The 69,899-nt window shown below is 53.4% G+C and overlaps 1 protein-coding gene across 3 annotated transcripts; it reads right to left on the bottom strand.

Annotated features, from left to right (window-relative positions):
* Positions 1-35,582: 35,582 nt before the first annotated feature.
* Positions 35,583-40,733, bottom strand: LOC113923092. Of its 3 annotated transcripts, XM_027595653.2 has the most exons (4): positions 40,322-40,733; positions 40,048-40,144; positions 36,381-36,452; positions 35,583-35,719 (listed from the first exon to the last, which is right to left on the bottom strand). In XM_027595653.2, exons 1-4 carry the CDS (start codon positions 40,713-40,715, stop codon positions 35,716-35,718), a joined length of 567 nt encoding a protein of 188 aa, XP_027451454.1. In that variant the 5' UTR covers positions 40,716-40,733; the 3' UTR covers positions 35,583-35,715. The 3 variants fall into 3 exon arrangements, 1 of the variants encoding a protein (XP_027451454.1); XR_003520168.2 differs by lacking the exon at positions 36,381-36,452 and having other exon boundaries at positions 40,322-40,459; XR_003520167.2 differs by lacking the exons at positions 36,381-36,452; positions 40,322-40,733 and having other exon boundaries at positions 40,048-40,241.
* Between the last annotated feature and the right edge of the window lie 29,166 nt (positions 40,734-69,899).

Below are 69,899 nucleotides of genomic sequence, written 5' to 3'. Positions count from 1 at the left end.
AAGAGAAAGGGGGAGAAAAGGAAAAGAAAGAAAAGGTTAAAAAAAAGAAAGAAAAAGAAGAAGAAATCCTAATTGTATGGCATGTTTCTGCCAGGTGTTGGTGGTCCCAGCGACTCAGATCCTATTGGAACCCCAAGGATCTGTATAATTGGGCCCGTATAGACAGAGATGAAAGATGCCAGTTCTAGAGAGAAAAGGGAGAGTGGAAGGTCCATCTCTTGGGGTCCTGTAGAAAATGCCAAAGACAAGCTAAATTATTGTGTCCGTGTGGATCCCGTTGCCTATTTAAATACAGCAAGCGGGGCGGGGTGGGGGCGCCGGGCTGGAGCGGCCGAGCCGGGAGCGGGCGGCGGGAGAGAGCACGCCCCCCTACGCCCCCCCCCCCCCCCGCTCCCCCGCCTGCGCGAGAGCAGCTCGGGGCCTCCGGGCGAGACTCGCGCAGGCCCGGCCGGGCGGGCTGGGGGCCGGGGGCAGGGGGCCGGGGGCCAGGGGAGGGGAGGCGGGGGCGGGCCCTCCCCGGGCGCTGTGAACTTTAGCTGGGCCGCCGCCTGTCAGCCCCAGAAAGCGTTAAAGGTGCAGCAGCCCGCGCCAGCCTCCGCAGCCGCCTTTGTACGCGTGATTTATGACTTCAATCTTGGTTCACCGAGAGTTCACACGGCTTTCGCTGCTGTTGAAGGTTAAAAGATGGTCTTCGCTTGACAAGTGGGACTATTGAAAATTCCTTCTTCTTCGTTTTTTTTTTTTTTTTTTTTTTTTTTAGATGCGAAGAGCGGAGACTCAGAAGAGAGAAAATTTGGGGGGAGGGGACAGGAGTTGCAGGTGGGGGAAAATAGTAGATCAGGAAAGTTTGTCCCCCTACATTTAGGATTTCTTCGTAGGTAGAATTTGGAAGTATGTTGGGGAGGCGGGTAGAGAATAGGAGGAGCTAGGGAAGGGATTTAATGATCTCTGGAGGCCAAAGGAGTGGCATTCTAAAAAACACAAGTCGTGTTTCCACAATTAGTTATCTGGATAATTTGGATCACACCTAACTGATCCTCCTCTTGAGACCAGAAGGGGGGCCAGGGAAGGAGCTTGGAGTGAAGGGCGGATATGTGGTCCCCATGGTAGTAGGTGCCCACCAGCTGTGCTGCACTGACCACCCACCTAGCCTGCTAGCAAGCTTTCAAGTGCACCCTTGTACCCACAGGTTTGGAAGAGAGTGCTTTAGGTCCCAACTGTTCCAACTCCCTCCATCCTGAGATGTCCTTGTCCATGTCGCCTGACATGCAGATTTGATGCAAATGCTGAGGCTGATGGGAAAACCAGAGAATTGGGACTGGAAGTTCTTTCTGATGCCAGATCCTCTTGGCTACTGGCCACTTGCTCCTTCCTTCTAGCATTTTGAAGAAAGTGGTTCCACAGCAGAGATGGTGGTCAAAGATCTCCCAGCGGCCAGAAGATAAGGCCCCTTTGTGGTCTAGGGCTTTGAGTATTTGAAGGAACAAGAATCTCTCCTCCTTTTCAGATTGCTTGAGCGAGAGAAGGAGATCTCCTGGAGCTGTGAGGGTCCGAGTGGCTCTTTGAAGTTCCTTTAAGATCTTTAAAAATCCCACTGAGGTGGGAATTTGGGATTATGGGTGTTGGGGAGGAGAGCAGCAGAGAGCTGGGTCTGGTGTTGGGCATGCCTGCTTAGCCCTGTTTAGACCCCACCACCAAGACTGATGCCATGTAGAGGCCTTCTCAGGAAGTCAGAGTCAGCCCCTCAAATCCAGATTCTGGAACCAACGGCATCCACACTAGAAGGGGTGCTCCCTGTTTCTCTTCCCCCCTAGAATTAGAAGGCCTTCCACCACTACAGTATAAGGGCTCCTAGGCCATCCCTGTGAGAACGGAGAAGGCAGGGGGAGAAGAATGAGAAAGATGGGGCCCCCATCTCTCTGGGACACCCAGTACCAGCTCCTCCTGCAGGACACCCCGCAGAACAGGCAGCAGGGAGCAGAGAGACCCCAGAAACCCAGAGTCCAGGTTCTGAGGTCTCTTTGGCAAGGATGACCCTCTGGCCTCAGGAAGAACAGAGAAGATGGCCCTGTGTTTAGAACCCCCTGCGGGGGTTAGCTGTTAGGAGGAATCAGCCAAGGAAGCTAATGAATCTCTTCCATGTTCTGGTTGCAACGCAGAAGAATGAACTTAAGGGCCTCTAGAAGTAATGGCTGCAACGAAGTCCCCTTCTCACCCCCTCTAACCGAATTTCCTTCCTGGGAAATAATTTCAGCGGGCTTGTGCTTATCTGCAAGTCTGCAATAATTATGAATTATTAATTCATAATTACGACTGTTGATTGTGACCGTTGCTCTCCCGTGGGCTCATTTATTTCCTTCTCCTCTGTGAAGCACAGGGCAGCCTCTGTTAGCCCCTGCCCTCAGAATAAGCAAACTGAGGCCTGGTCCTCTGGAAAGCAGCCCTTGAACTCGGCCCCTATGTGCAACACGGTTGCCTCAGTACCAGGTCCTGTTGCACCCCCACAGAGTATTTGCACTCAATAAACCACCTCCCACTAACGTCAGATTTCAAAGCGCTTTGCAGGCTTGGCTTCTAGAAAGGTGGAGTGAGACTCCAGCAAGGGAAACAGCTTAGCCAAATTCTGGGTGGAGACAGGAGATCAGGCCTCTTGGCAGGACTCCCAGGCGCAAGAACCCAAGTGATCTGGCATCAGGGGTGGGCCCTCTGCCTTCCCCTGCCACAGAAGATGCTGGTCTCCCTCAGCCCTCTGGAGACCCCCCCAATACACACCTGGCTCCTTTTCCTGACCTCCCTTTCCCCCTACCCCACTCCCTTGAGGAGGCAAAGGCTTCAAGATACAACACACTCTGGGATGTTTGGGGGCAGGGAAGTGGGATCTGCCAGTTGTTTCACATCTGTAAGGGCCTAGAGAGGGAGAAAATTGTATCCTGTGAGATAATTTCCATCTGAATCCCCGCCTGCAGCTCACCTCCCCCTGCGCTGAGACATTCTCTTCATCCCCTCTTCCCCTCTTCCCTGCCCTCTGAAAATGCTGACCCGGACTGGAGGCCGAGGCCGCTCCCACAGCTGCATCTAGAGAGAGAGACAGAAGTAGAAAATGAGGGAGGGGGTTCAAACCTCCCCCTTCCTCTACTATTCCTCAAACCCAGATCAACCCCCCGCCCCAGTCCAGGGCCCTCCCTCCTTCTTCCCCCAACTCAGCCTCATGGAAATGGAGACCCCCCCCCCTTCCCTGAGGCTGGGACTGCTCTAAGATTTTGCTCTAAGAACACCACCACCTTTCATAAGACATTTGGGGACCCAGCCCCCATGCCTCTCCCAGTGCCTGTCTGGTCCGAGGGAACCAGCGGCCCAGCCAGCACATGGCCACTTCGTGCCCCAGTAGAGCAGTCCATGGAGACATCTCAACTGCCATCCCCAACCTCACTGGCTCTTCCCCTGAGTCACTCCAGCACCCTTGTTCTCCCCCAGGCCAGAAGGCAGGTAGGAAGCCCATCTAGAGAGTCCCCTGGAGTTGGTGAGCATATTTTAATTTACTGTTTGATGGCAAATAAAGAGACCTTGGGAAAAAAGGGAAGGAGCAACTGTGCCTGGCGACCTCCCCACCCGCCCCTCCTCTGGACATTGGCTTTCTCCATGAAACAGTGCGCTGTTGTTCTTGGACAACCATTCCCCACCATCTCCGTTCGAAGGGTTTGAGTTTCACCCTCCGTTCACCCCCATTAATCACCCCAGCAGCTAAACATCACCCAGCCCCCTCTGGCCCTTTCTCTTCTTCTTGCCCTTAGTATTCATGGCGGGCATTCCTCACTGCTGCGTGCCTCACAAAGACCCCTCCTCCAACACAAGGTCCCTCCCCCTCTCCAGCTACCCAGTCCTCAGTGGGTACTACTCACCTTTCCCGAACTTCTGACTGCCCGCTCCCATTCCTGAACCCCGTTCCCCAGCTTTCACCCCTGCCGCTGCCCGTTCCCTCACCACACCCTCCTCCAGGTACCTCATGCCATCCCCACACCCCTCCGCCATCTCTCCCACCCACCAGCCTCTTGCCTCCACGCTGCGTCCGCAGGTATCTTTCTCCGTACTTCTCTTGTCCTTCCCCTCCCCAGGGCGTCCCCGAGGCCCTTGCCAGCCTAGCCCTGAAGCACTTCCCTTCCAGCCTGGAGAAGCTGAGAGGCAGTGTAGCCCAGTGGTTAAAACTGCGGGCTTGGAATTCAAATCCCAGATCTGTCACTCGCTAGTTTGTACAACCTTTGGCAGATGACTTAACCTCTCTGAGCCATCCATAAAATGGACATACCCACTGACCTTATAGAGTTGTTGTGTAGATCAGATTAAATTTTATTTGCATAGATCCGAGCATTCAGCAGGGGCTTGATAAATGGTAGTTATTAACAGTAGAAGTTTCTTGTAAGGAGAATAAAGGATGCTCTTCAGATTCCAATAAAAGCGAAGGGATTGCCCCCTCCACCAGCTGAAGGGGAGGGATAAAAGTTACATAGCCTTGCAGATAAGCAGGGCCCCTTTACCAGGCCGCCATACTCTTCTGTTAGCCCTGGGGGTGGGGTGGGAGTCTTATATTTTGCTGCACATTGGAACCCCCTGGAGAGCTTTAAAAAAAACACTGATGCCTGGAACCCACCTCCAGAGGTTCTAATTTGGTTGGTCTGGGCTAGTGCCCAGGCATCTGGAGTTCTAAAAAACCCCTCAGGTGATGCTAATGTGCAGCCTGGGGTTGAAGTATGGGCCTGAGGGAGGCGATATGAGGGGCCGAGAGGCTGCCACCCTGCCCTTCTCTTGTGCACCAGCAGGATGCTCAGCCTAGAGCTGCTTCGCAGTGTGGGCACTCCCTTGGCCTCAGCCCGCCTGGCTTCAGTAGGGGGGGGTATCACTTAGGATTGGCTTCCCTGGACACCTCAGAATTTTAGAGACTCATCTTTTCCATTTCTTACCATTGCTAGGATTTTGAAAAGGACCACCCCAACAGCAAACAGGGGATTGGACAAATTGACCTCTCAGAGGCCCCTCTCCTCAGAACAGCGTATGGTCCCAGACCACCAGTGACAGGGGCAGAGGCAGCGAGTAGGAAAATTTGTGGTTACAAAGTAAATGGAATTTCTACCTGGTTGCTACAATAATAGGCAAAGCAATTAGGATACAAGTTTCCAGGATCTTTTCCTATATTTCCAAAAAGATAAATCACCCCCAGGAACAGAATCTGCATATTGTAATTAACTGATAAATATTTCATGCCTGGTTCAAACTTTCTCCTCTTCTATTTAATGGCCACAAACTTGAGCACAGAGGAAACAGGGGAGTGAGGAGAGGGAGGGAAGGGAGGCTCCACATTGGCTTTGGGGGAGGGAGAGACTGTCTCAGCTGCTTCTTTATTTACTCTCCTCATGTTCCTTTAAGGAAACATTGCTCACCTGGAGAAAATTGGATCCCAGGTGGTAGAGGGTGTGACTTGGGCATGTTGGCCTCAGCGCCACCCCCCCACCCCACCCCCCACCCCACCCCCACACCACCTCCCCCAGGAGAGGCCAGTTCTCTGGTGACCCTGGGGGCACTGGGAGCAGCAGGCTTTGCAGTCCAAGGGCCCACTGTTTGACTGTAAGTGCTGCTCTGCCATTTATTAACCAGTTGGCTTAAGGCAATTTACTTAGTTTATCTAGAACTCAGTTTCCTCATCTGTGAAACCGGCATAGCAATCTTTTCCTTGTAGGCTTGCCTGTGCCCAGCACGTTCTCCAGTGCACGCTATTATTATCAGCGGGAACGATTTACAATAAGTAGTCACCCCATTGCCTTGCACCCCTTCCCTTGCCCTTGCTCCACCCCAGTGTTTAGGGCACTTAAGCAATTGAATGCTACTGTGAATATGATGAATGCCTAGCTCATTTAATCACCAGAACTGGCCCTCTGAAAGAAGTGTATTATTATCCCTATTTATTGTTTGTGTTATGCAAATGAGGGGGCTGGGGCCTGTAGAACCTCAGTATCTTCCCAGTGTTCCCCAGCTAAGTGGTGAAGAGCACAGACTGTGTAGTTTTATTTCTGGGCTCTGCCATTTCATGTCTAGCTGTAGATGCAGTGTAAGCTACTTAAATTAACCAAAGTCTCAGTTTCTGCATCTGTAAATTGGAAATATTCAGGGTACCTACCTGGAAGGTCACTGTGAGAAATGCACGTATAGGGCGCAGCTCAGTACTGGCACACGGTCGGGGCCCAACAAATATTCGTTGGCATCCCATCACCCCCATCATCATCACCATCACCATTATACCACCAGTGGCTCTCAAGGCTGTGGTGGCTCCTGCCCTTTGGTGGCGTTGGGAGGTTAAGTGTGTGTGAGGGTTCTCCACAGGCCACAGAGCAACTCTGTCATTAACAACCCCCCCCCCACACACACACACACTTCAGTACCCAGGACTTGGGAAAAAGGACACTAAACAGATTATGACTCCATTTCGGGAATTAAATCAAAACTCAAGACTAACTCAATTTGGCTTCTGACGAGAGAGAAAGGTTAAAAGGGAGTGAGGAGGCGTCTGGGTGTGCTCTCAGAATTGTAATTGGTTCTGGATCCTTGCCCCTGGCCCCTTTGCAGGGCCAGCACCCAAAGGGGATCCCTTGGGGTGGAGGAGCCTTAGAACTCTGTGTCACCCGGAAGTGGGTGAGGGGGTTGGGAAATTGCCCGAGAACATTTCCCCAAGAAGGATCCTCTCCTCACAGCCCTGGGTCAGCCTAGCCCTGGATTGAAGGGGATCCCAAAACGGGATTGGGAATGAGGCTTAGGCGGCGGGGCGGGCCTCAGTAGAGCAGAGGAGGAGTCTGGCTGGAGGCAGTCCCCTCCCTGGTGACTCTCTTTAAAGACGCTAAGCAACGCTGACATTGCCATCTCTCATGTTCAGATATATTTATTAGACACCCCCAAAACATTATGACACGCATCCCTGCATAAACATATATTCTGTGTCTGGATATCCACCCAGCTGTCATTCAGTTAGGTACCTTAGCCCGGATTATTCTGAGCACTGTGAACTAAAAGTGAAAATCGATTTCAGCTTGAGGGAGAGGGTAATTAAACCTCAGTATTTCTGCCTTGGCTGCTAACACTCCACCCGCATGTAGACCATTATTTCCGATTATTCAGAAGGGGAAACTGAGGCTCGAGAAGACGAGTGAGTAGCTTGCTCGGAATCACAGTTGCAGTGTAGGATCCAAGAATGATTCCAGAACAGAAACCGAGGTCTCCGAGGGAAGGAGGGCAGGGAAAGCCCCCACCTCAGTCCTGACCCCGAGGCCTCAGGCCTCCCCAAAGCCGGCTGCGTTGGGGGCAGCGCTGTGGAGGGAGGGACTCCCGGGCTCGCCGGACAGCGGGGCCTGGGGCGAGAGCGTCGCCAGCGCGTCCTCATTCCGCGATTACTGTCAGGGGACCATCCATCAGCGCCGCCCGGGACGCTCGGCCCAGACTGCCCGCCGCCCGCCGGGGTCTCTCCAGATCGCATTAGCGAGGGGCGAGGGCGCGCGCGCGGCACCACCGCGGGGCGGGGGACCCGGGCAGGCCCGGGGCTGCTCTGGGACGCTCCCCTCCTCCCAGCTCCCGCCCTGGCGTCCATGGGCGCGGAGGGGAGCGCTAGGTCCGGAAACCCCCACCCGGGGGCTCCAGGGAGGGGGCCGGAGGCGTGCAGGGAGGAACCCCCAGAAGCAGAAAGAGAAACACCTGTAAAGGGGGAAACAGGAGCAAGTTGGCTGGCGCGGGGTGGGGGCGAGGCGCTGAACAGGGGGTGCAGAGAACGGGGGAGGGGTGCTTGGGAGAGAAGGGTTTCCGGGGCGGGGGGCGGGAGAAAAGAGAGGACGCAGGAGGAGAGGATTTGGAAGAAACAGAGGAGAGCAACCAAAGGGGTTGGAGGGAACCTTAGAGATAAGCTAGTGCAGCCCCCTCACTTGACATGGAGAAACTGAGGCCCAGGCAGGGGAAGCCCTCATCCAAGACCCACTCCAGCTGCTGGCGGGCTTAGCTTTTGGCCCCTAGGCTCATTTATTCAGTCAACGCCTGGGATTTGAGTGACTGCTCTGTGCCGGGCCTGGCTGCCTACACGATGATGCAAGACCAGCTCCTGCCTTCCAGAAGCTGCTGTCTTTCCTGGGCTGGGGGAGGGGCTCCCAGCATTCAGAGGAGTTCAGGAGGGGTTCCGGGAGCCCCACTTCTTCCAGCCACTCAACTCCCCTTGCCCTCTGCTGTTCTGCTTCCATCCTCGTGGCATGTGGCCGCTCCATAGAAGAACCCCCTTTTTCACGTTCCACGGGACTCCCCAGGACCTTGAGAGTTTGGCCAACTTGCTCTGCCTCCCATGGCCCACAGGCTAGACCTGAAAGTCAGGCCCTTAGTGCTGGATCAGTTAGTCTTCCGGGGATGGGCAACCCCACACGGTGCAGTGAGATCAAAGCAAGCTGGTAGGCAGGTTGGAGGTTTGTACCTGAAGCACTTCCGGGCTCCACAGCCTGGAGTCATTCTTTTGCTGGCACCTAAAGCAGCCGTCCTTCCTGAGGACCCCACGAGGGTGGAGCTGGCACCATCTTCCAGAGAAGGACTTGTCCTCTTGGGTCAGATTCTCCAGTGCCCTCTGTGAGGCTTTGTGCCAGGCATGCTAGCAGTTCCGGAGAGCCTTGTCCCCATCCAGGGGGTTCGTGCTCTAGACACAGATGAACTGACACCTCTCTGGCTTCCCCTAGTCCCTGCCAGCATCATGGAATCCCCAAATCCTTTGCCACCCTGGATCATCTCCTTCTTCCTACCTCTGGGAGAATGGAGTGGTTCCCTCTAATCCCCCACGACCTCTCTCCTTAAGCCTGTTCCCAACACACAGGAACTGCCTCCTTATGTCTAAACTTGGTCCCTCCTTCCCCATTGTCCATCATCATCACTTTGACTTGACTTAGGATTTTGTCATGACCAAAACCGAAGCAGTGCGTCTTTTCTACAAACATCCCACCCTCCCAGTGATACTCGCCCAATCCTCAGTGTCCAGGCAGGGAGTGGGGACAACCTCCCTCCAAGGGCTCTGGAAACTTCTTTTTTAAAATAGTTTTTATTTATTTATTTGAGAGAGAGAGAATGAGAGATAGAGAGCACGAGAGGGAAGAGGGTCAGAGGGAGAAGCAGACTCCCTGCTGAGCAGGGAGCCTGATGCGGGACTCGATCCCGGGACTCCAGGATCATGACCTGAGCCGAAGGCAGTCGCTTAACCAACTGAGCCACCCAGGCACCCTCTGGAAACTTCTTTTCCCTCTGTCTGAAACAGATTCCTAAATGCTCTGAGGTTGTGGTGGTTGTTTTAAAGAAGGGAGGGGGGTGCCTGAGTGGTGCAGTTGGGTAAGCGTCCGACTCTTGGTTTCAGCTCAGGGCGTGATTTCGGGGTCATGAGATAGAGCCCCACCTCGGGCTTCATGCTCAGCATAGAGTCTGCTTGAGAGTCTTTCTCCCTCTCTCTCTGCCCCTCCCACTCGTTCTCTCTCTCTCAAATAAATAAATAAATAAATCTTAAAAAAAAAAAAAAAGAAGGGACCAGCTTTCATACACACCCCAGGTTCTATTTAGAGGGATGAACATGTGAGTTTCCCATCCCAGAATCTTAGCCTCTGTGCCAGTCCCCAGAGTGGTGTGGGGCTCAGGAAAGGAGAGACATAAGCAGAGCAGTACATGAGCAGATTCTCAGGGATGGGTCCCCCAGAGGGCAAGACACTCCTGAAGTTCCAGATCAGAGACCCACAGGCAAATTTCAGCATTATTCCTTCTTGCAGGCAAAGTGATGCCCTCAGGATCTAGTCTAGTGGAAAACCCTGGCTCTCTCCACAGCCCCTGACACTTTATCCAGAGGAGGATGTCAGGAGTGGTGCTGGAAGCTGAGAGGCTGGGAGTAGACAAGAAATTCTTCCAAGGGCATGTAGATGAGGGGGTGGAGCGCCCAGCCCAGCAAAGCATCCAAGGAAGGAGGCCTTGGCAATAACTCTCTGTGTCTCTGTACTAATTCCACATACATTGTCTCGTGTGATCCTCCGTGCTGGGTTCGGTGCTTGGCACAGAATACAGGCTTGTTGTACAAATGGATGAATGAAGAGCCGTGGGAGGAAGGTCATGATCCTCGATTATACATGAAGAAGCAGAGGCACTGAAAGGTTAAATGACTTGCTCAAGGTCACATGTCTTGTCAGGGGCAGGGCCAAATTGCTGTGGAGAGCCTCTTTGGTGGTGGATGGAGGTAGAAAGGAGGGAGGCCGGGAGAGGGGAATAAACTATCAGGTATACCCGGGGGCAGGAGAGGTGGACAGAGGAGAACTCCCTAAGGATGAGACTCTCTGAGAAAGATGACATTTAAGACCATGCACCTTTTAAGATGCCTCTTTGAATGGTGATTTGTTGCATATACACAGGCCTGCAAATAACATGGACGGGTCAAGGGGGAGAACAGACCATTGAGGACCAGGAGAGAAAGCCTACTCTGAGAGGCTAGATACCTCGCCCCAGACCTTTGCTAGCCCCTAAATGCTACATGACATCAAACCACCCTCTCTGAACCTGAATGAAGATACCAGATGAGGAGGAGGGTGCACATGGGCCAGAAGGGCCAGGTCATTGTCTTCAGGGTAACTACAACTGCGGGCGTCGGGTTCCTGATTCCCTGGATCTATTCTTTGTTGTCATTATTGTTGTTGGTTTTGTTTGATTTCAATTATTTTATGTTTTTTTGAATAGGAAATACATGTACCTGGTTGAAAACTCAAAAGGTACCAAAAGTTATACAGTGACAAGTAAGTCTCCCTCCCGTCCTCAGGACTCCTAGGCCACCTTCATTATAACCGCACTGACCACTATCTCATATCAGCCTCCAAAGATATTTTCTACTTCTCCCAGCTTGTCCCCTGAAGTCACCACGAAGCTGAGTTGAACACTGAGGTTTTGGGGAGAGATGGTAAAGGGACACACCTGGACTGGTGGGGCTCTGGAGGACCAAATACTGTCAGTGTCTCCTCCCACCCTGGTGAGAGGGCAGCCCACCCTAGGAGCTCAGAAGCCCTGCAGGGGATGGCGGGCGGTGCAGGCCAGGCAGGGGCGGGAAGCTGCTCAAGGCGCTACCATCCCAGGGTCTCGCTGACCCACAGGGCCCTCAGCATTAGCCTGGCTGAGGTCCTGCTCGGGATCTCCAGCGCACAAGGCTCCACACCTTCCCTCTACTACCTGTTGCACCGTTGGGAAGTCTTGATGCCTAGCCCCGTTCCCTTCTACTTTGGGTGCAGCCCAGGACTTTTTATTCTGCCCTCCATGAAGGTGGACTTGATTCCCTCCCTTGCCCTACACACACCATCAGTCCCCCTCTCCCCACCTTGAAGTCTCTGAATTCCTGGCGCAGCCCTCATTTCCAAACGCTTCATGATTGCCTGGCTCATCCCCTTGGTATTATTAGCCCAAAGTATACTTTGGCCATGGAGATGATGAAATCCCAACCTAAAGCCAAGTCTTCTACCAGAGTCAGGGGCCCAGTCCCTTTGGCAACTGAATCTCTCCCCTTTTGGTGATGCCTTAGCCCAATCCTGCACTTGGGCTCATCACCTTGACTCCCAGATCCTCACATGTGGCCTGTAGTGAGATAAGGCACAAGTTAACCCCACACCTGGGATGGCCTCCCCCTGTCCTCCTCTCCAAACTCTCCCCTGGTTAACCTCATCCTTTGCATTTACTCATTAAGCAATTATTATTGAGCACTATTGCAGGTTCTTGGGATGCATCAGTGAACAAAACAGAGAAAGACCCCTGCCCACGTGGAGTTTACATTTAACAGGAAGAGACAGATAATAAACAATATATTTATTAAATAAGTAAACTATACTGTATATTAGAAGATGTTAAGGGTTATAGAAAAAAAACAGACCCAGGAAAGAGGGGTCGGAATGATGGAGAAGTCTTCAATTTTATTTATTTACTTACTTATTTATTTTAGAGGGTGTGTGTGAGCTAGGGGAAGAGGCAGAGGGAGAGGGCAAGCAGACTCCTCACTGAGCACGGAGCCTGACATGGGGTGGGGGGTCAATCTCCAGACCCAGAGATCATCACCTGAGCTGAAACCAAGAGTCAGTCACTTAACGGATTGAGCCACCCAGGCGCCCCGAGATGTCTGCAATTTTAAGTATGTTAGTCAGCAAGATCTCATTGAGAGTATAGTATTTCAACAAAGCCTTAGAGGTGAAGGGGTAAATAAGCCCTACAGATATTTGGGGAAGAGTATTCCGAGTGCCAGGAACAACTGGTGCAAAGGCCCAGGGGCAGGTGCATGCCTGGCAAGTTTGTGGAACCTGGAGGCCAGTGTGGCTGGAGTGGAGTGAGCAAGGAGAGTGGGAGAAGATGGCAGAGGCAATGAGGGGCCAGATGATGCAGGGCCTTATACGCTGTCTTAAGGTCCTTGATCTTCATTCACTCAGGGAAGCAGGGAGGAAAGACCTGGCGGGACTTAAGTTTTTAAATGACCCTTCTGCCTTTTGTATTGGGAATGGTTTGCACGGGGCAAGGGAAGATGCAAGGAGACTTGTGGAAAAGGTATTGCACAAGTGCACCTGAGAGGCAAGTGGCTCGGACCAGGTGGCAGCAGTGGATGTGGGGACAAGGACCTGGATTCTGGATTTGGTGACCATTCTCTAGAGCTTCCTCAACTTCCATCCCTTTGCTCTCTTCACGTTCTCTCTTTTCTAGGTTGTGTGTTTCCTTTTTCCTTGCGGACCGAGAGCTCCCTGAGGGCGGGACTCCATTCCCGCCCCAGGACCTGCCCCAGCACCCAGGGCAGGGCCTGCTCGAGGGCAGACCGCCCAGTGCTGCCTAGGAACAAGCTGAGAGCAGGGCAGCCTGGCAGCGGTCCCGGTCGCAGGCTCCCGGAGCCGTGGGGAGGATGCTGCTGTCTTTAAAGAGGATGTGATGGACAGTTATTGAAGGCGCTCAGCTGGGGGGCTCTACTCTAGTCTTCATCTGTGCTGCCCTCAAGGAAATCATAACCAGCTCTTAAAAACATGTTAAGACCAAAGCTGGTGTGTGTGTTTGAGCAGAGCTTCAGACAGCTACTTAACACTCGGGGCCTCCGGGCCTTTGATTCCTCTACCCCTCGCCTTGCCCTCTCCCCCCATCTGGCTGGTGTTTATCGGCCAAGACGTTGTTTAAATCACACTCGTTTCCTATAAACATTTCACTTGAAATGCCATCCGCTGCTCCAGAAATTCATCTATCACCAGCTCAGGGCGGTGGTGGGCGGGGGGGGGGGGGGTGCTACTTGAGCCTCAGGGTGATGGCTCCCCATCTCTCTCCTGTCCCCCATCATCCCTCCTCCCCAGACCCATATTCTCAGATTTCACACCATAAGAACAACTTCCCCTCCGTGTAACAGGGCACTTAGTGCCAGGATTATTTATAACAGCTTTGATGGCAGCAGGCTGTGGGGAGCGTCCAGGCCCATGGATACTTCCTCTTGCAAAGCTCAATAAACGGACCTGGAACGCTGTTTACCACCCGATACCTTGGCTTCTTGTGTGTGTCATTTTGGCTTCGGGGTGGGGGGGACATGGAGTTTGGGGAACAGGGGTCTGGGGATCAGGTCAAGGCTGCCCTCAGATTTGAAGGGGTTTATAAGCCAGGTACCTGTATTTCCTGTCTGTCATCTCTGGCCAGGCTCTTCCCCTTGGAGGTGAGCTGCCTGTGGGGCTCATTCTCGGGCAGGGGGCTGCGCCCTCCCCACACAGCGTAGTGCCCAGAGCCAAGCTGAGGAAGGCGTCTGGACTGGAATGGAGGTGGAGGCAGCTCCAGGGCTTCTGCTGAGGAAAGGTTTGAATGGGCACAACTCGGGCTAGCGTGGAGGCAGGGGGACGGATGAATTCACTTCCCGAGGACTGAAAGCTCTCTGACCATCTGACCATCCTCCGCCGCCACCCCAGCCATAACAGTTCACTAGTTGTCCTAAGTGAGGGCTCTGCTGGGCTGGGGTGGGAGGATGGCAACCCATGTAATGGCTCCTCACCCCACCCCACTTATTGGCCAGGGTCACATGGACGAAGGGTGCCATCCGACTTCCTAAGTCCTTCCCAAAGGCCCGATCCAACCGTCCCCAGACACTGGGGCACTTCTACCTCCTTCCTGTGCCCGCTCACTGCATGCCAGGCACCTCCTGGGTGAGTTCAGGGACAGCCCTGATGAGAGACTTCTAGAAGGTAGAGAGGGATCAGGGTGAAGCCTAAGGTGGGACAGGCAGGGGAGCAGCCCTCATCTTTGGGGGTCAAGTAATGCTCCCTTTACAAGCCAAATGAAGAGAAAAAGTTCTTAGGGGAACATATGACTCCATAAAATAAAGGGACATAATTGGGAGCGATATCTAATTTATCTATTGAATGCCTCCTACGTACTCTTTTATCACTTAGATGGACAGAATATAATTGGTGTGCTGAACGCCATCAATCTCAGGGCCTGGGCTTCCTGTGCTGGCTACACCTATTACTGTCAGATTATGACACTGTAATACCAAGATCAATGACATTTTAAATGTGCTCCAGTTATGGGCAATTGCTGACAATAAAAACAGTGACAAATTGATGAAACTTGGGCAGCGATGATCTGGTGTCAAAAATAAACCATAAATAATCTGCTTTCCAAACTGGAAGAGGTGCCTGGGGTGCCGGCTGAAGGGGGGAAAGGCCCAGGGGAAGACAGTTTATCCCCCCGCAGCGTCTTGGCCACTCAGGAAGCCCCGCTTGCTTTGGGAAACTCCCTCCAGGCTGGGCTGCAGGGGCCTAACAGGGAAATAGAGAGGTGGTCTTTGGTCAAGGCCCGGCGTCCCTTCAGAGAAAGTCCCATTGCTGAGACTTGGGGAAGCACCTGCGGGTGGCTCCCAAGACAGGGACCACACAAGTCCACCGAGATGCTGGAGGGTGGTCTTTCGGGATGCTGGCCAACCTGACGAACTTGGGCTCAGCCGAGCCACAGAGTGGACCTAGCCAACATTAAATCCGGGACCATGAGAATCTCTCTTCGCGGCGGGACTGGCTCTGTCCACCAAACTGGCTGCCCCCATCTCTGCTTGCCCCAGGCGTCCTTTCCAGGCCACCTGGCCGTCCCCTCCCCCACCCCTTTCCAGGAGATACTTAGTGTCTCTCCTCCAGGAAGGACTTCCCATAGATGAAGTGTTCTGGGTGCTGGGCACCAGTGCAGGTGGGAATGAGTTGCAGGCGTGTTCATCTGGGGATCATGGAAAAGAGAGAGGAAAAAGAACATGAGAAGTAGAAAAGAACATGAGCTATGGCTCCTTCTCTAGTTTCGACTCGTATTAGAGGTTTCTCAGTGAAAGGGAGTTCCAGGCCTTCAACCAGCTAAGCTGTTCTGGGGTGTGTTAAGGTAGACCCTCCTCCAGTTTCATATTTTTAAGCTCTGACCATCCTTCATAGTTTTGCTCTTAACACATTTCCCTCATTTTAATAATTACAATTTCTGAATATGGGCACCCCTGCTGATACTATTACAAGGGTTACTACCAATGGGAAGCATTTCTTGAGCAACCATTACATGCCAGACTCTGTTCCAGATGTTTTGCACATATTACTTTTTAATCTCCTTAGCAGCCCTGTGAGGTATTATTTTCCACATTCTAGAAGGGAGCAAACGGGGGCGCCTGGGTGACTCAGTCGGTTAAGCGTCTGACTCTTGATCTCGGCTCAGGTCTTGATCTCAGGGTCCTGAGTTCAAGCCCTGCGTTGGGCTCCATGCTGCACGTGGAGCCTACTGAAAAAACAAAAAATAAATAAAATAGGAGACTCGGTGAACCACCTAAGGCGGCACAGTTGGTAAGCAGGAGAGCAGGAGAGGGGTGTAAGACATTGGCTCTAAGGCTCATCTTTATTCCAGTCCCTCTCGCAGACCTTCTGGTCCTCTTTTATAGACGAGAACCCAGAGGCCAAGGAGCTCCCTTGAGAACCTAGAGCTAGTCAGGGACAGAGCCAGACCTAAGCCTAGCTTTTCTGACACTTCCGATCTACATCATACCCACGCTCTTTCTAGATGTACGGCGACAATCTCCTTCCCAGGAAGACCACTACTCACTTGGCCAGGGGCTCCAGCCTCGAGCCCTGAGGCAGCAGGGGCCGCAGTCAGCTTGCAGTCAAACAGTCCGAGATGGTAATACTCACTTTGCCTCTTGACAGCTGTGGGGCCTTAGGCAAGCACCTCCCCTGTCTGAGTTTCAGGGAGCTGTGACAATTTAAAGGACAATGCATACACAGCAGCTGGCACGGAGCCTGGCAAACAGTAAGTGCTCACTAAATGGCAGTCATTAGAGATGTAACCAGCGACAGTGGCAGAGAAGTTTGGCGAATTAAAAAATCCAACAGAGAAGAAACACAGGGGGCCGCACACTGACGCACTGCTCACCTGGGGGACAGGTGCCCCAGGGCCACATGACAGTGGCTGCCTGGTGGAAGTGTCACAGGATACGTAAGAAGCCTCTCTGAGTACCATCGACGTTTCGACGGCAAATAGTTTAAAACATCATTTTTATATTAACACACGCAAAATAGGCTATTAATAAAATGGCAAGTTTGCATAATTTTAAAGCTAAAACTTAAGGCCTCGAGAGAATGTGGTCCTGGTCAGGGCCCTTCAAGCTAAGGCCCCAGACTGCTGGCATCCATTCACTCTCCTCTCTCTGATATCAAAGGGACTTTGGCAGAAAAGTTGGAGAACCTTTATGTTAGGGACAGAGCCTGGACAGGAGCCAGGATTTCTAACTTTGTCGCTCTCTAAAAGCAAAACGTACAAATCGCGCTGCTGTTCCCACCTCCCCACTGTTTTAACCTGCAAGTTTAGCATTCAGAACATGAAGCTTTCGGTGTAAATTTACAGCAACTAATTCCTGATTCCTTCCTGTTTAATAATTACTAGCCGAACCACTAATCATCAACCCGGTGAACAGCATACTTTATAGAAGGCTGCAAAGCATGACACTTACAACTGGTTGGACTCTTACGGAAAAACCCCAAGGCTTCCTGTCACTTAGATCATTTCAGTTTTATGGCTATGGAAGGGGTTTGACCATCCAGGTCCTGTTGACTCTTCCTCCCTTTACCCGCGTTCTCATCCTCTGCAGGTGCCTCTGTTGGCCCAGGCGGGGGCTGCCCAGGGTTCAAGGCCGCCATGCTCTCGAAGGGCCCTGGGGGAGTGGCCCGTCGCTCACTGGACACCTACAGGACACGCACGCAGCTGGGGCTGTGTGACCAACTCAGCAGCAGCCACCACCATGCCTTCTGTAGCTATACTTCCTAACTCCGGGTCTTTCTAAAGTTTTACGCTCTCTTTTTTTTTTTAAGATTTATTTATTTGACGGGGGTGGGGCTTGCAGAGGGAGAGAAGATCTTAAGCAGATTCCACGCTGAGCTGACACAGGGCTCGATCTCAGGAGCCTGAGATCACAACCTGAGCTGGAACCAAGAGTTGGACGCTCAACCAACCGTGCCACCCACGCACCCCCCTCAAAGTTTTACTTTCTCCTTAATGGCACAACTGATATATGTTGATTGCAGAGAAATTTAACAGTCCAGATAGCGAAAAGGAGGGGAAAAAGTCTGAGTAGTTTCCCCACCAAGGAAGACACTTGGTCAGCTGGGCAAGTCACGTGAGTTGGGGTAGCCATGTTGAGTCTCTACCTGTTTAAGTCACACGGTGTGACCCCCTGATGGTTTAGAGCTCTGCTCAGTGTGGGGATTGAGGGAGGTGGTTTTTTGCAGGGCATACTGCTCTGATAAAGTCAGACGCCTTCCCAAGTTCAAAGTGGCCACAGCCTTGTTTGAGGATCATTAGGTTGGTCCTTTGATGACTCTAGGACTTGGATCCAGAGGACGAAAGGCCTGCCCAATGGACCGCAAGCACCCCTTCCAATGGCAGGCTCATGGCGAAGTGGGCTGACTGGATGCTGGCCAGCTCTTCCAAGATTTCCCCTCCACCTACTCCATTTCTTCATGATATTTAAAATTTCTTGTATAAAGAACAAATCCAAGTTGCAAGTACTCGTAGGAAAGGGAGTCGGGTGACTTAGATCCACAACAGCTCCTTTCCTGAGGGAAGGAAATGCCTTACCCTACCAGACAAACAAAACTAAAGTGACACTCTGGTTCTTCCAGAAGAGTGGCCCTGGGGATGGGAAAAGCATTCCTGCCCCAGAACCCAGGGATGACATAGGGAAATGCCATTAATTATACCCAGGACCCAAAGAACTCTGAGGCCAAGCTATGGAAGGCTCAGGTGAGGGCTGGACAGAGGGACAAAGATGGATGAGGATGGAACAGGAAGTCAATGCTGGGGTACGGGGAAGGTTGGGCCGGGAAGGCTGCCAGGGGAGGGAAGTATGTCAGATGAAGAGAAGGACAAGACAAACGGGGGGCTGTTTAAAGGTGAATTGGCATCGGAGGGTGGGTGGTGGCTGGGCCTGGGTAGGGGTCTGGCGGGGAGGGGTGAAGGGGGGTTAGTGGCTTTGCAGAGGGCAGCCTTTCGAGGTGATGACCAGAACTCTGGGTTTTGAAAGCAGGAAAGCAGGTGATATTTCACACCCTTCGCTGAACAGAGAGATTGGATTTGGTCAAGAATAAGTCCCTAGGAAGCAATTGTGAGCACCCTGCCCGTCCATCTTGTTGATGAATATGGAGTGGGAGCAAAGGTGGGAGTGTGGGCATCTTACAAGGGCTTTATGATTCTAGAATCACTTATTACACCTTCTACCTTCTCCTCTGCCTTGGCTAAGGGGCTGCGGGTACCCGTCACACCAAGGGCAACAAGGCAGTCGTTGTGGGTAATGCAGAAGCTGGGCCCTGCCCTCCTGGCCTTCTGAGGAAACCAGTGTTTGAATCTGGTTTTCAACTACTCCCGTGCCTCCAGCAGGACTGAACCTTTTTCCCCCTCCAATCTCTGGGTCCCTTCAAATCCTTCATAGCCTTCAATCCTGAGAGCAGGGAGTCTGGTTGCTCGCTACCATCAACCCCTCCTGTGCAATGCAGCCCCATTCCCTCTGGCTCAGAAATAGCTTCTGGATTCATCTTTCCCCACAATCCAGCTTCTCTTCTGGGACCCTCATCTTGGATACTAGCACCATCATCCCGTCAGTCACACTGGGCTGAGAATCTGGGAGTCCGTCTGGATTCCTCCACTCCCCATCCACCTCTCTGAGTCAACAAGTATTTATGGAACATCTTCATCAAGCCAGGCCCTGTTCATGGTGCTGAAGAACAACATGTGCAAGACAAACTCCTGCCCCCCAGCCTTGCCATCAGTGACCTCAGGTGTGGATTCTATCTTCTGAACGTCTGTTATCCCCTCTTCCACTCTGACCATCTTCAGTCCTCCCCTGTCACCTGGAGTCCTCCACTCGGTAGCCAGAGTGATCCTACAAACCCAGATCTACCCTTGTCAGTGCTTTGCCAAAAACCTCAAATGAAGACTTTTTAAAAATGTGGCGTGAGGGCCACCTGGGTGGCTCAATTGGTTAAGTGTCTGCCTTCCACTCAGGTCATGATCCCAGGGTCCTGGGATGGAGCCCCTCACCTCTCAGGCTCCCTGCTCAGTGGGGAGCCTGCTTTTCCCTCCCCCTCGGCCTTGGCCCCTCCCCCTCCCCATGCTCCTGTGCACCCGCCCTCTCTTGCTCTCTCAAATAAATAACATCTTTAAAAAATGTGGAGTGAAAAGAATTGTAAGTTACATCTTAATAGTTGAACAGCTTTTTAAAAAAGCACTGAAGTGATATGTTATTCGTGGACGTATGTATGTGGTGAAAATATGAAAACAGACTGCACGAACAACCCCAAATTCATATGCTGGTGCGTCTGGGAGGGAGGAGAATGGTACTGGGGAGGGGAGAGAGAGAGCTTCAGTTTTATCTGTAACGACCTGTTTTTTATTTTTAAAACTTTAGAGCAAATTTGACAAAAGGTTAATAATAGTTTAATAAAATTTTAAGTCTGGATAGCGGGTACAAGAGTGTGACATTATTCTGTTTTCTGTATTACAGAAAAACTTGTCCAAATTTAAACCGTAAATACCTCGGGGGTCCCTCGCTGTCCCCACCCCCATAGCCTGACAAATTGGCCCTTCCCCAGTTTGGGCCAACCTCTTCTCTCTACCCTGGGGGACCTGTGGTTCCCCCAAAGAGACCACAGGAGCTCTTGCCTCTGGGCCTTTGCCCAGGCTCTTCTCCCGAATGCTCTTTCCTGCTTTGCTGCTTCGCCCCTGCCCTTCCAGACTCAGCTCCAGTGGGGTGATGAGGATGGCTGGTGTAGGGAGCTGGTTAGGACTGGGGAGGTGGAAACATTCTGGAGAGGACAATTCTTTCTTGTCCTGGTTTGTATTCAGCTGCAGCCGAGAGATCACTTGTTTCTTTTTACTTAAAATCTGGTTTGTTTCAAAACTGTTATCAGTAAGGGGGATGTGGAAAGAGTAAGACCCTCCGCAGAGCCCTCCTGCCCTCCAGCCTTCCCAAACAGCCTAGCCCCAAGGCAGAAGTTTCCCAGCAGAATAGGGAAAACTGATAACCTCCTTCCCTGGCCTGGCTCTATGGGGATTACCGTCTGGCCCTCCCCGCAGCTGTGGCAAGAGCTGCGTTAGTGCGGGCCAGTGCCGTCCTGGGCCTAGAGGAAGGAACCACGGCGTGGGCCTGATGTGCCCATGGCTCCTGCGGGGACGCTGGCCAGGCACCCAAACTCTGAGCCCCAACGTGCTCCCCAGGCCATGCTGCCCTTGATGTCTCTGCATCCCTTGAGGTAGATGTGGTGTTGCCTCTCCCGCCTCGTCCTTGCTCCCCTTTCACAGACTAGGGTGGACGGCCCTCCCATGCCCCCCCATATGGCAACTGTCCATCCCCTGCAGAGCACACATCACCCTGAATTCTCACCGCCTGCTGTGTTCCTAGCTTTTGCACCAGACAGCGATCGCCAAGGCCAGGGATGGAGTCTGGCTGGTTTGCACTTGTATCTCTAGAGCCTGGGGCCCTGCTGGCCTCATAAATGCTCAGCACTTATTCTGAATGAGTGGACTGTCTCCCCGACCAGACTGTGAGCACCTTGTTTTTTTTTTTTTTTATAAATTTTTTAAGTCATTTTTTTAAAGATTTTATTTATTTATTTGAGAGAGAGAATGAGAGACAGAGAGCACGAGAGGGAAGAGGGTCAGAGGGAGAAGCAGACTCCCCGCTGAGCGGAGAGCCCGATGCAGGACTCGATCCTGGGACTCCAGGATCATGACCTGAGCCGAAGGCAGTCGCTTAACCAACTGAGCCACCCAGGCGTCCCTGTGAGCACCTTGTTGACGAGGACTGGGGCCTGACCACCTCTGGATCCTCAGTGCCTCTTACAGTGCTTGGCACATATCTGGTGCTCAGTCAATACTTGTCAATTTGTGTGACTGGGCTCTGTTTCTCCCCTTACAATCTGGGTGAAGGAAGAGAGTCTTTGCTTCTCTCTCCCTTCTCCCCCGTGTCAGGGCTGGTGGCTGAAGCTGTGGAGCCCTTTCTCCCTCCAATGACCATATACCTGAGCCTTCTAACGGTACAACAGAAGGTGATGGCTGAGTCCCTGGGTCCAGGCATCTCTCCCATAGCCTGTCCCAGTACAGGCGGACCCCTTGGGAGAAGGGGTGCTTCAGGACTCTTCCCCGCTCACTTCAGTCTCGAGCATTATCAAAGATCCCATTGTCTACCCTGAATTCTTCCTGCTCCCACACAAGTCTTGTTTCATCTTCACCTATTTTCAGAGAAGATGTGTTTTAGCTAGGTGTACCTGTTCCTCAACCCAAAATAAAATACAGGATCTGTCCTACTTCAGGACCAGTGTTTCCCATTCTGGAACTTTCTTTTCAAGTTCCTATCACCATTCTACTTCCAAATCAGCTCCCCTCCAGGAAGTCTTCCTTGATTAAGCTGAGCATGTTTTAATTTTCACCCCCTTCTCCCATTATTCTATTTCCCAACAGCATTTGTAGCTCATACTTGTTCCCCTATACTGTTCAAATGTGAGTTCTGTCTTCTTAACCATACTGTATAAGTATGCACTATTTTATTTTATTTAAGTAAACTCTCCTTCCCATGTGGGGCTTGAACTTACCACCCTGAGATCAACAGTCACCTGCTTTACCCACTGAGCCAGGCAGCCATCCCAAGCATGTACTATTTTAAAAGCAGGATGGAGGGACACCTGGGTCAGTCAGTTACGTGACCGACTCTGGATTTCCATTCAGGACATGATCTCAGGGTTGTGAGATCCGGCTCGGGCTGGGCGTGGAGCCTGCTTAAGATTCTCTCTCTCTCTTTCCCTCTGCCCCTCTCCCCTCTCTCCCTCTCTAAAAAAAAAAAGGTAGATAAATAAAAAAATAAAAGCAGGATTGATAGGTGATTATCACAAATTGACAAGAAGAACAAAGTACATACCAAAAAGAGAGCAGAGGAGGATTTTTCTTTTGTTGCTTTAATGTAGAATTTGTCATCTCAGTTCTTGCAAGCTCCTTAGCACAATGAGCAGAGAATTTGACTTCTACAAAACACTTCAGGACACATTAAGTACCTGTAAGTACACAAGTATAAAGACCATGTCTTTTATTTGTATTATTCTTCTATTCCTCCCACTTCATGGGGTTTGCCCAAAGTCCTTGGCTTAACCCTGAGTGTCAGTTGGTTGACTTAGCTTTGGATTGTGGTCCACTGAGATCCCCAGATTCTTTAAAGCTAAAGAGTTTATGCCCTGCCATGTGGATGTAGGTAAGGGAAGGACCTTTAAGTGTGACCCACTTAAAGGAGGAGGAGGTTCTCTCAGGCTGTGTGTGTAGGGTGGTGGGGGAAGTGGGGAGAGGGAGAGTAGAGACAGACAGACATACGGAGCTGGCAGTTGGGGCAAGGTTGGGGAGTGGAGGGAGAGAGGGGAAGAGAGGAGTCTGGGCCAAGGCCAGAGGTGGCTCCCAGGGGAGTCCGCAGAGCGGGCAGCCGGACGTCGTTCCATCCTTCCCGCCTGACGGATGGGTCTGCTGCTCAGGCACAAGCTGTCAGGCCAGGCCGCTGCCAAGGCAGAACAGTGGCGCTTCTGTGCGCGCGGCTCGGCGCCTGGAGGGTGCAGCCGCCCCGAAGGCCGCGGGAGTGATGGAGAAAGCAGACGTCCTGGAGCTGGAGCCGCGAGGGGCGGGGAGCCGCGAGGGGCGGGGAGCCGCCGCCGCTGGCTCACGGGAAGCCAGGGCCACGGGACACCAGCAGAGGGGGGCCGGCGGAGAGCCGCGCGGAGCGGGGGGAATGGAATCAGCGCCGGGAGGGGGTGTCGGCCGGAAGAAGAGGCAGAAGGAAGGACGCCCCGCGAGGGTTGCGGTGAGGAGCTCAGTCCTCCAGCCTGACGCCCCTCCTCTTCAGTCCCCAGAGCCATTTGCCTGCAGTTACACGACGTTTGTTTCCCGGTCAGGCGCTCAGAACCTGTCCAAGCTCTTCCCTCCCCGCTGCCTTCGCCCCCTCGGGGCGGGGGGGGCACGTTCCGCAGCCGCCCCGGCCCTCGGCGCTCGGCGTCCGCAGGCGGGCGGCGACGTACCCGCGGCTCGCGCCCGGGGCCGGCCTCCAACGGACTCCGCCATCCGCCCCTGGCCCGGCTCCGACCCTGCCCGGCAGCCGCCTCCCCCTCAACGTTAATTAAAACTTGCGAGATGGAGAGGCTGGCGCGGGCGGCTCCGTTTTATTTGCAGCATCTTTCATGCTGCTGACGATCGTAAAGGGCTTTAATATTGAAATATGGGCCATTTTCCCAGCTCCAGCCCTCGCCGCGCGCTCCCCACACCCCCACACCCAGCCACCCTGCGCTTGATGAAAGAGCCCCTGCAAATCCATTAAGAAGAGATAATTGAAAACTCCGGGGTAATATTTAAGGCCGCGCGCCGTCGCGGGGCGGAGGGCCCGGCTGCGCCCGCCAGGCCCGGCAGTGCCGAGCGCCCCTGTCCCCCGCGCCCTTCGCGAGTCTCCTTGCTGTACCCGCCTCGCTCCCCGCTCTCGAGGGGCCCGCTCTCGCTTCCTCGGCTCTGCGGAAGGCTTGCCTCGAGAGACTTCCAGTTCCATATAGAGTGACAAGTCACATGGGCCAAAGATGGCTCAGGAGCCAACGTGCGCGCCGGGGACACAGCATCCCGCCCCACTGGTCCAGCTCGAACCGATGCATCAGCCCGAGGCACCGCTTGGTGCCTCTGGGCGTTGCATTCCCCTCTGCCTGCAATGTCCCTCCAGTGCTTGTCCACAAGGGGAACTGCGGTCCCTCCACCCAAACCATCCAAAGTAATGGTGCCCTGTGGAGTGGGTGGGAGTATAGTAACCAAGTCTGATCACAAGGGGATCATTGGTGTACCTGGTGATGAGGACACAAGGGTTTACTATATCTATATGTTCTTAATTCTCCACATAAAATTTTTTGTGAAAGCAGCTCAAGTATCTTCCTTTTATGCCTCTCTCTCCCATAAAGATGAACTACCTTTTGTCCTTCCTGTGCATTACTGTCCCTTAGCACACTGTGTTGTCATTACTGTTTCAAGGCTGTTGCCCTACTAGGCTATGACATCTTGAGAACAGGGATCAGGTTTAATTTCCCTCCATAACACTTGCTCCTGGCTCAGGGCCAGGAACATAACATGTGCTCAGTAAATGTCATTGAATTGAATGCTGCCTGGGTCCCTAGAGGTCTCCAGGGTTTCCATGCAAGCACATGGGGGGAGGGTGGGACAGAGTATAGAGGAGGGACAGGATCTATGTCTGTTTCCCACAGTGACTGGCTCCAGGATGTTCCCAGAATGGAGCAAGGGGGTGGGAGAATTGCTGAGGCCAAAGTTCTGCACTGTGGTATAAGATTCCTAAGGTTCTCTGGGGGGTGGGGGAGGGTTCTCTACTCTCTTTGGCTCACTCCCCCAACCAGGTCAGCCTCAAAGTTCTTCCTGTGAGTGTGAGCATGTTTGTATGCATGTATGTGTGTGTGTGTGTGTGTGTGTGTACACACCCACACAGGTGCCCATAATGTGTTTTGGGTGAGAGGAGGGGAGAAGAGGGAAGCAGAACAGGTTATCTGAAGACCTACCTATGCAAAAAGCATGAGTGGTTCAGGCATTTCCATCGATAACTAGGGGCCCCCTACCCCTCTGCGGGACCCTTCCTGATCATCCGTCTTGCCCCAGACTTTCCAAACACAGCGCCCAACACCCTGCCAGGAGTGGAACTCCCAAGAACGCATCCCTGAGGGAGGAGTTATTCTGGCTCAGTTTCACCCCCACCCCCTGTTGGTCCCAGGGCCACAGCTGCAGGGACCCCCTCTGTATGGCCAGGATGAGGCCCATGCTCTTCCAACCCTACATTTCCAACTCAAGGACTCCTTGGATCACAGAACATGAGAGCTGGAAGGGGCCAACAGAATGTCAGGTCTAGCCCCCTCCTAGTATCTACGGGGCAACTGAGGTCCAGAAAAGGTTTGTATGCGAGGCCATTGATGACAGAGCCAAGGCGAGAACCCCAGACAGTTAGAGGCAGAGTTGGAATTAGAGTCCCAATCTCTTGCCCTACTTAAATACACACATTATTGTAAGTGCCTTTCACAAGCATTATCTAGGGTGGTTTTACAATTCCCATCTACAGATGAGAAAAATGAGGCTCAGGAAGATTAGTGATTTGTCCAAAGTCACACACTGGTAAACAACAGATCCAGGATTTGAACTCCAGCTTGATTGGCTCCAATTCCAGTGCTCACTTCAATATGCACTCCCCTGCCCTCAACACACACACACACACACACACACACACACACACACAGCCAAGGTAGGCCAGCTTCCCAGACATTCATTCTTCATCCCTGGGACATCTGCAGTCAGAAGTCTTTTCTTTCTTCAACCCACCTCTTCCTACCCAGGGCAGTGCTCTTTGCCCCAAATGAAGGCAGTGGGGTTGTCCCTGCTATGGCCCTGGGCACAGGCCGTCATGAACTGAAGCCACGCAGAGCCTGTTCTCCTGCACACAGCCCTGCTCTTGTCCATGGCCACTGAGGCCTCAGCCATAAATCCCTAGGTCTCAGCTCATAACCATTAGCAAGCGATTGGGCTCATCAGGACGCGTTTATGAGACTCAGGTCAGATAAATGGATTGCCAGAGGTCAGGAGCAAGGAATCTCCTCGCCTTGCCTTGCTGCAGAGGTGTCCCCACCACCCAGAGGCTGGCAGATTTCATTTGACTTGCAGCTGCAGGTACAAGTGGGGGTGTTATCGCAGTAGGGTGAGGATGTATCTCCCCAAGTGTGGGAAAGGACCAGGAGATGTCAAGCCTCAGATAGCTCACAATCATCAGGGCTGGAGATACACACACACACACACACACACACACACACACACACACACACACACAGAGGCACATACATAAACCCATGCACACTCTCACACCTCCATCTCAGGTTCAAATCTAAACTGTTCGGCAACCACCACCACCTCCTAGCACACTCACCTCAATGATGTCCTCACACTGCTCCACCACTGAGGTGTTATCTAGATCCGTGCTGCTGAAACATCACTGTGCAAACAAATGACTGGGAATTTTGTTAAAATGCGGATTCTGACTCAGTAGTTCTGGAGTGGAAACTGGCATTGTTTTCTAATCAGCTCCCAGGTGAAGCCCATGCTACATCTCCAAGGATTTTTTTTTTTCTTTAAGATTTTATTTATTTATTTAAGACAGAGAGGGAGAGAGAAAGAGCATGAGTGGTGGGGAGGGGCAGAGGGAGAGGGAGAAGCAGACTCCCCACTGAGCAGGGAGCCTGATGTGGGGGTTTGATCCCAGGACCCTGGGATCATGACCTGAGCCAAGGGCAGATGCTTAACCGACTGAGCCACCCAGGCGCCCCGCTGCATCTCCAAGGATTTTAAACAATGTTCTTACGTATTGAAGGGCTGGGAGTTTCAGACCTTGGAAGAGATGGGGGTGTGTAGTTTGGGACACCCCCTCTCCCCTGGGAGATGCCCCTATGCACACCCAGGCGACTGAGCCACTTCTAGAATGCTGTTCCCCTTTTCTTCTCACAGTTCCTTCTTGCCCTTCAAATCTGAGCCAAATGTCACTTCCTAAGAGAAACCTCCGACCACCCAATTTAATGGGTCCCCACTGCACCCAGTCTGTGATTACCTCAGCCCTCTTCAGAGCAGGTACCACAATTTGCACTTACATATTTGCTCACTTTTTTTGGTCTGCCTCACCCCCTGAAATGTAGGGTCCCTGGGTTCGGGGATCATGCCTGCCCTGTTCTTTCATGAATTCTCAGCACCCAGTGACTAGCATGTACTATGTACTCAGTCAATATTGCTGAATGAATGAATGAATGAATGAATGAGGCACTTTCATGCTGAGAAGTGATGGGAGAAAGAACATCTGAATGGGGAACAGAGGCCAAAGGCAATTAGAGAAAGCTTCTTGGCGGAAGGAAAACGGGAGGAAAAGAACATTGCATGAAGAACTTCGGAGACATGACCCAATGAAAGGAGGGAGGCAAGTGCATCTGGGCAACAGATTGGCCCTACTGGTCCCAGCTGACATGGCAGGGGAGGGGAAGGGGCCTGGAGGGAGAGATGGTGGGGCTGGGGCCGGTGCTGCAGGGTCTTGGAAACCATGGCGGGCAGAGGAAGGCACACAGTCCTCCCCGGACCTCATGGGCAAAGTCCTTCACTTATTTCTTCTTTCCTATGCCTGCCAGATTCTCACTGAGCCCCTCTTACATGCCGGGCACTGCGCTGGGTGTTGCATTCACAGGGAGGAACACAATGGCTCTGAGTCCCGCCCTCATGGAGCGTGCAGTCTATCAGGAGTGACGGACATTGTTGAAACTGAATTATTCTGGTTGGGCTAAGCCTACAAAGGAAAAGTGCATGATGAGGGGTGTGAGAGATAGTGGAGAAGCTTCCCTAAGACATGACAGTCACCCAGAGTCCTGAGGGGCAGGCTCTTCCTCGCCAGCCCCCTGGACTGCTCCGCTTACAGCCTGGGCTTTCCTGCAATCCTCCACTCTGCCCCTTTAAGAGGCGCGCCTCTTTCCTGAGCAGAGGAGGTTCAGGGCACACAGCCGAGCCTGCCAAGGTTGTGGGCTATAAATCAATGCTGGCACTCCCTTGGCAGTGGGCTCTCCTCTGAGTTGCCCAGATGGCGGGCAGGCCTGTGGCTCCAGGGACAGCCAGGCTCACCAGAGGGGGGAGGCGGGCAAAGTGGGGACACAGCTGGGCCCCGGGCCCCGATGGCAGCTGTCCACCTCTGTCTAAGGGCCTTGGGCCAGAAAAAATGCCAAGGTCCTTCTATGCCAGTCACAGAGACCTTCTGACTCCTGAGTCATAGGCTGGCACTGGCCTTTGGGGCCACAGCCCTCCCCCCTTCCAGTGATCCAAGCCTCACAGACATCCGCTGAGACCAAAGACAATGGGGTTTTCCTTTTGGATGACCTCTTGGAATCATAGTCAGCTCTAGCATCCAACCTGAAAGTTCTGCCAGTGGTTTGTCCATCTTCCCTCTTGCTGTAGCCAAGGTGTACTCTTCAACACTCTAAAGGACAGCAGCTTCCCATTTGGTGGGGGCTTTGGGACTGTGATGACATGTCCCCTCCACCCTCACTTGAAGCCTCCCAGAAAGACAGGATAAGATTTCTCAAGGTCAGCTGTGGAGGGTGGAATTCCACCCTCTTGGGGGTTGGCATCCCTCAGCCACCCTCACAGGTGCTGTGACAGAGGGAACATATGTTGCTCCCACCCCAGAGGACAGTGACAACATCTCACCTGCCACAGACCCACAGAGCTGGGCTCAGCAGGCCTTGACAGAACTGGAAAGGCAGCCTCTCTCCTGGGCCTGGGCCTGGGCCTGGGTTGTGTGTGGAGGGGTGGGAACAAAGCCTGGAGACCCTTCCCACAAAGCAATAGACAGGACTGACTGCTCTCCCTTCTCCCCCCGCCCCCAAATAACCAACAATGTATCTAAAAGAGTGGAAAATTCCTGGGTTATAGAACACTAGAGATTTCCTGGGGTGTTCTTGTCCTCAAATTCTCCTGGGAAAAGTCAGAGCTCACAGAACTTAGATATCTTCTCTCACGCATTCATTGTACAGATAAGGAAACAGACCGCGAAGAGGAAACCCAGGGCTTTGGGCATTCAGGTTCTTTCTACTATACCACATTTGCTTCCTGAACAGAAACGCCCCGAGCCACCACTCAGCAGGATATATTACGCTCTAGCTGTAATAGAGCAGATGGAGGTTAGACAACAAGTAGGACTTCTTCAGGATAGTCGATTACAGAAGAGGATAGACGAAGTAAAGGAACTGAGCTCTCCTAAACAGTGAGGTGGGAGCGGGGAGGGATGGAATTTTGCACAAAGAAAATCTAGAGAATGTCGGAGAAGCGGGCTGGCATGGAGCCTGATCAGGGCAGCTGAGATGCGGGGCTTCCGGGGTTTTTCTTTGAGGACCTCCGGCCTTCACCTGTTCCAGGCTTCTGGGAATCTCTGGGAGTTTAAATTCAGCCCTTACCTCAGCTGATTCTCTTGGCTTATTCCTCGCTCTCCTGGGATGGCTTATCTGGCTGCCAGAGTCATTTGCCGTCTCTAATTTGTGTTTAAATTAAAGTTCCCACAAACGGACTTAATGTGCTGTTACCAAGAGCTCCCAGGCCCCCTGCAGCTCCGGTAAGTTGAGGGGCTGGGGGGAAGGGGCCATTTTGCACGCATCGCATTGAGGCTGAGCCCACTGGGCATAGGGACCTGGAGTGCATGTCTCTGGTCCTCATTGTTCTCCCCACAATGGTGATGCCTCGGGGCAAGGCAGGGCAAATCATGCTCCTGAAGAGCTTGGTGACCAGTAGACCTGTCAAGGGGCTCCCTGGTGGTTGTTCACCCTTTCTCGGGACCTTGGAAAGAAGGCAGGTGAGGTGAGCAATAAGAAGAGGGCAGAGGCACGGGCTCCATTTTTTAGCACATACACAGAGTGTTCACTGTGTGCCAGTGCTGTTCCCAGGGAATTAGACGGGGAAACTGAGGCACGGAGCAGTCAAGTCTCATGTCACACCGCTGGTAAAAGGTGGATCCAGGATTCACATCTATGTGGTCTGGCTCCAGATTTCCAGTGCTGTGCTGCCACTGAGGCCAAGATTTGTCGGTCACCCTCCAAGCCCTTGATCACACAGTGGGGCTTCTCTTTGATTGCCAGAATGATGGAGACAGAAGGAAACTCCCGCATGCTCTGTCTTCCCTCTCTGGGCCACAGACTTCTCATCGGTAAGGTGTGTGCAGGGATTCCGGGGCTCGGGAGCCCGAAGGAGACAGCTGGGTGGAGTGGCCAGCATAAGTTTCCTTCCGGTCAGCCTGACCACGGCCTTCCCGCTGGACCGTTTAATGACATGACAATCTTCAAGGTATAGACAGGATTAACGGAACCAATAAGGGCCTATGAGGCACCAGGAAGCCCCAAGGGGCAGGAAACAGAAGCCTGACGCAAGCTGGGCTCAGGAGAGGGGGGGGCCTCCCAGCAAAGCCATGGTCCCAGAGGAACCACAACCCCGGCCAGGACTGTGGGCAGGCGAGAGGGCAGGCAGCAGGGGATGGGCAAGAAAGAGCCTGGCTCCTCTTTCCTTCCCTGCCAGGACCCCTGCTGGCCAAACCCAGCCCAAAACAAGAGGTCGGGAGCCCAGGTGATGCCGTCAGCACCCTGGGCCTGGGGCAGCTTAGCCAACAACACAAGAGGCAAACAAAATCATCCATCTGGTTCACCTGGGATCCCCCGATGACAGTGAGGCCTTACGTCTGCGGCTTTATGGCCACCTCTGTCCCCGCCTGCGGCCAAACAGTAACTGACAGGGAAGGAAATGCAAGACTCCCTGTGTGACAGAAATGGTCCGGCTCACAAGGAAGGTAGCGATCCAGGCAGAAAGAAGGTAGAAGGACAGCGGGCCGCCTGGGCCGGGGCGGGGGCGAGGGGGCGGGGGAAGTGCCCCTAAGCACAGGGAGAGGCAAGGAGGGCAGCATCGGGGGCAAGTGACAAATCATTGTCATCTTGTTCCTGCCCCCGCCCCCCCCCCCCGCCCAGTTCTAGACGATGAGCCCCTGTAGGGCAGGAATTTCGTCTTGTCCGTCCTCCATACCCAGCCTGGTGCCTCTTAGGTGCATAGTGGGAATGTGTTGAATAAATCAGTGGCTAACAAGTAGATGAACGAACAAGCTGATTCACCGCTCAGGTGCACGCCCCCGGGCCCTCGTCACGTAGCACTGGTGAATGAGTAACACACAACACTCGGATTTTTCCATGCAGCTGTTTGGTCCTGGGATGCTCGAGCCCCCGGGACAGCTCCAAATTGGCCAGAGGCTCTGCTTTGATAGCACCTGTTCAAACGCGCAGGGACTTCACTTGGCAGCTCTTGATGAGGGAATAGGGGCAACGGCAGGTTACTTCATTTCGCACAGCAGCCCTCCCGCGAGCTCCTTCTTGGAGAAATCCTGATCCATGGCAAACCGCCTGTGGTATTCCCGGCTGCAGCCTTTGGCAGGAGATGGGAGACAAGAATGACAGTGCCAAGGAGGCCGCTGAAGTATCGTCACCCTGGGAGCCACAGCTCTGGCTTGCTTTTTCCAATGGGCCATAAAGACTGAGGGAGGCAGGGGGAAGGGGAGGGGGGTCAGCGGAAAAACAAACTGGGGTTCCCAGGTGTAGTCACCGTGCCAAGCCCCCCTGGGGCGGTGACTCCGCATAGACTGCTTCGTAATCCTTGTTCTGCCACTTGCCGGCTGTGCAACCCTGGGCAAGACACTCCATTACCATGCCTCAGTTTCCCCATCTTCCAAGGCATGTGGAGAACACTAATACCTACTTCAGATGGTGGTAGAGAAGAGTAGATGAGTTAGCAGTCGTGAAACGTTTCTCCGAGTTCCTGGTCCATAGTAAGCCCTACGTGAGTGTCATTACCTCAAATCAAGCAGGACACTTGGGTTCTAGCCCCACAAACTTCCTTTTCCTGGAAAAAGGCCAGCTGTGGATACCGCTCAGGTTTGTTGTGACAAGGGAACTAATGCATGGGAAAATTATAAGTTGTGAAAATTTGTTGTCATCGACAGCATGTAAGCGACCCGATTTAGCAGGAGGCAGGGAGGGACATGAAACCACGGTCCCTCGTCAACTTCTGATTATCTGCCTCGTTGAGGTCCCCTTCTTGTCGATGTCATCAGCTCTTTGGCTTGTTCAAGTCTTTGGTTGACAACATCCAGGCCTCTCGTGGGTCCCTCCCACAGAGCAAGGGCTGGGCGGTAACGGCTGGTTTCCCTTCCCACCCACGGGGCAGGTAGAGCCAGGGGACACAAGCTGTGAGAGAGGGGCGACACCTCCGACTCGGCCTGCTTTCCTCTGAGCAGGAGGGTGCGGGCCGAGCAGGGGCAGGACAGGGGAGGGTGGCCAGTTCCTTTGTGCCAGGGCCTCAGAAAGAGTGGTATTTGTCTTGATCATGGAGAGCTGGAATGAAAACAAATACACATCCCAGAGTCCAGTGCAAATGTTCCGCCACTTATGGCTGTGTGTGTGATTCTAAATCGTTGCTGAGCCTCTGAGTCTCGGTTTTTCTCATCCTCAACATGGGGATAATTTTACCTAATTAAAAGGGTGAAAATCAGTGATATCTATAAATCCCTTGGCAGATGGCTGGTCCAATAACTGGGAGCTATTTTAGCTAACATTTTGCATTATCCGCTCACCACTGCCTCCAAGGAATGGACAAGTGTGACTTCCACACCAGGAAAGGTGGTGAGCAGCACAAAGTGATCTATACCTCCGATGTTTACGGTTTCTTTCCAGAGCACATCCTGAGTACTAAGTGTGCATTCCTTCATTTGTTCAATAAGTGTTGCAGAATTTGTACAACTTCATTTTGTTCACTTGTCTTTATCGGACTGTCACCACTGGAACTGCAAGGTCCATGAGGCAGGAGCAGTGTCTGAGGAGTTCACTGGATGCCTGATGAATAGTTGCTAAAAGAGTGAACAGATGGAGCGCAAAGCACATCTGCAAGACTGAAATGGGTCAGGTGAGGAGGTAGAGGCCTGAGGCCTGCATTCCGGCCTCCGTCATGCCTCCAAAACGTTCTCTTGACCTGGAGCCTCCACAGACCTTCCTTCAGCTGTGAGATACTGGAGGAACCTTTTCCCCAGTGGGAAGACATCCATTCATCTACTTAGGTGTCTCTGAAACACCTGGAGAAGGGGCTGAGTCCCCCAGCCTGAGGAGTATGGCAAGTGTCCAAAATAATAATGATAAAAAAGGAATTGATAAGAGCGCCTGCATGACTCAGTCGGTTAAGCATCCAACTCTTAGTTTTGGCTCAGGTCATGATCTCAGGGTCATGGAATCGAGCCCTTTGTTGGGATCTGAGCTCAGCTCAGAATCTGCTTGAGATTCTTTCCCTTTCCCTCTTCCTCCCGCTCTGCCCCTCCTGCTTATGCACTCCCTTCTCTCTCTCCCTCTCTCTCAAATAAATAGATAAAATATTTTTTTAAAAAAAGGGAACTGATAGAGAATGGAAGGAGTAGCCCCTTCTGAGTAACCTAACAGGGGGAGGAAAATTCCAGCTTAGTAATATGTAATTAACACGAAACAAGACATGACCTGCTTTCCTGGGTCTTGGGTGCTCCCACAGGTGAGCCGCACTCATGCTTGCCCACAGACCTCATTCTGTGTGATCCAGGCTGTCTAGAGACATAAAAGTAAAGGGAGAATCATAATATCCAAAAGGTGGAAACAACCCAAGTATCCATCAACTGATGAGTGGATAAACAAGATGTAGCCTAGCCACACACTGGCATATTATTCAGCCATAAAAAGGAATGAGACACGAAAGTATTGATACCCTCTGCACCAGGGAACGCCCTTGCAAACGTGATGCTAATGTGATGTGAAATTGGCCACACATTATGATTCCCTTCACATGAAAGTCAAGAACAGGGAAATCTACAGGGACAGAAAGCAGATTAGAGGTTGCTTAGGGCCTAGAAGGGGGGATGGGGGACATGGGGATGACAACTAAAGGGTATGAGATTTCTTTTTGAGGTAATGAAAATGTTCTCAAACTGTGCTGATAGTTGCACATAGCTGTGAATATACTAAAACCACCAAATGACACACTTTAATGGCGCATTGTATGGTATGTGAATTCTCTCTCAAGAAACTTGTTTAGAGAGAGAGCACGAGAAGGGGTAGGGCCTTTGAGAGGGAACAGGAGGGCCGTGGTCAGAAACAAAGGCCAAGGCCTGTCAGTCCTGGCTGCCCCCCCAAACCAGAGCCTGCAAGTCACCCAGGCAGTGTCATGGTAGCCCCCAAGCCATGACTCGGGAAGATAGATTGACCCCAGAAGGTATGGGGCTGGGTCTCTTCTCCTCTGACAGCTCCCTCTCTGTGTTTTTTCTGGCACAAGAAACATTCTGTCTTCTTGTATAAATACGGGAAATTTATGATACTTTTCCCCCTTCTCCTCCCTGGTGGGCTCCTCAGACGGGGCCTAGGGGGAGGAGGGAGATATAAATGTGGAAAGACTTGAAGGAGTCAGGGATCTTGGCTCCAGCCCCCGCTCTCCTTTCTTTCTGCGTGTTTGACCATCTGGGTGAGGAGGCGGCGGGAGAAAAGGTACAGGTCCGGGGAGGCAGCTCTCCGAGGCAGATATCCAACGGGAGGGGCACGGGGGAAATTAGGGAAACATGGCTTGGCTATCCTGAAGCATTATCAGATGAGAGACAGGCCCCCTGCCTGGTTTGGGTTATTTCTGTCCTTGCTGCTTGTTGAGGCAACTGATATGGTGGACAGAGAATTCATCTTGGATTCAGAAAATTAGAGAAGAACTAAGTAGGTGACCTTAAGCAAGTCACTTCCTCTCTCTGAGCCTCATCTCTAATAAAAGGGGCGGGGAGGATTAAACTTATCAGGGGGGTTAAAACTGGTGTTAGCGATGGGGCCCTGTTTTCAAAAACAATCTAAATCAGCAAGCCAACATCTAACAGGTGTCCGGGTGAGTTTCTTGGGTTGAAGGGAGGGTGAGAGGATGAGAGATGAGAGATGCCCAGGCCCCTGTCATGACTGTGATGGGGTTTGGCCAAGCATGAGATGATATCCAAGGTCCCCTCTTTCCTCATCTGCAGGAGGGACTTAGAGAGCTCAGGCTCTGCACACTCCGGGGTTGGGACCACAGTTCCACCACTTGCTGTGTGTCCACGGGCACATCACATAGCTCCTTCGGGCCTCAGTTTCCTCACTTGTAAATTAGAATAACAGTGATCCCTATCTCGGAGGACTGTCATGGGGATGATAATAACCAACATGCATAATATCTGGCACTCCATAAATGTCACTATTAGAACTAGTCCATGATCTGATGTAATCCTGGGGTGGGGGGGGGTCGGAACTGACAAAGCTGGTGTAGGAAGGGACATCAGGAAGGGACGAAGGCAACACTGCAGGAACAAAAAGGCCCCAAAACACAGTCGCACATAGAAACCAAGTTTATTTCTCATGTAACAGTCTAGATGGAGCAGTTCCAGAGCAGGCAGCTCTGCTCCACCTGGTCGATCAGAGATGGGCTTCCTTCCATGTTGTTGCTCTGCTCTCTCTCAGGGATTCCTCCTCAACTGCAGGATCAAAGCTCAGTCTCAGGTGAGTCAGGTCCAGCTCATGAAAGGACTCAGTGCCTTAAGGCTCTGATGACATTCCTTGGCTCCCATTCCCCTGTGGCCACACCTGGCAGCCAGGGCAGCCGGGAAATGGGGTGTCCAGCTGGGAGGCTCTCATGGAGAGAAGGGATTTTATCAAACAACTAACGGTCTTAATCCAGGGCTCAGACCCACACCTGGGCCACCCTCTTCCTCTTCGCCTCTCAAAGGAGGGGAAATAGAGACCACAGTCCAGAAAACAATGTGATCCCCATGAGGCTGCTGTGATCCCCAATGGCCATCCCTCCAAGAACTGCTGTCGCAGGACAGTGACTTGGAGGCCTTGCTCCAGAGAGAATACCCTTCTATCCATCTTCTTCACAAAGATGTGAGACGAGATTCTGCCCCACTGCCCACCTGCCCCTTTCTCATGGTCTTGTCCCACTCTCCACCCCTGTTCCCCATCACTAAGTGTGACTACAAATGTGGGGGTGCAGTAGGAATGGAAGGCAAGACCCAGGCAGGGAGGCCATGCTTTGCAGGCAGCTCGGGCAAATCCAGCTACTAAATGTGTGACCTGAAATGGGGAAGCTCTCTGAGCTGCAAATGACTCTTCTAGAAACAGGAATAAGAAGCTTACTTGTCAGGGTTGTTGTGAGCATTACACAGGATATACCCATCTATAGTGTCTGTACCCGGCACAGAGGAGGCCCTCAAGAAAGGGAAAGTGATTTTACTAGGCGCCAGCAAAGCAAGCCTGATCCCTGTCCCCTGGCCTCACCCAGCCTTTGCATGGTCTCTCCTCCCTCCCCTGCCTGGGCCGGTGTACCACTCCCTCCCTCTTCTTTACCTCCCATCCTCAACTCCCTTCCCACCTGAATCCTGATCTATGCCTTCCACCTCCAGCAAGTCTTGCCCGACTAAAACATTCCCCCTCGGCCCCTTCCCACCCCCAGCCCTCACACCCCACCCCTATCTGCTCACTGCCCCATGGTCCTGGCCTCAAACTTTCCACAACTTTCCATGCGGCCTGCCTCTCCCTTCACGGGCACCCCCCCACCACCACTTCAGGAAGTGGCCAGCCATGTTGGGGGTTCCGATAGGTTATCGAGCAGATCAGAGTTCAGATTCCAACTTCACCACTTTCTAGTTTTATGACTTTGGCAAGTCACGTCTCTTTGGAACCCTCTGGAGGGGTTGGGCATGTGGGGGCTGGTACATAGCTCAAGGGGATTTAGGAACCATCAGTCTCCTCTGCTCTCCCCCACACTCCCCAGCCCACACTCCAGGGACTGACTCTCTACCAAAGGGAGGTATTAGACCAGGAAAGTAATTCCTCCACCAAGGCCCTTTTGGGGAGCCCGGGGGAGGAAGAAGGGACTTCCCCTTGAAGTCTGTGGGCACTGAGCAGGACCGTCAACCCAAGAGCCACAGCAGAGGCCAAGAAAGAACTCAGGCACCCCAGCCCCCTCACTCTCCTACCCTTATCACATACACCCCAGTTGTTAGACACATTCAGGGATGCGGGTGAGCGGGTTGATCTGATCAGGGTCTTAGAGAATCCATGGAGCTCTTAACCTCTAAGAGGTTCCATGCCTCTATCTCCAACCTCCCCGGATCAGAAAAGCAACATTAATAACTAATGTTTATACGGTGCTCCCCAGTCCACTGACATTGTTCTGGGCACTTCACACACAGACTCACTTAGTCTGCACAGCAGCCTATGGTCTAGGACCATTAATTCCATTTTGCAGATGAGGAAACTGTCCTCTGGAGAGGTTAAGTAACTTGCCCAAGGTCATACAGCTAGCCTAAGGCAGGGCTGAGATTCAAAACCAGGCACTGAGGCTCCGGAATCCAGAATCTGCTGGAATAAGAGCATTCACTGGTAGTTTCTAGGGGCAAGTACTGTGGAAAACGTATCACGTGTATTTCATTTAATCCCAAACAACCCCCTGGGATAGCTACTGTTCAGTTTTACAGAAAAAGAAAGTTAAGACAGAGACAAGTTAGGCAACTTGCCGCAAGTCCCACAGCTAGATAGCTTCAGAACCCCTAGCTGCTTTGCCCCACAATCTCCCACCCTTACCCCCAGCTCCTCCTTCTCTAGATGGGTCTTAGCACCTTCCTTGACAAATCTGCTTTACCCCCACAGTCCACAACCACTCCCCTTCACTTCTGTCCCTTTCCCTCCCCACTCTTCCTGCCACTCCCCTACAGTCCCCCCTCTCCCCCACTGTGACCTACAAACCTTTCGGTCCCTCTCCCTCAGCTCCCTCTGCCCTTTCCCACAGTTCCCACAGAATCAGATATATTTCACCAAAAAAAAAAAAGAAAGAAAGAAAGACCATCGGCCATTCCCCAGTCAGGCCCCCACTGCGCCTAGATCTCGAGCCCCCAGGGGAGGCACCGCAGTGGCTAAGTTGGAGAGTCAGAAATAAAACCCTCAATCTACTCCCCTGCCCCCACTTCCCATCACTCATCTGGGAATCCAGGGCGAAGACGGAGCTAAAGTGCAGAGCGTTCATTTAATATTAACAAATTGAAATGAATTCTTTTAATGCCAATTAACTTGGAGCGGCCCCTTATTAATAGTAATTTAGATTCATACTTGGAAGAAGCAGGGATGGGGGCTGGGCCAAATGTGCCCAGAATGTCAATGTGACAAGGGAGCTGGAGAACTCAGAGGGGAGGGGCAGAGGCAGTGGGACTTCTGCTGAGTTGGGGTCTGTTCCCCTCCGAGAAACGGACAACGTCACAGGAGGTGGATCTCTGGGAAACAGATTACTCTGGTATTTTGCTTTTTGTGCCTGCAATGAATCTGAAGAGGCTAAACCGCATCAAACCATTTTGATGGTTTACTTCACAGTAATGCTACAAAAAGAATTTCCTCAGAGCCGAGATTTACCCCAACCTATCCTAAGCCAGACCTCGCTGACCAGAAGTGATGGGGGTCCCCAAGCCAGCTCACTCTTCCTTCTTTGTGTTCAGTCCAGCCAAAGCCGAAGATCAAAATGGGGTACCCTAATCCCTGCCGCCTCCACCTTAATCAAAAGTCAAAGAGAGGACCAAACATTGTGTTTCTTCTGGGAATCTTCTTCCAGAAGGTAAAAAACCCAACAGGCTTACCCTGAGCTAGCAGCTTACATTTAGGGGAGAAAAAAAAATCTGCTTGTACTTTGTTAGAATTTAGAGAAAAGATGAGAATGAAAAATTCACTTTGTGTACCAAAGAGTTGCCCAGAATAAAGCTAAGGAGAAGGAGCTCAGTCCCAGACTAAAAAGTCAAACAGAAATTCTGCTATCCCTGATTTTGCTGGGGAGGTCCTACTAAAAGTGCCCAGGACTAGAACCCTGAACGTAGGCTTTGACCCAAGAAGATCTTTTCTTCTTCCTAGGTGTCCCTTCTTGGCTAGGAGGGTGAGTCAAATGTGAAGCTGGGAATTATAGACATTGGGGGTGAGGGTCCTGAGATGGAGGAGAAAAGAGTGCCAAGGGGGCTGGGGAAGGGTAAGAAAATAATATAAGATGGTGAAGTTTATAAAATAAAAACTTTAAAAATTGTTTAACATATAAAAGATTAAATTTAAAGAACAAGTCAGGTTTTAAAAGGAGCTAAAATACAACAAAATTGAGAGATTAAAAAAAACAAAAATGAGGATAAGGCATAAAATACTTCAAGTAAATTATTCTTCAAAAGAGGAGGGGTTGGAATTAATCAAAAGAGCCCTTGTTCACACCCTGGTAGAGTTTCCCAAACAATAAATTCATTTACCAAACAAAAAGAGAACACAAAGTAACAGTTTCACACGGAGAAAAAACAAAACAAAACATGGAGATTCAATAACAGCTAAAAAACGAATGAGGAAGAAAAAAAAAGAAAGAAAGAAACTTGAAATCCGTTAACTGATTATTTGTAAATATTGAAATTGGAAGATGGGATGGAGAAAGGCGGGAAACTGACATCTTCAGAGAAGTGAAACTTGCAAAAACAGAAGGTGTAACTCATTCCCAAAGAAAAGTAAACTCTCCATAAGTAGAATACTCCTTCCCCAAAGAAGAAAATATAAAATTGATCTAAAAAGTACCACTCACCCTCCCCCAAGAAAAGTATATTAATCTGAATCTAATCTTCCCCCAAATCTGAAATAGATTATACGAAAAATAAATAAAAGGATTGCTTCCTTTCAACGAAGAGAAAAACAAAACCGGATTTAAATTGCCTAATGGGGCAGGAAGGGGGACGTTGTTTGCAGGTGCCAGAAAGGATGGGGGAGGGGGTGTTTCAGGGGAGGAAGACCCGCTTACCTTTTTCTGGAGCGACGGCCCCTAGACAGAGGTGGGCGTGGGACCCCGTGAGTGCCTGCGTGTTGGGTCAAAAGAGGAATAGGGAATCCGGGTGCCCCTGCACGAAGGAAGAGAGTGGAAGGACTGGGGGTACCCACCTCCCCACCTCCGCGCGTCTCCCTCCCTCCTGTACCCAGGCCTAGAGAGCTACTGAAAGTTACAAATTGCTTCCATTATTAGCTCATCCCGGGCGTCCTGGTCATTGGCCAACCCTGGACCACGTGGTCCGTCGTACCAATCGATCGAATTTCTAGTTGCAATTCTCTGTCTGTCCCTTGGCTCTGGGCAGGAAAGGGGGGGGCCAGTGGCGCGGGGATTGAGGAGGAGCTAAAGCGGGGGGAGTCTCCTCGCCCCCTCACCCTCCCTCTCCTCCTTGCCCCGGCTCTTGAGTGGCCGCCCCAGAAGGGGTTGAGAGAATGTTGTTGTCTGGGACACACCCGAGAGGGCACAAACTGAAGGAAGCGAAGAGACGTTGCCAGGGACCCAGGGCCCTCTCCTCCCAGTTCCCCCGGCCGGGTCGGCTCCAACTGGCCACACCCTCTTGTAGCGCCCACTCGGCCCCGGGCAGTCCCGGGGCGAGTAGCCGGGCCCCTTGTCCCGGGCGCTTGAATGTCCTCTCTCCGGATCATTGCTTCGGCCCACGCTCTGGGGAAGGTGCTTCCCTGGGGCTCGCTCTGGATCAGGCGCCTGCGCCCTCAGGGGCACCCTTCTCACGCCGACTGCCGAGTTTGCTGCGCCCCTCCTGGGACAGTTTGAGAGGCGAACAAACTTTTGAATGGATAAAAATCAAGAGGAGTCCGTCCGGAGCAGGTGAGCTGGGCTCTGGAGGGGTGCGTGCGTCTCTCCTTCTCTCTGTCTCTCTCCGTCTCTCTCTCTCTCTTCCTTACTCCATCCCGCTTCCCCTGCTGCCCCCCACCTCGGAGGAATTTGGGCTGGGGACGGGCGTGTGTCAGGTGAGTGGGTCCAGAGCAGCTTTCCTCCCCTGAGTTTGGGGACTAAGGTGGGAGCTGGCAGAGGTAGGAGAGGGATTGCTTCTGAAACTGGGGAGGGTGGGAGAAATTGGGGGCCTAGAGACCCGAAGAGTCTGAGTGTGATTACTTCTTTCTGCAAATGCAACTTGCGGGAACTTCAGAAAAGTTTTTTGAAGGAAGATGGAGAAGGGAGCAGAGTTGGGGTTTTGAGGTTTAACGTGGGAGGGAGGAGCGCTGTGCTTCCTATACTGAAGGATGCATTTGCTGTTTCCCAGTCAGGGTGTATTATCAGTGTCCCGAACCTGCTCACCCAGCAAACTCTTAGAGACGCTTGGAGATCCCCATTGGGGTCTCCGCAGAAAGGGAGAGAAGTACCAGCCAAAAATAGCGGTTTCCCACTCTCCCGAGGAGGGGGGGTGGGGGCGGGGTTATTGTCCTGGAGCCCCAGCTCTGGGCAACCTCAGCCCCTGCTGCGCCGGGACCAGTCGCTGATTTTAAGTTAGGATGACACGAGAGAGGGAACAACTCCCAAATTTCTTCTTCTTTTCCTTGTAAACCAATTTTGATCCAGAGATTCATCTCCCTAAGATGGAGTCAGAGGAGTGTCCCTCTCCGTCCTCCCCCCGCCCCCAGCACAATCTTCCTCCTTTCTCCAGCGCTCAAGGGAGGGCAAGGAAAAGAGCCCCTTACCCCGTCCCGGGGCTGAGATTGCCCCCCATCCACACACAAGGGAAGTCCCCGGAGGAAGAGATGGCTCTTCTAAAAGGAGTCAAGGGCAGAGGGTGGTTTCAGACGGCGCGGCTGAACTTGGGCCTCCCGGGTCGAGAGTGGGGGGGGGGGGGGCGGAGTATGCAGGCGAGGGCGGGTGCTGGGGTTGCGTTGCGGGATGGTCTGGGAAAGCAGGTGAGGGCCAAGGTCGCGGCGGGTGCACCGGCAGGGCCCGGGGAACTCTCGAGCCCCGCGTGCCCGGAATGGGAGGCCCGGTCTGGGCCGGACATCTCCTTGGCACCTGAGGTTTATGGGTCCGGCCCTGAAGAGCCGGGTAGGCGGCAGCCTGCAAATTTGGACTAGTTCTTGGAGAGGGCCAGGAGGGGTTGTGTATCCCAGGAAGGACCATTCTCACACCAGCGCCTGGTGTCCCTGCCCATGACCAGCCCGTACCTCCAGAGGCCACTTGGCCCTGCGCCCTCGGGAGCTCAAAACTGCCCAGGCCTTTGTTTTCGCGGGGGGCGCCCGAGGTTTCTCCGCTGGCAATGCAGTGGCTGTGGGGTACCTGCTCCTCCTGGAGCCCGGGGATCGGGCCTGCCTCGCTAAGAGGTTTAAGAGGGCCCAGCGCACACTGCCCAGAGATGTGGTCTCCAGAGTGTGGGCCTTGAGAAAGATGAATCCAGAAGCAGACATAAAGGTGATTGATACCCCCAAACTAAGCCCTTTTCTTTCCTCCCATTCTGTGGCCCTACCACCTCTCCAGCAGAGGAGTGGAGTGGAAGGAAGATCTCATCCCACCCCAATCCCGGAACTGACCCCAGAGCCAGCTGGGGCTTCTACTTGCGAGCTGCCCAAGCTCTGGGTGCACTAAAGAGAAGGTGCCTGGTTCTAGGCTTTGCCCTCCTCTTGATGAATCCGGCCCTTTTCTCCCCTGACTCCCCAACACTCCCCCGCTCTCCTCCTACGATCTGTGGGGTTGTCTCTCTTTTACTCTGTCCTTTCTTTTCTTTCTCTTTTCTATCAGGATTGACAGAGAGACAACAGTTTGGTAAGGCTCCTCTAAGCCTATAGTGGGGAGCTGTGGACTCAGCCCTGACTTCTCAGCCAGGGGGGACCGCCCCATTCCTGGACCCTTGAAATTGGCCCCCAAGTTGAGGGAATTTGACAAAGAACGGCATGAAGGATGGCTGGCCTGCTATAGGACAGAGCCCCAACCCGGGCAAGGGGCAGTTTTTTGCTATATGCCTGTTGCAGAGAGAGGATTTAGACACAAAGGAAGAGAGGAAAAAAAGGTCGAGGAAACAGCACAAAGGACTGGAAAATTTGAAAACAGCGAAGATAAAAGATAGGTGGGGGGAAGAAAAGATTTGCAAAAGCCCCAACACTGGGGACAGAGGAAGGGCCTCCAGGAGGGTGGGTGAGAGAGAGGCGACCATGAAGAAATTTTGATAAAGAACAATATGAAGAAGCAGAACTTGTTTGTTTTGTGAGAGGGAAAAAAGACAGAAGGGAAGGAAAGACAAAACAAAGGAATGAAAGAGGGAGCTAGAAAGTAAAGGAAGCAGGAAGGAAAAAAGTAAAAGAGAAAAGAAACAGAAGGGAGAAAGACAGGAAAGGCCGAAGGGAGGTGAAGGGAGGGAAGAAGATAGAGACAAAGCAGGGAAGGTGAGGGAAGAAAGCAAGCAAAAGAAAGGAAAAAATGAGAAATAAAAAGAGAGAAAGAGGAAAGGAGAGCAGGAAGCCGGGTTAACAGAAAGAGGATCCCAATTCGGAGGAGGGAGGGAGGAGGAGGAAGGAGGAGGGAAAGAGGCCCGCTGTGGGCTATGGCTGAGGTGGGGTCTCCCAGTCTCCGGGGGCCCCACGGGCACCCCCCAGCCTACCTTGGCCTTGGCCTCCCCCGCCCCCGCCCCGCACCACTGGCTGCCCTGGCCCAGGGGAGGGAGATGGAGGTTCACACCAGCCCTCTGCGACCAGCCTCTCTGAGAAGCAGCTGCCTGATCGGAGAAGGACTTCCTTCTGCAGCCATACCTGCCTCCAGCCCAGCCCAGTGGGCCTTGAGGCTCAGCAGGTCAAGGTCCGGTTCAAAAACCAGAACATGGAGCCAAAGAGGCAGTTTAGAGAGGGATGGGTGGCCACACGGCCCTGGCTCAGTCTCCTCGCCCACCGCCCCAAGCACTCCATCCCGACCCTGCTGCAGAGGCTGTCTGCAGACTGGCCACCTTATTCTGCGATGCTCTGGCTGTGACCTTGGGCCTCAGTTTGATCATAGGTCAAACGAGTCCTTTGTGCTGGAGGGTTCTTCTGTAATTTTGGTTAGCCTGTCTGTATTTGTGCAGGCGAGAGAGGGGCGAAGAGAAGGCCCGGTCCCCACACCCTCTCCCCAGGAAGGGCATCTTCGTTTTCTTCATTGGTGAGAAGAAAACTCCTCCTTTGCCATCCGTATCTCCATCCACGCCCCAGAAAACTTCCTTCCAGGGCAGGGGGTTTCTCTCCACGAGAAAGGGTTGTATTCATCTGAGAAAGGCTTGGTGTGAGGTTTTCCAGGGCTGAAGGAGCCAAAGAAGGAAGTCATCCTTTTTTTTTTTTTTAAAGATTTTATTTATTCATTCGAGAGAGAAAGAATGAGAGACAGAGAGCACGAGAGGGAAGAGGGTCAGAGGGAGAAGCAGACTCCCCACCAAGCAGGGAGCCCGATGTGGGACTCGATCCCGGGACTCCAGGATCATGACCTGAGCCGAAGGCAGTCGCTTAACCAACTGAGCCACCCAGGCGCCCGGAAGTCATCCTTGAAAGAGAATGAGGACATTTCCTACTAGGGCAAGTGGACTCTAGGTTTGCAGGATATCCCACCGAACTCGTGCACACAGAGACGTTAATTGGCAAAGGGCCTTTCGATTCAGCTGCAGAGGAATGAACCAGGGGTGGGTGTGTGTCTGGAGCCTGTTGGGCCTGCCCCCCCGGGCCCTGTTCATGGGCTTCCGGGCACAGCTGCTCGGTTTGATTCAGGGGGGCTTCTTTCCTTTCCTTTCCCTTTCCCTCTTCCTTCCTTCCTTCCTTCCTTTCCTCTCTTTCCTTCTTTCTTCCTTCCTTTCTTTTTTTTCTCTTCCTTCCTTCCTTTCTTTTTTCTCTTTCTTTCTTTCTCTCTTTCTTCCTTTCTTTCTTTCTGTTTCTTGAAACCAGTTAAGTAACTCCTTTGTTTCCCAGCAGTGCAAAGGGGAAAGTCACTGAGATGAGCCCCATCTTCCAAGGGCAGCACAAGTCTTGGGAATGGGCTGGAGGACCCCCAAACAACCAGCTGCCCCCCCCGGGTCCCCAGTAAGCCTGGCACTTCGTCTCAGGGCCCTGGGTCTAGCACTTCCCAGCACTGGGCTTCTAGCTCCCCCATCTTCTCTCAAGCTGCTTCTTCCTGCATCTATCTTTCTTTCTCCCTCAATCTGTCTTGCTCCCTTCCCTCCTTCTTCCTGTTCTTTCTGTTCTTTCTTTCCCTCATCATTGAGCCCAAGCTGGGGCCCTTGTACTGTCTTTGTACCCTGGAGGCTTTGCTCTGAGACCGTCAGGCAGGCTAACACGAGGCCTGCCCTCAGGAGCTCATGCATCTGTGGATGCAGATACGGGGATGGGAAGATGCGGGTCAAAATGGGGAGTCAGCTTGGCTGAGCAGGTGCAGGATGAATCAGCTGGTTTTCTCTAGCAGTCCTGATGATCGCCCTCACATCCCCGCGGCTCATCCCAGAAAATCTTTTCCCACCTTATCCACCTGCTGGCCTGCCCCTGGCCGTGGGGGCAGTTGCTGGCGCCCCCAAGGTCATTCTCTCCCAGGTGAGCGAGGGCCTACAGGAGCCCCCCTTGCCTCAGTGGGGTGGGGGTGCTGGGGCAGGGGGAGGCCAGTGATGCCAGGTCAAAGCCTCCTTCTAGGAAAGAAGCAAAGCCTGTCTCCCTGTTCCTGATGCATTTCGGGGCCCTCTTTCCCTTGGAAGGAGAGGCTGGTCGGCTCTTGGCTCTCGGCTGCCTCTCCTAGGATTCCGCCTGACCAGCCGGGCCCACAGCCCTCCACATCTGCTCAGCAAAGAAGGGAGATGTCTCCTTCCAGGCCCCAGTGACAGGGATGCAGACTGCGTGCCCAAAGCAGCTGCCTTGCCTCCACTGGCCCCTCAGGGAAGGAGGGAACCGACTTCACTTCACAGGATCCGGACTCTCAGCTGGCAGAGCTGACAGCTGCAGCCGCATCTGGAGCCTGACACCGAAAGAAGCCACTGGGTTCTCCTTGCTACCTCGGCCCCTGCTCATTCCTCTGTGTTGTGGTTTTCTGCCTCAGTCCCGGGGTGGGGGGGGGGGGCAGGGAAATAAAATTTCTGTCCCCTTCCCCCTAGTCCTTCCCCGTGCCCCCACCAAGCCTTAAAGCTGCCGATAGTAATCAACGGCAGCTCCCAGCCCGGCTCACAAGTGACTCACAGTGAATTCAGATTCTCTTCTGGGCGGGAGGGAGGACAGGTGCTCCTTCCTCGTCCTCCCTTGCTCATTGATCCATTCTGAAGTCCACTGGGGGTCAAAGTTGAGACCAGGTTGCTTCAATTGGTATAAAATTAGCATTTTTAAAAATCATACCAAAGGCCCAGATTTCTCACATCAAGGAATAGGAGGTCTCGGGGCGCCGGGCTGGCTCGGTCGGTAGAGCATGTGACTCTTGATCTCAGGGTCATGAGTTCGAGCCCGCATTGGACATACAACTTAATTAAAAAAAAAAAAAAAGGAATAGGAAGTCTTTACCCAGACCCACACCTCTTCTCTGGCCTTTCACGCCAGTGATGATATAAAGGCTTATTGAGGTGAAGGAATAGAAGGGAAATGAGCAGTTTCCTCCATGTACAAGTCAGCAGCCTCAGCGGTTCATTCCACTAATGTTTATTTAGTACCTACTATGTGTGAAGCATCATCTCTATCTCAGTTTGTCATGACTGTCAAGAGCAATTCCTGCCACTTTGAGGCTTCGGTGTGTGTGGACAGATATACAAATAAATCAATGGAAAAGAAAGTCTGGATTCAGCTGGTTTTGACTGCAGCCTTCCAGGTGCCTGGTCTCAGAGCCCCTGTCCGCCCGGACCCAGCTACCCAGACCCAGTTGGTTGAAAAACAGGACTGCCCTGGGTCTCATTGGTTTCCCCCACTGGAAGAATATCAGAATGGGGGTGAGAAACGTGCCCTGGGATTGGCAGACCTGAAATAAAGAGTTTGGGATGGTCGGCAAAGGGGCCCTCCAAAAGAGATGTGCACTGTCACTGCGTGGGGTGACGTGTTTCTCTGGGTTGCTGAGCAGGGTTTGCCTCGGTGTAATCCCGTGCCTGAAGGTGACAGCAAGGGTGTGCAGAGGCGAGTGAGCTGTGGGGGGTGTACAAGTGTTCCTGCACCAGGCTTGCGTGCACTGGAGCAGGTGCGCGTGCACGTGTGCGTGCGGGGCTGGCCACACACAGATCTGAACGTATCTCCGCACACATGACCCTCTGCGTATGCAAGAGTGTGTGTACCCGCTGAATTATTATAAAATTACCCTGACCCTTACAGAAAATCCATACCATCCTTGGCCTTTCTCCCCCGACCTCTCGACCTCTGGGGTGCCTGAGGAAAGAGCTGACCCGGTCACTGCCTCCCCCAGTCAATGAGCCTCTCTCCATTAGCATAAAACATGAATCTGCTGGCAGCTTGACAAATTATAACTAGCAGCCAGAGTTTTGCCAACTGGCTGGCTTGGGTGCTGTCTATTTATCATTGAAAATGGTAAATCATAAGAATCCAGATGACTTAATTATTCAAATCCACCCAGGACCCAGAGAAGCTGCAGTCCCGTCAGTCTCCGCCCTGGGCTCAGGGAAAGGGCAAGAGGACGGACTGTGCTGGAAGCTCGGGGGCTGGGAGACGCAGGGCCCATGGCCACCCCTCTCCTCTGCCCGGCAAGCCCGAGTTTCTCTGCAGCCCCTCCCCTCCCTGCCTGCCCGCCACTGTCCCCAGCAGAAGCCAAGCCGATTGCTTTGGCTCCTGACCCTCCCAAGGCACCCCCTTCCCGGCCTCTGGCTGCCTGCCACTGGTCCCCTAGCTCACACGGGCGGTTCTCGGCCTCTCTTTGTGTGGGTCTCTGTTAGCTTGCTCTCTCTTTCTCTTTCAGTGCCTTCATTTTCTTTCTCCTCTTTCTCATATTCTTTTCGCCCCAGCTCTCTTTCTCTCCTCGCTCCTACAGATGGATCCTGACCTCCCCCCATAACTTCTCGGATGGAGGTTTGCCTGCGCTCCTGACCCCTTTGCACGGTCCCAGAGGTGCCCACTCAGGAGCCCCATGCACCCACACTGCACCGCCCCTACCCCAGCACCTGAGTCCCGGGAGGTTTGTATTCTCCCCTCCTTGGAGCCACATGGAAGCACAAGTGTCATGGATGACCTTGGCCTGCTCGGCCCTTCACCCCCACCCCCACACACCTAACCTTCCTTCTGTGGGTTTCTGAGCACCATTCTGCACAGCTTGGGAGCTAGGGACAGGCTAGCACAGATATGCCCCAGCAGGAGGCAGGACTGGGTCCCAAGAAGGCCCACCGCGGCGCTGTGCCCCGGCTCCCAACATGGAACCACCTCACACCTGAGCAGAGGGATGGCTCAACGTGAGTTTCCCCAGAAAAAGAAAATCTGTTTGCAGAACAAATTCTACATCCAGAGGTCTTCACGCTGAGCTTCTGGGGTCCCTTTGATTTCTGGGTCCTTTCATCTTTGTGTCCTCACAATCCAGTGCAAATATGCGCTATTATTTCTTCCAGTCCCGCACCCCGAGGGAGGTGGGTGTTCTTTCTCCCCAGCTTCGCCCCCCCTCCCCGTGAGGGGTGGTGCTGGGCCCACACCTTCACCGATCACGCTGGAGGAGAATGTGGGCAGAGAGGGGGGATCCCTACTTGGGGGGGGGCTTGCTCCCTCTGTGAGGGCCCCAGAGCCCACTTCTGTGTCTGCAGAGGCTTGTCAGTTTGGTTCCGAGCGGCTGTGTTGGCCTCTTTGTGTTTGCGCACTTTCAGGAGTCCTTATGCTGGAACAGCAAGTGACAATGTCCCCACCCACAGGACACCTGAGGAAATAGTCCTCTCACTTCCCACAATTCCATTTTAAGGCCTCCAAGCAACGTTGCTCGCAAAATATCCGGCTTTGCCGAATCATCAAACTCTAAAGAGGGAGCTATTCATTTCTGCTACTGAAAGTGCGTAAGTTCTTCCTTGAGTCTAACCTTCTTTTCCTTTCAGGGTGGAGTATGGGGATGGTCAGGAATCCAGAGGGGACTCCCCCTTCCTCCTCCGAGAGAACATCTACGGCATATAGGGGACCTTTCCACCCCCAGGCTCGTTCACACCGCTAAAACCCACATCCCTTCCCTCTTTCCTGCCTCCCAACCCTTCTGAGCCAGTTTCCTATTTGACCACAAGGCCAGTGGCGAGGGGTAAAGCAGGAGTGGAGAGGATCAAGATTCAAAAGCAGGCCAGCAACTGGACGCCCGGGAGATCAATAAGGCAGATAGATTGGAGACAGGTTTCTCCCACTTCTTTTTTTTTCTGCTGGCTCAGCACACCCGCCCCAGCTCCTACAAGCAGGTGGGGGACAGAGCCCAGCCCTGGCCTCTCTCTGCCCTTCTAACTCAAACAGGTTCCTAATCCCTGGGTAGAGGGTAAACAGCCTCCAGCACCACCCGGATTAACCACAGAAATGCTGCTAATGTATTTTGGGCACTGTTCCCCCACCACCCCGTGTTACTAATTAGCCCAACAGCTTGGGAGAAGCTTGGGAGGAGCAGCTAAGAATGCCTTTGTGCAGACTCTGCAAGCCCAGGTCTGAGCTCTGGATAGTGTCTGGAGCTAGACCTGCTGACGGTGGCAGAGAGATTCCGGCCCCCTCCCCACTCACTGACTCCTAAATCAGCTCAAAGGGAGACAGAGGCTTTTTTTCTCTTCACCCCTCCCCGAATCCCCCTGCCTCCCCTTGGCTGTTCACAGCTGGGAGGCAGGTGGGGGATAAGAGGGAGAGTGGAATCGGCTCCGGAAATCAAACGACCCAATAAAAAATTAATTGTCTAATTAAAACCATGAGGAAGCCCCTTGCCAGAGTTTGGCTCTGAGTCGTCAGGGCTATAAAGGGTGGGAAAATGAGTCTCAGCTCCTAATAAATTCCTGATTTGCAACTTGGTCTATCAGCCAAAGAGCGCTGAGTGTTCTGCCTGGCTAGAGCTCCTGGAGGTCATTCCATCCTCCCTCTGCCGCCAGCCCAGGTGATAACACCCACTGCCACCTTCGCTCACCCAACGCAAGCCCAGAGAAAGGGGTCTCTCCGAATGGACAGAAAAGCCTGCTCAGGGAGGGCAAGCATTCCTGAGACTGGTGCTCAGGCCCCCCGATCTGGTGCTCCCCCACTTGTTCCCAGACTTTCTCCAGCAATGGAAACTTCCGGAAACTTCTCCAGCTAGAGAGGTCTTCGTTTAAGTTAACTAATAACTGTTATAAACAGGCTTGTTGTGTAGACTTATTTTGACCTCACCCCCTCCATTTTTGTGAAAAATATATTTTTACCTAATTCACAACCCAGCAGGTTCCCTCCCTTAGACCTGAGTGTTGATTTTTGCAGGTGAGTGACAGGCAACCGAGCTAAGAAATTTAATCTTCCCCACACTAAAGGGATAAGCACACTCTGCTTAGTTGGCCAAATATTCTGGAAGAACGAACACAGAGCTAGTCCAGAGAGGGGTGTAGAGCTAGGCAACTTTCGGGTATAGATGGGGACCCAAACCTTCTCCCTGAATAATTGTACCAAATCCTCCCTTGGGTCTGCCCGATGCCTTTATTCCTGCCCTTCCTTGGCCAAAGCCAATGCATTATACATCGTCAGAGGCATTAATTTGCAATAGCAGGAGGAGGAAGTGGTTAGCATACAGCCTTTCAACATCATAACACGTTGTTTTATTATATAGACTACAATACGGGATATATATCTGTGATTCGCTTTTTAAACAAACCCAGGAGAACAAACAAGGGCTGTTCTCAGAAGGACATATACTTATCCCATATGTACCTCTATTAATTAAAACACTTCTGCAAAGTCTCCTTTTAAGATGGACTTTATAGCTATTCTACAAAATATTCAAGACAACCCTTGTTAACTGTGAATTATTTTTTGACTGATCCGCCAAAAGCAAAGGCTAAAGATCTGTCACCAATAAGGACATTCAAGAAACTGAGTCACACACCCTGAAGACAATTCCAAAGGAGGAGTTAGGAGCACTTGTGTCACTGGTCTTGTTGGCCAGGGCGGTGCGGGGGGGTGGGGCAGCTCTCCCCCAAGGTGACTGTTCAGAGTCCCTGTGCTCCTTTGGAGACCCTTCTCTGTAGCCACATCTGCAGTGTATTATTTATCATTCCTGATGATCCTTCCTCCGTTCATCTGGTTGTTATTTTTCATCCTAAACAGTGAACTAAGCTTTCTTTACGAAGGAGAAAAACAAAAGGAAACAAATTCCGGAGCCCCATCTGGGTGAGGATCCCATTTCCAATTTCAGCAAGGTCCTGCGCACAAATGTCATGGTGGTGGCTAGATCTTCCGCTCCCGAGAGCCCCAAACCTAGAGACTGGAGGCAGGCACTGATGCTGACCTGCCTCACATCCACTGGGGGCCAGGCCCCAGTGGGGGGCCTCTTCAGTATGGGGCTATCAGGCAGTTTCCTTCCCCAGATGGACGGAAGTGGTCATTTCTTGTCCCTGCTACCTGGTCTAAGACAGCACACTCCTCCGTGGTCTTGTTGTTCCGGGAGAACCTCCGGTTTCCTGGTGCCCACTTCTTGTGAGGACTTAACTTGTCCATCTCTGTGTCTCTGGGCCAAGCCTTCCTTGAATATCCCCAGTCTGAGGACTGAGGGTGGACCAGCTTGAGCGGGTAAACAGAGCCCTGAGCCCAGAAGGGCAGGACAGTGGCCCGCCATCACACAATTTGGGGCGGGCAGGCGTGGGGGAGGGAGTGGCATGAGGGGGGTGCACCATGCGCACTGAATTCTATGTGAATGGCACCACCTAGAGTTGTGCTCTAGGAGTGCAGGGAATGCTGATTCCCTGCAGCCCAGGGATGCCTGGTGACTTCGGCAGCCTCATGCAGCATTCAAGGGTGAAACACTTACCTTCTGACAACTAATATGTCAACACCTCGGCCCCCAAGAAAGGGCTCCAAGGGGAGAGCCTCCCTGCCTCACTGATGGCGGAGAGATCTAGGCTCAGCACACAGCTCACCAATCTTCTCTCTTCAACTTCAAAGGCAGCTCCAGCCCCAGGGAGGACCTCGAGGGTATGGAGCAAAGCTGGTCTGACCCAAACTTGGCATCGAGCAATGTTGCCTGAACACAGGTGAGGCTGGGCCTAGAAATCACAGGGAGACATAAGATCCCATCTGGCCTACAGTTTGGGGAGGGAGGGGAGTACAGTCCTCAAAGTGCAGAGGAATGTCTACAATTGCCCCAGCCCCTCCTAGACAGAAGAGCTGCCAGGCTCACACATGGGCCCCCGCCCACAGGCAAAGGTGCTCTAGCCTCCTCACCTCCGTAAGCCTGTCCCGTATGGACACCCTCCCTCCCCCTTTGCCGAGCCCTCCCTCTGTCCTTCCAACCTCTTCCATTCTCTCCTCTCCCAGAGTCTTTCTGAATACAACCTACTGACCTCTATCATTTCCACAACTTCCCCCTCAAGCATTCTCTCCGCCTGCAGGCATCCAGGCCCCCGTGTCCTCCCCTCACTGGGACAGGGGCCCCTTCATGTGTCCTATTCACCCCATTATGCCAGGACAGCCCCGACTCAGCAGCTCACAGATGCTCCGCTGTCAGAGCCCCAGATGAGCCACCACATCAAAGACTGAGCCAACAGCACTCAGAGGAGAGGGGCGGCCAATCAAGAGCCAACCTGCCTTGACTGAGCTCCGTCTTCATGCTGGCACCGTGGGCTACAAAAAGAGTGAGGGTAAAGAATCAGGTCCCAAAGAGCACTGGGTTGTGTGACAAAAAAAAAAAAAAAAAAGACATGTCCATCCCAGATTTTAAAAAATGAAATAAATCTGACCACGAAGGTAAACTTTATAGACAATAAGTTTCAGAGGTGGGAGAAAAAGTTGTCAACAAGAATCCTCCCAAAAGACTCCCGGAGGAGGTCAGCTGGGAGCTAGGAACCCTTCAGAGGCCTCCAGGAGGCTGAAGAATCATCACATGGGTTGCCTCTATTTCCCCCAGCACATTGGCCACTGGGGAAGGGGCTCCAGCCGGGAGCTGGAGCAGGGGAAGATCCCTGAGCACCCTGCTCTCTGCCAGGCACTGTGCCAGGCACCAGGAACACAAGAGTGATGGAGTCTGTGCCTTCAAGGCGCCGTCAGCCTAGATGGGGGAAAAAATCATAAATAGATCTTTTTAAGCAGTGTGGGAAGGACCAGCCCTACAGGTACACCCAGGCATCATCAAAGCACCACAAACCCTCCTAAACCTCTCTGGGGAAAGGGAAGAAGAAAGGGGCTGGGAAGGCATCCTGAAATGGGGAGGCCGGTGTAAACTAAGCACATGGTACCCCTTCTGCTCCCTGCACCCCTCCCAATGGAAGGTCTTCTTGAACCAAGGTCACCGTGGGGTGTCCGCATCCCAGCACACTCTCCCACACACCCTCTAGGCAGATTACTCCAATCCGAACTGGGATAGGGGCTCTGGTGTGCCTCCCTAACCCATCTGCCCCTAGGGCCACCCACCCTGCCAGTGCAAAGGCCGGGGGCTCGCTCATTCCCGGGCCTGGAAGAAGGCTGGGCAATAGAGAGGGAAGACCCTGCCGGCTCCTGGAACCACATGGTCTGCCACCTTCCTCCTTCGCGCCTTTGGGGAAGATGGCCCTGCTTCCCCCCTTCTTCTCCGTCTGTGATCCTATGCCCACCTCCCACCGCTGCAGCTGCTTCCTCCTCCTCCCCTTGGAAGAATGCACCTCTCCCTCCAGATCCCCCTCCACAGGGGCTGAGTGGGAGGGAGGCAGTCTCTGGCCCCATTTTCCTTGGCCTAGGCAGGCTTTTTTGGAAATGAGAAACCCCCTTTGCCCTTTCCTCCCCTCTGGGGAGCACCCTCCCTCCCCTCTCCACATTCCCCAAAAGTTCTCAGACTGAGATCCATCCTACGTGCAGTTATGTGGTGAAATCTGCGCTTTCCTGCCCTGCCGGCGCCGATGCTGGGAAGGGAGCCTACACAAACCTTTGATGTAGGCACGTTTTAAAAGGCCCACCTGTCCCCTGTCTCTCCCCAGCCCCCAGCCTGAACTGCTGGAGCCCCTCATCACAGCTTCAAATCCCAGGCTCCCCACCCCCCAACCCAGCCAGGATCGGGTCACACACACTCTCTCCTGCTGGGGGTAATCAAACCCAACCATGCTCACTCAGGGACATCTGTCTCCAGTGAATAAGGAGCAATCCCAAACTTGAGGGGTTCTGTGACACTTAAAAGCTTCAAGCAGGAAGATCTGCAATTTCTCTTGGAGCAGGGCCTGTGGGGAGGGTCGCTGGGAAATCCTCGTTTGATGTTGTGCTTTCATGGCTGTGGTTTAATCCAGATGTTCCCCACTTGTGGGATTTTTCTCCTTGGGAGGGAGGGGCCCTTGGCTGTGAAGACATTTCCATCATGTGCACATTTGGATCCGGGCCGGCTGGCTGGGGGTGCTCTTCTAGCTGATATCACTCTCTGCTCCCACCCACCCTGCCCTTTCCCCCAGGATCACATCCTTTCCCTTCATATTCAAAGAAGAGAAGGTGGCATTCCCATCAAGGGGCATTCCTAGCCCCTTATAGGTTTGCTGTGTCACTGTCTAAAAATGGCTCTGCCTCTCTGTTCTTCTGGCTTCATAAGATGAAGCTGAATTTGGTGCCCAAAGATGGTTCATTCCCAGATCATGATAAGAATCGGAGAGCGAGTTCAAGAACCAGATTTCTGGCCGAGGAACAAACAATCATCTAAGACATTGTGAGCAGGATTGCCCTGAGTGTGGATGAGTCAGGGCTCTGGAAAGAGGAAGTGGTCATCCCTCTTTGGGGTCAGCCCTACAAGGGTCGAAGTAAACCTTTCCAGACACACAGACCCCTCTGCTCCCTCAGAGCTTGAACAGGTTAAGACCATCCCTCCCAAAAGCTTCACCAAAACCTGGAAATCTTTCCTTCAGCGTCAAGAGTCTTCAGACGTTCCTCCTGCTGGCCAGCCTCAGGGACTGCTCACTATCCCAGGAGGTGGCCTCCCCCGGGGAAAGCGCGTCAGTCTTAATCAGTGGTCCTCTAAAGCCCCTTGGCATCCTTCTAGACACTTCTGTCTTCTGGAATCAGAAGAAGGGCTGCCAACTCCATCAGAAGTCAGGTTGCTCCTGGAGCTGTGCTGGTGGGCACATAAACACTTCCTGAATCCTTGGCCCCATTGTAGAGATCATGGCCTACACTGGACATGTGGATGATGAGTGATAGAGGCCGGGCAGGCAAATGAAACTCCAAGCCTTGCCCGATGAAGGCGCCAGCCTACAAGTGGATCCTAAAGGACTCGCATCAGCCCCAAGGTTGGGTAAATGGACTATTTTAGGAGGAGGTACTGTGTGGGGAGAGACAAAGTGTGGGAAGCTTCTTGCAGGAAGAGATTTGGGGGAGATGAAAGAGGCAGAGAGCCACTGAGTGGATAAGGGCCCAGTGGTGGGGAGGCCCGAGAGAGACAGGCCAGTGGGAGAAGAGAGTGCTGCTTCCGCCAACAGCCCAGAGGGAAGGGAGGGCACAGGGAAGGAAGGTGGAAGATGGCAAAAGCCCCACGGCCTGTCCGGCCTGGAGAGGCTGAGCGCCATTCCCAGCTCCCCTTGCTCTGTGTAAAGTCAGAAAAATGCACATTTGGGGGATCAGCTTTTCCCCTGGAGGCCCTGAGGGTCAGTTCTCAGGCAGCCGCTTCCCTCAGACTTTGATGCAGTCAAGCACAGATGGGTCAGGTCACGATGGTGAGGGGGGTGGGTGGCATTGGGTCTCCCTGGCTTGAATTGTTTCTTCTTCTCCTACATCCTCTCTCTCTTAGGCAATAATTTCTCATTTCACTTGGTCTTATGTACCCCATATGTCTCTAGCTCATAGAACTATGAAACACGCCATCATTCTTAAGCTGGGCCTTGCCACCTGCAAGCCCCTCCTCTCCCACACATATGTTCACACAACTGGAGCAAGTGGTAAGCTTCCCCATGGCCCCCTCCAGCCCCTCTCCCCCACTAGCCTTCTCAGCTTTCGGACTAGAATTAGAGCCTTCTCTCTGGCGGGGGCGGGGGGATGGTGGTGGCAGGGTCATGGTCAGAGATCCTCACAGCTGGATAGCAGCTGGAAGAGCCCCACCTGTTCTGTGCACTCACAGTGGCTCCCTGCAGGGGACCAGTGACAAGGGGAAGGTGCTGGGAAATTGTGGGCTAGGGGAACTCATGCAGTGGGATTCTGTACATGGTCTGGTCTGGTCTGGGGCATGGGGGAGGTCGGGTGCTCAACAAGGTCTCCTGGGACTCTCCGAGTAGCTGACGGCATGGGGCGCCAGTCTGCTCTGGGCATCCGCAGGCTCTTCTTCCCCACGCCCTCTCCTCTGCCTCTCCCGTTCCTCATTACTGCAGCATCGAAGCGAGGGCACACCTGTCCCAGGTGCTGCCCTCATCCCCCCCTTTGACTTCCACTGCCCTGAACCCTTTCACCCACGCCCAAATCGTTGCCCTGCAGGCTTGCTAGAGTGTGAACCAAACTCTCTACTCCAGAGACACACCTGTCCCCAACTCCCACTGCTGCTGTGGATGGAGAAACTGACATAGGACCAGAAAAACCACATGCCATCTTTTCTCCTGAAGGGCTAGCAGACCCCAGGCCCTTGCCCAGAGTCACCACTCCCAGGATGACATGAAGAACCCAACAGGGGAGCGGCCCTCATGGGAAGGAATGTCTCCCATTCTCTCACTCACGCATGGAAACACGAGGGCTTCCCCCCAAATGTGAGGGCTCTGCTTCGGTGCTGTGGCAGGATCACCACACCTGCTGCTCATCCTCCTCATCAGCCCCATTACTGCCCAGACAGAGTTGTTTGGGCAAGTCTGATGCCCAGGACTGGGCTAAGAGGTTTGGGCAGGAGGGCAGAAGTGAGAGATACTTCCTCAGTGTTTTCTGCAAACCACTAGGCTAGAGGGCCATGAGCAGATCCCCTGGGTCATAGCACTGGAAACCTCCCCGGGCTGTACGCGGAGCCATCAGACTCACTGGAGCTGATAAATAAGATCACGGCCAGCAAGCAATTGGCATGGAGCACCCACTATGGGCTTGGTTGGATTTTGCCAGGGGAAGTGAAGTGAGGGAAAGAAGGGCCATTTCCCTGGTCTTACACTCCATATCCCACACTCACCCCCAGAGGTACATATTACAAATCCTGGAGATTCTCATGCTTGTACAAAACCCCAGCATCTCACCGTCACCTCTGTTGAGACACATGATCATATGTGGATCTCAGACACCCAAGCTAGACAGAAGAAAGGACTTCCCTGAGTATGGGTTGGCAATGCTATATAGCAATATCATCGGGCATGGAGGCCTCTCTTCTTGGAAGGCGGTGAAGCAGGAGAGTGCCCATGTTGCGAGCCAAGGGTGAGGTAAGTCTCCTGTCTTCACGAATACAGGGGGGTGGCTGACATGACACCTTAAGACCCTACCCAGGACAAAGCAGATATGTGGAGGTTCTGGTAGAGGGACATGAGGACAAGGGGACACACAGAGGGACAGACAGACGGATGGAGGGATTGGAGGAGCAGGGAGGGGGAGCAGGGTGGGAGAGATGAACGGTCTACGCCGGACTGATGGATGGCAGCTGAGGTTTGTTTACTGGCAGCCCCCAGCCCGCCATCACGGGGGGGTGGGGAGAGAATGGCGGTTGGCACATCAGAGGGCTCTTAGGGAAGCTCATGGAGATGATTTAGATGGGAATGAATCAGCTCCATATGGATTAAGTGTCCCCGCAAATCCCAGGATCTTACAGATGAGGGGACGGACAAGGGCACCGAGGGGAGGGGAGGGGAGGGGAGGGGAGGGGAGGGCAGTGTGGAGCTGATGCAGAGAAACGCAGGCCCGGAGCCAGGTGGAGAGCACCTGGGGAGGGCACCGGCCGGCCAGCCAGGCACAGACGCCATGCCCCCCCGCCGCCCCGGGGTCTGTCCTACCGTGTCTCTCAGGCTCGGTACCAGACTTTAGGGAAAGAGCCTGTCTGTGGGATGCCCTGTCTGGGGAGTTTCTCCCCTTGCCTCTGTCTGTCTCTTTCTCTCTTTCCTGTGCTCTTCCGTCCCTCCTCCTCCCTTCTCTCCGCTCCGTTCTTGTCTCTCTCCTTTCACACTCCACTCCCCTCCCCTCATGCCCCTCTCTCTGCTGCCCTGCCCCGTTCACTAGAGGTGTGAGTGACAGAGAGCTGCCCGCAGGTCCTGTGCACTCCAGTCCTCTGGTGGGCCCTCCCTCTGGATTCAGGCTCCAGGAGCGCTCAGGCTTGTAGTTGTCTGAGAACCCCGAAGGTGTTCTGGAAGTGATTTCTTGACTACAGAAAGTTCTTTCTCTTCCTCTCTGCCCGCACTGCCCTCAGCCCTCCATTCTCCCAGTGCCAGAGGAAGCTGGGATCGGGGCGCCCACGCTCAGCAGACAAGGGCAGGCTGAGCAGACTGGGCGTTCCCCTGGCCACCGAAGGCAGTGGGTCATCTGCTGGCTGGGGGGCACCTGGAGGCACCGTCTCCCCACTGTTCCTCCCATGCCCCGTGCACAGGGCCCTGGAGCTGACTGCTGTTATGAAGCCGGCTGCCATGTGGACGACCTGGATCAGAGCACGGGGTAGTCATATATGACAGTCGTTTGAAATATCACAGCCGCTCTCCCCCCACCCCCACTGGTGATCTATGGGCTGCGTGCCCTGTAAAAATTATTTATCGGGGCCTCAGAGTGTCCTGATTTAGTGCCGCTGCCTCTGGGGCCGAGGGGCCTGCCTGTCCGCGGAGCCTAAGCGTTAAACGACGCTAAAAAGTTAAACGGCCAACGTTGGGGGCTCACTCGGGGAGGCGCCATAAAGCTGTCGGAGCCGCTTAAATCAGGAGTGAGGATTCCCCGGGACACCTTCTCACCATATGCCGCAAGCCAAGAAGGCTCTCCTCGCCCCTCTGGGCTCACCCAACCCGGCAGCCCACACAGGGCAGGGGGCATAGGGGCCAGGCTGGGGCCAGAGCAGTGAAGGAGGTCAAGGCTGACCCGTCCTACGGGCCTCCCCTCGGCCTCACCAGGCCCGGGGCCCATGAATGGAAGGGAACGCGCCATCCAGCCCTCTGCCCGGGACCAGGGCTCTCCTCGTTCACACCCAGTTTAAAGACTGCCGTCAAAAGGCACCGTTGCTCCCTCTTCCCACGGCCCTGGGAGCAGCACTTTCCTGGCCTCTCACTTCCAGCGCCCTGTCGGCGCAGGGAACCCCCTGTAGCTCGGTGCCTTCCTGCTTGCGTTTGGAGGGGGTGTTCTGTCCAAGCCCGGCTGTGGTGGGACCTTCACTCTCCTCTGCACCACCACCTCCCCACCACACCCACTTGCAGGGCTCCCTGAAGAACAGGGCCCAGCCCTGGCTCACCCCCAGACACGCCCAGGGGCCCGCACAACACTCAGACGCGGCGGACGGGTTTCCAGGCCGAAGCCCTGTCCATGCGGCCCCCCGCCCGGCCACTGAGCAAGAGGGAGGTGGGTCTCCGCAGGCTGTCTATCACGCCTTCTTTCAGCAGCAGTAAAACTTGCCTCTTAAAACCTCCGCTTGGGTCCCTAATATTTGCCTGGCTATATATCTCCGGTGATATATGGACAGAAATTGCTCGTAAACGGCTATAAAACCTCTTAGTTGAGCTGAGGAGGAGGTGCATGAGTGTGGGCATGGCCCAGGCTGCAGGAGGCTCAGAAGCCAAGCCATTCCACTGAGCACCCCAAACTCAGCCCCAGACCCCAGGGAGGAGGGGCCGGGTGCGGGACCCTCAGGGGAAGAATGGAGGGAGGAGGCCCAGGGGGAGTTCTTAGGAAGTATTATGGGGGCTCTCTCACCTGGTTGCTCCAGCGAGCTGCTGTGTGGCTAATTTAGGCAAGTCACTCAGGGGCTCTGCACGCTGGTTGCCATCATCCCTGAGGACAAGGACACCCACCCCGCTCCCTCGTTAAGTTGTCATGAAGACCAAATGAGGAAAGGCCTAGAGAAGTCATCACTGCTTCGTAAACAAGAGAGGCTGCATAGATTTGGATGCTGCCCCTAGATGGGCCTGGTGTCCCATGACGGCCTATACATGCTGGATTCTTGACCTAATTGTTGCTAACCCTGACAACACCCTGCCATGTACGTGCTACTGTCAGCATGTCACAGACGCAAAACCTGGGGGTCACAGACGTGCACACCGGTCATCAGTGCCAGCGACTGATGCCCGAGCTGGAGCCCTTTCCACACATGAGCATGAAGTCCTGGCCACGGGAGGGATCACAGGTAGGACGCCAGGGGGATTCCCATCAAGGAGGTGGGGGACACTGGGACAGATGGCTTCTCTCCCTTTCCCTCCCCTTCTCCAGAGCGTGGGCCTCTCCCTCAGACATTTCTGTTGCAGTCCTGGCAGGGCCCCAAGAGCCAAGGGGTTCCCTCAGCATATTCCCAGCCACTATACGCCCTCGTCCAGAGAAATAGCTCCCCAAGTGGAAAGAGAGAGCTGGGGCTTTGTGGGAGGCCTGTGCCCTCCACCCAGGAGACCAGGAGACACCAGCCTTGGGTGGCCCAGGGGATGAATGGCCTTCAAGGGGGCAATAGACCCCTGACCACCATAGTCCTGTAGCCCCTGGCCCAACCCCCGGCTATCCCTTCTGGTCACCCCCCCAGCCCTCCTCTTCCCCCACCCTGCGACCTCTCTGGCGACCCCATGCTCTCCCTCTCCCACAGCATTCCCCTGAAAGCTCCTGACTGGCCCCATCCTCTCCCCCCACCTCCCCAGACAGCGTCCCTCCGGCACCCAGCTGCCTCTTTCCTCCACCAGGAGACCTGCCTCTCTTCCTCTCCAAGTCCCTTCAACCCCTGCTTGTCCCTTGTGGTTACCCACCTTTTCCCTCCCTCGTGGTGTCCCCGCAGCTCCTGGGTGCCCCTTCCTTCCATGACCTGCCCACCCTTCCCCTAGTGTCCCCCTGGTCTCTTCCCACCTGCCCTCCAGAACCTTCAGCCACTGTCCCTGCCCTTTGTCCCCCTCCAGTGACAAACCAGGACAACAGTAGGAAGTCCACCCTTCTGCCCCACAACTCCCCTCCCCTGGTGACTCCCACCCCCAACCCCACTTTTCTTTAAGTTTCCAAATCAACCCTCCTCCAATAATAATGATAAAGCAGGAAGCCGGGCCGGAGGACAGTGCAAATTTTTCTTCTTGACACGGAGTTTCCGATTAAAGGCAAAGGGACATAAATCCTCCTGCGTAATTGCTGTGCTCCAGCTCAGAGCCACTTGGAAGGGAGGCTTCCACTCCCTCTGCCCCTGCCCCCGGGAGTCCCACCCCCATCTGGGGCTGGGTCCCCAGAGCCTGAGGCTGGGCTGGGAAGCAGGAAGGGAATGGTGTGGCCCAAACCTGAGCCCAGCTCCCCGCATTTCCCTTCCAGGGGTCCCACCCCAGACAGACTGTGGCCCATGGCCACCCCTGGCAGCCCCTCAACCCTTCACATTGAGAGGGTGCTTTATATTTTGGCAAACCTTCTCAGCATCCATGATCTCAACCGATTCTTAGGAGGACTTTGAAAATGACTAAACAAGTAAGTATCAGATAGAGGGAGGGGGCATGAGAGGTCAGCCAGAGCAACACCCCTCCCTCCCCTCACAGGCAGGGTAACAGGGCCAGGGCAGGGCTGGTGGTAGAGCTGGGCTGGAGTACTGTCCTTGACCGGTCAGAGCTTGCCCTCTCACATACAAAGGAGGGCTGACACTGCCCAAAGCCGTGAAATCGGGGCCCAAACAGCCTCCTCCCCCCAGTCTTATGACCCAGTGGAGAAGCTTCTGTAAAACTCCAGAAAGCTCGATGTTCTTATGCCCCAAGATTAGAGAAAGAAGACACTAGAAGTGTGTGTGAATTGCTCAAGGTCGAGGGCTCAGGGGCAGAGCCTGGAGTTGCCAAACCTCCCAAGTCCTCGTCTACACTCTTGCATTCTCCACACGATCTGACTTACAGAGAGACCAGCCTCTGGCCACTCCACGGCTTGAACTCAGCCTGGCCAGGACACCTGCCTCCTCGCCTTCAAAGTAACTCTCAGCCCCCGCGAGAGCCCCCCACTCTGCCCCTCCTTTCTTCTCCAATCCTGCTTCCCACTCTCCCCCTCCATGAGGCCCTCCCGATGTGAAGCCCTTGGTTCTGCTTTCCTCTGTCTCTCCCTGCTCTGAACAACCTCCTCCAGCTAGTGCTACGACAGCTCCAGGGAGTCAGTCTCCTCTCTCATACACGAGGGGAACGGGCCTGTGTGCCCTCCCTCTGAGCCGCCGCTGCCCCACACTCCGGCGCTCTTCCCCTCTCAGACCCAACCACATCTGCCCAGCAGCCGCGCGGACGCATGTACAGTCTATGGCTCCCGTGCTTCCGGGAACCCAGCAGTCCCGCCGCCTCTTATTGGGCGGAAAATGCCGCAGAAGCCCTAGGATTTCCACATCAGGCACAAACTATCATGGCTTCTGGGGTTCCCTGGTGCCCACCCCAGACTTCTTCCCCAGCATCCCAGGTGAGGGAGGCCTTCGGCTAGAACTGAGGGAAAGTCACATCCACAATCGGCTTCCCCATCTCTGTAAAACTGGATCCAAGTGATTCAGGCAGGGCCTCCCAAGGTCTAACCTCTAGCTCTCCTGCTTGAGCTCCTTGGAGATTGTGACAAGGTGGCAGACAACGGGGTCCGTCTAGCAGACCCTGACCGATATCCCCCAAACTCCCCCCAACCCACATCCAGCGCTGTGCACCTGCCCTCCCACAACAAAACTGAGTACGGAGCAAGGTCCATGAGGTCTTTGGAGTCTTCAGGAAGAATGTCCTGTCTGGGTCAGGAAAGAAACAAGGAAGGGGAGGCCAGCTTGGGAGCCTCAGGTGCTCCTGCAGAGAGCCTGGGTTGAGGTTCCCGAGCCACGCTTGGGGTGGCTCTGTAGCCCAGCCTCGACCAGGCAGTTCTGGGTGTTACTAGAAGGCTTTCAGGGGTTGTAGATTCTGGATGCTGGTGTAGGGTTTTGGGGATTATTGCAGAGTTGTCCTAGGGATTATGGTGGGGTGTTCTGGGCATCATGGTAGAGTTTCTCTGGGATTTCTATAGGGTCAGTCTAAAAGGCCTGAAGCCTGTGCTTCTACCTGGGCCCAGGGAGGGGAGAGAGCTAAGTCCATAAAAGAAAGCCAAGGGCTGGAGAGGACAGAGGAGGGCCCGGCTCCCAGGGCATTGCCAGGCAGGGAGGTATGTTCCACCCCATGTGGGTATTCACAAACCCTGACCACCCCATGTGGGTATTCACAAACCCTGACCACCCCATGTAGGTATTCCCAAACCCTGACCACCCCATGTGGGTATTCCCAAACCCTGACCAACAGCCCCATTTTTGCAGAGAATGGTCCTTGCTCCCCTGGGAATAACTGCAGGCCAGAGACTATGTATGCCCTTGGCTTTCTGTAGGGAGGAAGGAGCAGAGAGAGGGGCCTAGACAGCAGGATGGTCCTCCTGGGTGTGTGCCCTCAAGAACAACCAGACTCTGACTCTGTGCTCCAACCTCAATCTTAGAGCCCTACCTCGGGGTCGCTTAGGCAGGGGAGAATCTGGAGGGAAAAGACATAGATCCTTCTCTCTGGAGACCCCAGTTTTCCAGGATGACAGACCCTCATCCTAGACCCAGACACATAAATGGAGAATTACTCTTGCAGCTTAATCATGGAAAATTTCCTCAGAGATGGCAGTATGGGGCAAGCACTGGGCAGACAGGTGGGACGGGAGGGGTCTCAAGCAGGAACAGGCTAAGGGCCGTTTCAGAGGTGAGCAGGAATGAGGGTGAGTTCCAGCCCCAGGGACTGGGGGCAGGGAAAGAAGGCTCACTCACTCTCACGTTCATCATTCACTCAGCAAATATTTGCAAGGGCAGCCACGTACCAGGCATGGCCCAAGGAGACACAGAGATGAATTAGAGAGGTGGGAACAGCAACTGGAGAGGCTCTCAGAAACTCAGTTCCTCCCCCAAAATATCAGCGTCAGTGTGCAGAGTTTGCCGGGCCCATGCTAACTAAGCTCCGACCTCCAGGCCTCTCTAATCCCCAAAAATCCATTAAATATAATTCTTGCTTCCTTCTTCCCCAGGGTCCCACACCCTGCCCCAGCCCTTGCCCTGGGGCGCCTGCCTCTCAAATATGCCACGCTCTTTCCCTCTGGGCAGACTTGGGAGCACCTTCAGGTCACAGCTACAGCAGGAGGGACTGGGGCTAGACATGCTGAGCGCCTTGCCAGCAGCACGGACAAGGGTACCGAGGGCTCCAGTGGGGGCCAAGGAAGAGAGGTGTGAGCATCCGAGGCCGGGCCTGAGATCCTCAGCCTGACTCTGCATCGTGCTGGCAGAGGCATCACTCATTCGCCCAGGGGTGGAGATGGGGCAGGGGGGAGGGAATGAAAAACACCCGCAGCCCATTAACCTACTTTTGCAACTTCATTAAAACAGAGTCTCCGACATGTCGCCATAAATTGTCTTCTGAGGAGGAAGCCAGATCCAACATCTAGTTGGAGCAGTAAAGCCTCTGAGAAGAGGCTGGAATAACCAGGCTGGAAGGGACATGGTGTGTGGGGGAAGGGGTGCCACTGCGTGGCTTTGCAGGCTGAGCCCGTGCAGCTGCCCACCGCAGGATCTCCTAACTGGGCACGCCACTGGGGGAGGACGGGGAGGGCCTCTTCCACAATATTGCACAGTTGCTGCCCTGACCAAGAACGCTCGTACTTCCTGGAGTCCCTCATAACAAACCTAAAAGCTCTTCTCGGTCTTTCAAAGCCTCTTTCAAGAAGCCCCACTCTGGCCCAAAGCCCCCTTCTCCATGTGCTGAGCTTCATGCTCACAGCCCTAAGAACAGGGAACCCCAGCAGCCTCCAGACGGCCTGAGACCCGCATCGCCCTGGCTGAGCAGGCAGCCTGGTCCAGTGGGATGGGCACCGACCCAGGGGTCAGTGGGGCTGGACTCCCACTCCCCAGCTGACCGATCTGGATCCAGTCCTCACACAAGTAGTGACTGAGTGCCCAGGCCCTGGAGAGGGGCTGCCAGGGTTCCAATTGTGCCTTTGTCACCAAAGGACCTCAGTCAACTTATTTAACCTCCCTTGCCTTAGTGTTCTCATGGGAATAATTATCCCTCATAAAGTGATTGAATATTAAATGAGGTGACCCATGGAAAACATGCAGCACTTAAGACCTAGGGGTCAATAACCACAGGCATTGTCATCATTACGTACTTCTTTGTCCAGGTGAGGAAAACTCAGGCCCAGAGAGGGGAACTGATTTGGGTCAGAATCTGAGCCCAGATTTCCTTTGACCTAATTCAAAGATCTTCTCCAACACATCCCCTCTGGGCCTCAGGTTCTTCCTTTGTACAATGAAGGGATTAGAGTAGACTGTTAAGGTTTCCATCATCACCATCAACATCATCATCGCCTGGAACTTCTTTTCAAAGCAACCTAACTCAGAATCCCAATACACAAAGGTGGACCAGGTCCGGAGAAAAGAGTGCGAGGGCCGGGGGTGGTCTGGAGCCTGGGCAGCAGCCCTGAGGCCTACCACAGAGACTGGGGATGGCCAGAGCCCAGTTCAAGCCCTTGGCCAGGATGATCTCAGGGCTTCTGCCACTGGCACCCTAGGAAGCTGGTGCCCCAGAAAGAGCAAGAACTCTGCAAAGCAAACTGGGAGAGGAGGAAGGGCGTGAAGGAAGACTTTCTGTGGGCAGGATGGTCTTCATACCCTCACTGCACAGAAAAGGGGTGGAGGAGGGAGGCATGCAAGGAGTGAACCAGAAGGCTCCATGGAGAGTGGCTGGTCCGCAGCCCAGGCACAAACCACCCTGAGTGCCTCCACGTTCTGCAGACTTCCCAGCTCTGAGCGGCCTGCGCTCCCGCCATAGCTGCAGCCCAAGAAAACATGGCCATAAAACAGACATTTGCTTTAATTTTGACTTGAAGGGGCAATTTAGCACAGGCTGTTTGCAAGCTGTCAGAGTTCTTTACGAGGCTCTATCATGTTTTCCCAAAATGCTCCCCCCAAGCGGATTCCCAGGGTCAAAGTTCACACATAACTATTTAGTGGGAAAAGGGCTTGGAGGGAGCATGGGAGATTGTGGAGAGTGTAGACCATACATACATACGTGTGCGTGTGTGTGTGTGTGTGTGTGTGTGTGTTTAATCAGATCAAGAGAGAGCCAGATCAGGACAGCCCCTGGTCAGAGGCAAGTACTGTGTGACTCTGCCCAACCCTCCTCCCCTTCTGGGCCTCCCACAGCAGAGGCCTATCCCAGGCAGAAAAATGAAACTTCGTGACTCAGCCCCAGTCTCAAGGGTGGCATTCACAACCAAACCAATCTTGCTGAGTCCTGACTGGCATTTTCCTTTTTCTTTTTTTAAAAGTTTATTTATCTGTTTTTTAATAATCTCTACAGCTAACATAGGGCTCAAACTCATAACCCCAAAATCAAGAGTCCCATGCTCTTCTGACTGAGCCAGCCAGGTGCCCCCTGACTGACATTTTCTGTTATTGGCTCTCTATCTTGCACTTCTAAGTAACTTTAGCCCCCCCACAAACTGCTGACCCTTCTCAATTTCCCCTCTGATCCCCTTGCTTGTTTTCTAGGGTCCTTCTCTCCTAGGAGAAAGTGCTAGATCTTACTAGATCCTCCCAACTGTTCCAAGGAAGGGAAAAGGCACCAACCCACCTCCTTCCAAAGCTAGGCTTGGTTCCTCTCCCTCAGTTTTCCTACGGCCCACCCACCCCCCTTCCCTCAAGAGTCCTGGGCCGAGAGGCATCAGTAGGAATAAACCCCACACACCATAAACAGAGCAATTGCTTCCAGGTCTGGAGGCACCCAAGCTCCCTGGAGATCACAGAGTGGTGAGGGCATGGGAAGCCAGACCAAGGGTCCCCTGAACATACCCAGGTACCCTTCAGCTCCCTACAAAAAAGGTTTCCTGCCTTTAAGGTCCTTCAGAGGCTGGGGCATAGGGGTTTGGGGGGTGCATGCTGGGGCCTTCACCCAACCCTCCCCCAAGGTGACATGGGAAGCAAAGGAGAGACAGAGGGCAAAATATAGGACAGGGGTCTCCCCTCACTGAAGACCCCTCCCCCTTCCTCATACTCCTAAGGAATTTTTCTGGCCCCTGTGGACAATTCCAGTCTCAGTATTCCCAGGGAAGGGTGATGAGGCAAGGGGGACATGTCTCAGGCTGGAAGAGATCCCAGAGGTCAGGGTCAGATGTGGGCAGGCTGTTCTGGAGGCAGGGGAATTGGGACTACGGGAATCTGGGGTGAGGGGAAATCTCGTGATTCCTGCAGAGCAGCAAATACACAGGAGACTCCACCAGAGTAGCTAATGGGAAGTGCACCAAGGTGTTTTGCAGCCCAGATCCTGCCAGCGGGATGCCAGTGGACCAGGGACACCACTAAGGCCTGATGCCAAGCCACTCAGGCTGATTGAAGGAGAGGTGAGTAGGGGTTCTCCCAGGCAATAATCAAGGAGAAAAGAAACAGAGCAGAGCCCACACAAGGAGAAATGAGAAGGGAAGGGGACCCAGACACAACTCCCCAAATAACTGCATCCCTATCTGTACTGTGCATGAATTAAGCTCCCACCTACTTAATGTTCTCTAATGCCTCAAAGCAGCCTGCTACGTTAATTCTATTTTCCATATAGATAAACTAAGGGTGCAAGAGGTAAAGGAAGTGGTCTAAGATCACACTCATCTGTCTAGACCTGACACCAATCTGCTTTCTACCGGGGAGCGAGGGCTCTCCAGAACCGAGTCTAACTGCCATTGAGCTAGTTACCCCTCCCCACCCCGGCTTCCTACATCTGTGCTGAAAGGGCCATCGGTGCATCTACCTGAGGATGTTTGTCGCCACACTCACCACCACAAAGCCACAGCATCTTAGACTACGGAGGTCTGAACTCCTCAAAGGACAAGTGGAAAACTGGTGACCAGAGAAGGTAAGCTGCTGGTTCGGGGTCGAACAGCCAGGAAGAGCCAGAGCAGGGATTTGATCCAGTTCAGAGGGATGCTGTTCCCCAGAGCCAGGTTCTCAGCTATTTATATACACAGATGCCAGGCACCGCGTTGGCACATGGGAACTAAAGATCAATACATACAGGCCCTGCCTGGAGAGGCTCAGAAGTCAGGACGGAGGGCCCTCTCATCCCAACCTATAGAAAGACTTCTTCGAACGTCAGAAACCAACCTAATAAGGAAGAAGTTGCTATAAGCTGAGGGAGTCAAAAAGGCCTCCTGGAGGAGGTGAGCCTGACCCAGTAGAGATGTGAATGGGAAGAGGGCACGGCCCCTGGGGAGTCAGGCAGGAGGAGAAATGTAAGTATATATGACCTGGATTTCTTTAGGAAAACATTCCTGGTGGAGGATTATGGGAGGCCAGGCTGAGAGGTCAGGTTAGGACCAGATCAGAGAAGGCTTCAAATGCTAGGCTAGAGAGTCTGAGCCTCACCCCACGGGCACCAGGGAGTCATGAAAAGTTCATCTGGGGTAAGAGGAGAACCCACGCAAAGGGGTTTATTTGGAAATTTACCCTAGAAGCAGCTTCCAGGGCAGACTGCCTGAAAGAAAGCCTGAGACACCAGGAGAGTCGGTGCGAGGATCAGTGTGCTGGCTCTAGGGGTGTGTGTATCGTACGTGGTGTGTGTGTGTGCGCACACGCACGCACATGTCCACATATACACGTAAGCCTGATGCTAAGATCAGGAAAGTCTGGTTTCACAAAACCACCCCGGTCTGCTTGAAGGGGGAGATGGAGAGATGATGGAGCACCAGCTCCTGTCCCTTCTGTCTCCCTCTCGTAACCACCCTGAATGGGCAAGTGCGTTGTACCCCAGCGTGCACATGAGAAAAACCCTCCTAGAAGCAGAGACACACACCCAGGAACAGAGTGAGCATCTCCCCACCTGAACATTTCTCCCAAATCTCCTGCCAATAGTGAAGGACACCCAGGGCTGACCATCCAGCAGCCCACGAGCTCAGAAGGACAGTGAGAGTCAGGTGGGGGGCAGGTGTGGGGACACTGCTGATGAGGACAGTTCAACCAACTGAGACCCATGTAAACTCAGAGAGGAGGGGAAAACGCCCTGGAGAGACAGAAGAAGAGATGGGGGAACCATCCAGAAGAGGGATCCCTGGGGGGCATTAGGAGCCGGTGTGCCCCTTGCCTTCCTGCTCACTAACCTCCTCCTTACAGGCACTGACTGACCTAAGGAAGAGACCTGCCTTACTGGGACAGCTGTTTTATTTTGTTCTCCTGTGGGACCTGGGGTGCCAAGGAGCTCAGCCAAGAGGCCCTCAAAAATGGGGGCACTGTGACTAATGAATCCTGGTGGGGCTGTCCTTACTGTGACCCACAGAATAGTGATTATCAATGATCACAGCCACGCCATCATACCCACTGGGGCTATCACCAGCTCTCTGCTCACCTTCCCTGGTTTCCCTTCTTTTTATTTATTCTTTATTTTTTAAGGCATTGCTTTCTCCTTTTTTAAAAGTTTATTTATTTATTTTAAAGATATTAATTTGAGAGAGAGAGAGAGTGCGCGCATGAGCGGGGGGAGGGGCCGAGGGAGGAGACACAGAATCTCAAGCAGACTCTGCACTGAGCGTGGAGCCCCACGCAGGGCTCCGTCTCACCACCCAGAGATCATGACCTGAGCTGAAACCAAGAGTCGGATGCCTAACCGACTGAGCCACCCAGGCACCCCTATTTATTTATTTTTAAATAATCTCTACACCTAACGTGGGGCTCAAACTCATGACCCCATGATCAAAGGTTGCATGCTC

Source organism: Zalophus californianus, chromosome 9 (assembly GCF_009762305.2).
Source record: "Zalophus californianus isolate mZalCal1 chromosome 9, mZalCal1.pri.v2, whole genome shotgun sequence".
In the NCBI taxonomy this organism is placed as follows: Eukaryota; Metazoa; Chordata; class Mammalia; order Carnivora; family Otariidae; genus Zalophus; species Zalophus californianus.
This window is presented reverse-complemented; position numbering and strand designations above follow the sequence as displayed.

Coding starts and splice junctions, on each gene's coding strand:
- LOC113923092 (XM_027595653.2), bottom strand. CDS start 40,715: ATGATCCGGAGAGAGGACATTCAAGCGCCCGGGACAAGGGGCCCGGCT. Junction 40,145..40,321: donor ACTAGAAATTCGATCGATTG/GTACGACGGACC, acceptor TCCTTCGTGCAG/GGGCACCCGGATTCCCTATT. Junction 36,453..40,047: donor GGCCGTCGCTCCAGAAAAAG/GTAAGCGGGTCT, acceptor CCCTTTCTTGAG/GGCCTCCTCTGTGCCGGGTA.